General features: G+C 48.3%; 3 protein-coding genes across 3 annotated transcripts; all 3 read right to left on the bottom strand.

The window, feature by feature from the left end:
• Positions 1-496: 496 nt before the first annotated feature.
• Positions 497-14,353, bottom strand: LOC142845141 (vomeromodulin-like). The gene is made up of 15 exons (XM_075963905.1): positions 14,312-14,353; positions 11,888-12,167; positions 9,435-9,924; positions 9,030-9,131; positions 8,328-8,483; positions 7,466-7,550; positions 6,695-6,752; positions 5,904-5,974; positions 4,629-4,775; positions 3,968-4,090; positions 3,735-3,802; positions 3,441-3,471; positions 2,209-2,269; positions 1,454-1,533; positions 497-706 (listed from the first exon to the last, which is right to left on the bottom strand). The coding sequence occupies exons 2-15, from the start codon at positions 12,153-12,155 to the stop codon at positions 683-685; spliced, it is 1,764 nt and encodes a 587-aa protein (XP_075820020.1). The 5' UTR covers positions 12,156-12,167; positions 14,312-14,353; the 3' UTR covers positions 497-682.
• A 14,582-nt stretch (positions 14,354-28,935) lies between these two features.
• On the bottom strand, positions 28,936-46,801 carry LOC142845139 (BPI fold-containing family B member 3-like). The gene is made up of 15 exons (XM_075963902.1): positions 46,692-46,801; positions 45,432-45,648; positions 43,879-43,983; positions 42,779-42,910; positions 42,042-42,126; positions 41,896-41,959; positions 41,406-41,491; positions 40,624-40,806; positions 38,054-38,107; positions 37,103-37,255; positions 35,893-35,960; positions 35,694-35,739; positions 33,448-33,511; positions 30,993-31,072; positions 28,936-28,987 (listed from the first exon to the last, which is right to left on the bottom strand). Exons 1-15 carry the CDS (start codon positions 46,798-46,800, stop codon positions 28,958-28,960), a joined length of 1,476 nt encoding a protein of 491 aa, XP_075820017.1. The 5' UTR covers position 46,801; the 3' UTR covers positions 28,936-28,957.
• A 2,444-nt stretch (positions 46,802-49,245) lies between these two features.
• On the bottom strand, positions 49,246-69,178 carry Bpifb1 (BPI fold containing family B member 1). Its single transcript, XM_075962840.1, has 15 exons — positions 69,064-69,178; positions 67,121-67,259; positions 66,397-66,504; positions 65,465-65,614; positions 64,735-64,816; positions 61,117-61,180; positions 59,358-59,443; positions 57,819-57,998; positions 57,378-57,431; positions 56,877-57,035; positions 55,779-55,846; positions 54,812-54,857; positions 53,853-53,916; positions 51,201-51,277; positions 49,246-49,278 (listed from the first exon to the last, which is right to left on the bottom strand). Exons 1-15 carry the CDS (start codon positions 69,176-69,178, stop codon positions 49,246-49,248), a joined length of 1,425 nt encoding a protein of 474 aa, XP_075818955.1.
• Between the last annotated feature and the right edge of the window lie 476 nt (positions 69,179-69,654).

Raw genomic sequence — 69,654 nt, 5'->3', positions numbered from 1 at the left:
GAGGTTAATGTCAGCTCTGTCTTAGAGGACCCAGGCTCTGACCTAATTTCTCTACTGGTTTTTAGGTCTATGGTGAACAGCACATGGTCCTGAGTAGCTAAACGTCCATGAGATGGCTAGGAAGAAAAAGCAAGGGGAGAAGAGATAGGGATCCCCAGTGGCTTGAATGGTGTGCCCCTAGTGACTTAAAGAACTACTTCTAGCCACCACTTTTTAAAGGTACCACCTCCCAATGGCACCAGGTGGGAGCAAGGTTTAATCACCTGAGCCTTTGTGAGACACTCCACATCATAACTAAAATAGGAAAGTGATGGGAAAAGGTTTGATCTTTGTTGCGATTGTTCCCAGAGTGCTGGAGAACAGTGGATTTTGTTGTCTCATATTATTGTTCAGCCCCAAGTAAAAACTTCTTTGCACACTCATGAACATGTACCAGAATGGAGACACGAGTCATCTTTTACTTTTGCATGAAGAGACTGTTTATTAAGGAGTTGATTACAAAGCGCCCAGGTCCTTGAACTGTTCTTCTTTCCCTTGTCAGTCAGGGCAGAGGATCTGAGCAGGCTGAGGGACTACTGCTACTGTCCTTAATCATAAGGATGGGGCTTCAGAGTTGCATGGAAAAATTCACAGAGGGGTTGGCTGTCATTCAGTACTTTGCCTGGCTTCAGCAGTGCTGGGTTCAGTTTGCTGCCTGAAGGTCACTCTAAGGGGAGAGAAAGACAGCAGTTAAAGAAAGACAGCCTTTAACCCAGAAGTTGACTGCAGCACGGTGAGGGTTAACCCACACCCCACCAGATCCCATAGCACTGCTTCAGGGATGGGATAAAACACCTGGAGTGAGCACCCAAGAGTTCAGACTATGAGAGAAGGAATTTGGAGGTGAAGCCTCTGGAAGGGGGAGTTGCAGGAGGAAATCCATACAGATGCATTTGGGGTCCACCCAGAGAAAATAGGTGTAAGGTACCAACTCTGGGGTCACAGGTTTCTGAGTGAAGCACCTGCTGACCCTGGCACAATGCTGGCTGTCAGTAACTAGACTTTCACTGTTAACATATAACCTGGTGTGGGCTGTGTTTCTTGTCCCTGTAGTTAAGGCTCAGATGTCATCCATCTGATCTGTTTGCCTGATCAAGGCTGGCTTGTGTAAGGTTCTCTGACCCCTGATAGAGTCAGTACGAAAAACTGAGAGCATGAAGAACCACCCCGAGAAAAGACTGACTTTCTGCCATTTGGACCCTCTAGGAATTGCTTTGGGCCCAGATGCAGGGAAGGATGGGGTCAGGTGCAGCTTAAAGTTTGAGTCATATGAGAGAAGCTGATGTTTTCTGGGTCAAATTTCATACTGATTGCACAGGCAGAGGAAGAAAATAGGTAAGGTCCTGTATTTGAGGCAAAATCAAGTAAAGCAAACCAGAGAAGCAAGGAAAAGAATTGTGTTTCAGTTTCTTACCGATTTCAGCGGTTTGACATCGGCATTCGATAAGGCAAATGAAGACACTCCTTCTGGAACATTCATTTGTTTATACAGATCTGAAATAGGGAAGAACCACCTTGTGACAAGAGTTAATGGAGATGGGTGGCTCTTTTGACCACAGTCACGCGTGGGATCTCTGACGTGTTTGTGGCCCTAGGAAAGTCACTGCCACACACATTCAGCATGGTGTCATGGGTACTGTCCACCCCAGCCTGTAGGATGGAGGCAAGGTATGGTGTAGGGGAAGAAAGGCCCCCAAAGCAGGTGGGGACCTGGTGGTCTAACACTGATGAGAAGCGATGCTCTGCCTCACTGCAGGACCTGGCTGGAGGTTGTATGTGCATTTGATGACCAGTATACTATCTACAACCACAGTAGGGCTAACCAGGGATGTGCATACCTGGCATGTGGCACCACCATTATTGTTGCCCAAAACGGTTATGATATAACCTTCAAGAGTCAGAACCCTAATGCCTATAGTGGTGGTGACCCAGGTCCACTGCTCATTTGTATGCCCAGTGGTCTTGGTCCCAAGGCTCCTGTGGACAAGACTTCCTGGGAGCCGCAGAGGAGGCATCTTGATCTCTTTTCCCTTTATAGCGTTAGCTGCTGCCATTATACAGAGAAGGTGATGTGTAGCCCGGCAGAGGACAGGATGGCCCTGTGCTGGGTGCTTTAGTGTCAAACATGTGTCATCTATGGCAGCTGTCAGAGTTATTAATTCCACATACCATTGAAGACAGACCAGGACTTCTTCATGACTTCAGACAAAATGCCTTCCACCTGTTCCTTCTGCAAGACACGGGAAGACATTTTCAGTAGAGCCTTGCAGGCCTCTGCTTGTCATCAGGGCCTAGGACCTCAGCTCAGGCTGCAGGTTCCTGTGGGATTTCTCTATTTCATGGGTTTGCCATGTGTCAGGGTGGAGTGTAGAGATGGATCTCAAGGTATCCTTAGGGCTCCCATGTTTGGGAGTTTGGGAGCCCCTCTTTTGTTTGTTGCCCTTGTGGTTCCATGAGCAGAGGTGTTGTCCTGTGCACTGCCACCTTGCTACTGTTACCGCAGGTGGCTTTGGAACTTCAGGAACAACTTGGAGACCAAAGGTGGAAGGCCTGGCAGTTGTTGGCCACTGCGTCTGTTGTGATGTGGTTCAAGGATGTATAACTCTAGGTCCATCCCTGTCATGGTGCTCCTTCTCTCTTTCGTGACCCTACTCTGAGATTATATGGGGTCCATCCATGTTATGGTGCTCCCTTCTCTCTCTCTTGTGACCGTCCTCTGAGATCATATGGTTTGCTCTGCACCTTTGCTTCCTTCTCATTGCTCACCCTTCTCTGTGGGAAGTCAGGCTTCTGCAGAACGGGTTGGGGTGCCACTGTAACAGTACCCCACTGTGTGCACTCAGAGAACACTCCTTAATCTCTGCCCTTTAACATCCAGGGGGCAACTCTTAGCATTAATGACTATATTTGGGTGTCTCTATGAGGTCGTGGGTCAATAATACTCAGTCTTTTTCACTGAGTCCACAGCCAGGAATATCCTATTGTTTCCCTGCTAACTAGAGACGTAGGGATTGCTAGCCTTGGAATGTTCCCTGAATCTGATGCTTCACTGACTACCCATACCTTGGGCTGCTAAAAGGACACATTTTCCATTTCCGTCTCTGGGCACCCACTGTGGGCCTTTCTCTAGCATGTGGCAAGACTTTAAGTGTCTTGTTCCTTTGTATGTGTTTACATATATGCTCCTTGCAGGCCCCACACACATATGTCAGTGTGAGCATGGGCAGTTTTGGTTTAACAGTTGTCCAGAGAGCCAGTTAGGAGCCTATGTTTATGTTCCACAGTAAGTTTGTGCTCTAATCCCCATGGGCCTCTTTTTTCCCCACTCCTCAGTCAATGGTCTGGCATTGACATGATTTCCCAACTATCATGGGTCAGTATAAAAGAACACATCAACTTACAGCCTCAGGGGGCTCCACTCTGTGATCAGACCTGTAAGCCACAAAGAACAGAGAAATGTTAGGCTCATGGAACAGTACCGCTCATGTTTAGAGTTCAAGTCTTGTCTCTGTTGGTTTGGAATGAGTCATCTGTAGGCAGGAGCTACTGAATAGAACAGACAGATGACGAAGAGCACAGAAGCCACAATTCCTAAGTCCCTGTAATGATTCAAATATCTGCCCAGAACCCATCATGTCTCTGTGTTTACAGGGTCTTTACATTCCTGAGGTCTATGCAGTTGCACCTCGTAGTACCTTGTGAGTTTGATGTCTGGTACCAGTTTGGTTTTTGAAATCTTGCTGTTATGGCTGACGATTAATTGCTGAAATGACACAAGGGAGCATGAGTGAGACATGGGTCCATGGCCTTTCCCTCCTCTGTGGGGACACCAAGGCTAAATGGGCCTCAGGGTTTTGGGAAGCGTTCATTCCATGTCCAAGTCCTTGGCCTTCTTCCAACTCACGAACCCTCATTTCTCAGCACTCACCGTTTTCCCAGTGGCAAAGTCCTCACCATCCTTCGTTATTTTCACCTCATAAAAGACTCTGAGGAGTTTGTCTTTCTGGAAGGTATAGGCTATTTTGGTGATGTTGGCTTCCAGGTCATTCATCTGTTGTGAAGAAGACTTCAGTTAGTTTGGGGAAGAGGATGGAGGTGCTGTATCATGAGCTAGCATGTGCTCTTCAGTCTTGGTTGAGATCCTGAGTTTGGTCCTCTAGGCTTGATCTTCCAGCTTGGGCCTTGTGCAACTGAGAAGAAGAAATGACAGGGACATTCCCATCTTTTGCTCTATTTAGTTCAGTGGATGGATTTTGAGGCGGAACCCTTGTGAAATGTTACTTTCTATCAACTCTTTCAAAGTGAGGCACAGACATTGGTATCTCTGTAAGTTAGAGGCCAGCCTGGTCTACAGAGCTAGTTCCAGGACAGCCAGGAATACATAAGGAACCTTATCTTGAAAACAGCAACAACAACAAAACCCAAAAAACCAAATGTAACCAAAAAGCCCCCAAACCAACCCCCCTAAGACAAAACAAAATGAAACACCCCTTCAGATCTCATTTACACCTCTACTTTCTCCCTCAGAAGTGACAGTCTCAGCTCATGTCCAGAGTGGCACAGACCTGGGGCTGATGAAGGACACTCACCTTGACAGAGCTCTGCTTGGCCACATAAACTAGAAGTGTCTTCAGCATTGAGGTGGACATGGTTACAGAAATGGTGGCGTTTCTGGGATCTGGAGGCAGTCGACTTCCAGGCACGGGCACTGTTCTTTTGCCAATGTTGGCTTCAACCTAGGGCGAGGAAATCAGAGAACTATCTGTGTGAGTGCAGGAGACTAGAAGGAGATGGAAGGCCTGTGACTTGGCTCTGCCAGGGCAGGGTGAAGAGGCCTTTGCTCCAGTGGCAGGGTAGCAGGGCTCAGGGCGGCCAGGCTTTCCTAAGAGGCCATGAATTCTCACCTGAGGGCCAGTCGCCCTTTTATGATGGACTTCATGATGACGTGTGTTTACTAGTTGCTTCCTGTCCTTGTCACAATCTACAGACCTGAGGTCTGGTCTCCCTCCATGTCTCCCTCCTTCTTTTCTTCCCTCCCCACTTCCCTCCCTCCCATGTAGCATAAACCATCATATGGAGAAATAAGTTCTTAGATTAAAGCCATTCTTGAGTATTTTCTCTGTCTTTCGGTCTGTTTCATTCTCTTTTTGTATGCATTCTCTCCTCATATTTCTGAGCTATAATCTCTTTCTGGAAGGGATATTGGAACATTCAGAGTTGAAATAGAGAAGATAGGGTTTTACCTAACATCATTGTCCTGTTAGTTTTTTTTTTGACTTTTGGGTCATTCATACTATCTCTTTATACTAGTTATATTCATAAACCATGGCTCTGTTTCCACATGTGACATGTGTAGAAGAATCTGACCCTCAGGTTGGCTATGTCCTTTGTTTGTGTTGTAGGTCATTGATGAATGTCCTACTGAATGTGCATGGATTTGTGTTCCATCATCTGAGAGCAATGTTGTTGATGGATTTGCAGAAGAGAAGCTGAACCAACTCTGTCTCCTTTTTCATCACTTGCCATGTTCTGCTTTTGCCTTCCTGCTTGGGTAGCAGGTATTTAGAACGAGCTGGCCCTTTTTGTTTTGTTGTGTAAAATCCCCCGAGAGTGGAGACCTGAGCTGGGCGAAGTTTTTGTTTTCTCTGTTGGGGTTCTCACAGGCCATGTGCTGTGGGTTTGAACTGAGAAGAACGCTAGCCTGTCTGTGCCCTGATGAGTACTCAGGAGACTAATCCCAGGAAAGCATGGGGGTGAGAAAAGAGCCGATCATTATTTTACTGTCCTGACTTTTTGATCTCTTTGGTGGGCTCAGGTAGGCTTTCAGCCTTCATCCAGTTATTGCAATGACAGCAAATACTTACACAGTAGAAGATGGAAAGTCCTTTGGGAGATATCCTGGCACTTTGAGTCTTGTACTTGAATAAGCCGGTAGCTGTGGAGGAGAGCGGGGAGGAATGGAGAGAGTTCAAACGGCCATTGACGGCTGCGGTGCCTCAAATGCAGCTCTGGTCTTCCCCATAGATGGACATTTGATTCTGTCTGCCTTCCATGCACAAGGTGCTGTCTTGGATGCCTTCTACATCCCAAGGATGCTATGACCTTGTGGTTTACCCACAAAGATTTAGATTTTTTTTTAACCTGATGTATCAAAATCTTCATGGAGAAGGAAATACTATCTATCAGGACCATGCATTTTGTCTACCCTGAGCCTTGAGAAAAGAGCTAATTTTCCTACTTCACCTCTCTGTGTGGTTCAACCAAACATGTCCTCTCACCTTGGCTGTTGGCATGTTTATAGGGATATTGTGAGATTTCCTGATCCCAGGACACCATAGATGAGGACCTGGGACTGCTCCTGATTCAGACTCTTTGCAGTATTGCTTTGAAAACCGTTTGGGTTGGGAGCTCTGTGCAGATGCCCCAGAGGCACTGTGTCCTTTGTCTTCCATGTGTTAGAAGCCAAGTACTTTCAGAGAAAGGTCTGCTGGGGCATTCTCCTTCCTAGGTGTGCTGAGTAGGCTGTGTGAGCCCTTGTAGTTTTGGAGTCTGGTATCCTGGAGCCCCTCCTCTGTAGTATGCCACCCTGTGAAATCTCCCAAGGTCCCTGGGGCACCTCAGTGTACTGGGCATATACCACCTAGGAAGTACTCACCGTTCTTGCACTCATTAAAGTTCGCGAGAACGACAGCACACGAGTCGGAATTCTCCAGCTGTGAAGTCACCACAGGTTAGCTTAGCTGAGGGAACACCAGTCGCTTGTCTTATCATCCTACCTCCTCCCGTCTCCCCTTTCTTCCCACTTTCCTGTGCTATTTTCTGACATCTACTGGACTGAAGTTATCCACTGTTCTCAAATCTTGTGTTCTTTAGTTCTGCTGCTTGGTATATGTAGTGATATTTCATTTGTATTTTAATAAGTAAAGCTTGTCTGGAGATCAGAGTGTGAAACTGCTTCCCTGGTCAGCCTTAAAGACCAGGCAGTGTTGACACACATCTTTAATTTCAGTAACCACACCAATTGCCATAGAAACCAGGCAGTCGTATGCACACCTTTAATGCCAGCACTAGAGATGAATATGAAACAGGAGGAGACAGCTCTCAGGTCAGTCTCATTTTGAGATGGCTGGAGGCAGGATCTCCATTGCAGACTGATGCAGATAGAGGTAAGCGCCAGTTACTGGCTGATTTACTTTTTCTAGTGTTCAGGTTGAACCCCAGTATCGATCTCTGGGTTTTTATTAATTACACTACAGACTTATGGTCCAGAGGAACTGCTTGTTCATGTTGGCCCTTGTGCTCCAGGGTTCCCTGGCACTGTTCCTCAATCTGTCCTAGCAGCAGGGCATTTACAAAGGTGAAAGTTTCTCCCCTCCTTCCTAGGGATCATGTCTGTGCAGAAGCCCCACCCCTTCCCTGGACTTACATTCTCATTCATTTCTGCTGTCAGCAGTACTGGGACGAGATCATTCAAGGGCAGAGGCACAGGGAGAGGCACAGTTCCTGTGACCCTGAAAGATATAATGCTGAAATAAGTGATCTTCATGTTTCTGGGTTTTTCTGTGTCTTAGACAAATGGGCTCACTGATGAAGGCATCAGATGATGTCTGGCTTCTAAATTAACGCGTGAGTCCTGAGCTCTTGTCTTGGTCTTTAGTGTTTAAGGAGAATGCAAAGATACCTGTGCAAGTCACAGGACACCTGGCCCAGAGGTCCCCTTGGATGGTTTCACCCTTCAGACACTGGAGCACATTGTCCACAGACCTTTCTGTTGTCTTGGTGTAGCTGTAGATCTGAATTCACAGCCATCTATATTCTAGTTAGAGAAACTATAATGACTCCTGCCTAGGCCATAGCAGAGGGAAGGAAGGAATGTCAAAGGTGGTTCTGGGCAGGTGAGAAGCATTTCTATTTTTCTAGTGTGTGCCTAGTCAGAAGGGCCTGGAGCCTGTATCTGTTCCAGGAGAGGAGCCATAGGCAGCTGGCCCACAGAAGTGGTAGAGAGATATTTACTGTGTGGCCTCGTGGTTCTTTTTACATTTTGACTCAGGTCCGTGTACTGTTTAGGGAATATATAGGATGAGTCACTTAAATAGAGCCGGCAGGAAAGATATAAGATTGATATGAGAAGGCTGTTCTGAGCTACAGAGGAACTCTGGTCGTCAGCTCTCCTGGCATTTCCTGACTGTCTAGTGTACTATGGTGGACCAGTCTCCTCTGAGACAGCAGGTGGCCCCTCTGGTACCCTTCTGCATTGATTGAGTAAAAAGAAAGCAGGTTTTACGTACGTCTCTATTAACTGAATGTTGACTTCGTTGACCTGGAAATGTGTGTCCTGGATGTCAAGGTTGACGCACTGGGTGTTGTTGGGGGAAATAACAGCTTTCATCGTCACTTCCATTGCAGATTGAAACTGCAGTAAGGTGATGACAGGTCCAAGTACGCTGTGGAGAGGATGTGCAGGCTGTTGTCATACTGTCTGGGAGGTGAGGCTCCAGCAGAGGGACGGGCATTTGGGAATCAGCCTCAAGGTTTGGGGAAGGTTGTCGTCTAGAGGGGAGGGCTGTGTTCCCAGTCCACGTGCTCCTAGGTACTCAGTCCCATGCCACAGAATGAAGAGGTTGGCCATTTTTGGTAGTTAGGTAATATCTGACAAAAAATTTCCCCAAGTAGCCTTGAGAAGGTCACCTGTTTTTGGTTGCAGAACCTACAAGTGTCATACTTATGTCTTCTAGTTGTGTGGAAATACATAAGAAAAGCCTAGCAGGAGACAGGTTGGGCTTCTTAACATAGGAAGGTCCAGACAAGGCAAATTGTGTGTGTGTGTGTGTCTATTTTTCAGAGGCAGGCTCTCACTCAGTAACCCAAGCTTGCTGGAAAATAGGTGACTGTCCTTTTTTTGTCTATGTGTCCCTGTCATCTGGCTCTAGGATAGGGACTTCACATCCTAATCCCCGGTGACCCGGCAATCATTTTGGGAACAGGCTCACCCTTTTCCACCTATGTTGGCAGTGACTGCCGAGTGGACTTGGATCTCATCCGCTGCCATGGTTATGTCTATGCTGTCCACGGTTACGTCATCAACCTTTAAGCTGCAGAACGACAACACAGACTCAATTCTCCTCCTGAAAACCGCCTTGTCCTCATGAGAAATCCCCATGAGGCCGCCAGTTCACCACCACCTGAGCTCTGCTTATGGCTGCCGAGCTCCTCTTCCCACCCAGTGGTTCAAGCTCAAGACATCCTGGTCACATTTTGCAGCTATTCCAGCAGGAATAAGTATGTCCCTGTATGAAAGGGTGGTTGTCCCAGGGGTTGCTGTAGGGTGAGTGTCAGCATTCCCAGTGAGTAGTTGTTTGTGCAGAAACCCAGAGGATTGTGGAGGAAGTACTTACTCGAGCAGAAGGTCTTGGACCTTGACCTTGAGCAGATCTGAAAGTGGGTCTTTGACACTTTCTGGGAGTATTTCATTCACCTTGGCCTCTACAGAGTCTTTCAGGTTGTCTACGTTCCCAATCATGTCATCCAAAGGCTTCTTGATATCGGCGAGCACGTCTCCATTCAGAAGTCCTTTCCCAGGGCCCTTGTCTCCACCGAGGCTTAGTAAGCTGCCCAGGCCACCACCGCCCCCTGGGAGTAGCTGGCTGAGGCCTCCAGCGGCCTTGGACCCTGAGGAGGGCTTTGAGGGATCCTCATTCCCTGCTTTGCCTAGGATACCATCTAGGCCGAGACCGCCTGCCCCTTGTAGGAGGGAGGTGGGATCTAAGAGTGAGAGCAGGTCAGCGCTGTCCACCGTGGCTAGCAGTGTCCCAAGTACACCTGCCATGTTAACGTCATCACACTTGACAATGTCCTCGATCTGTGGGGGCAGAGCGTCCATGAGATCTGAAAAAGATCAAGAGACAGTCCTGCTGTGTGGTTTCTGTTCAGATCATCCCTAGCGGCCTCCTTTTGGAAGATGGCATGTTGGAATATGGGCACTAGGAACTCTGAATTCTGCCTTCCAATTAGCGTGCTTCCCCTGCCCTAGTTAAGAGTAGTTGTCTGTCAGATAGGTCCACATTTCTTTTTGTCCATAGCTCCTGTTAGTCCTCATGGAGCTAAATTGTGATGAGGTCATTTGCTTCAAAGATACTTGGGTGTAGAGTCAAGGTGGAACCTCATATATGTTTGTTATATTACTTGTCATATGTTTTGTTTCTTTCTCTTCCTTCATTTAAAAAATATCACAAACACACACACACACACACACACACACACACACACACACACACACACACACACGGTGTTCTCTGGACTGGACCTTTTAAGGTCTGAGCCATGAGACCTGTTTCATTTTATTTTGTTTTGTTTTTCTCCCTTGTGTCTATTTCTCAATATCAGCTCTGCTCTTTAGAGTCATCATGGTGCCCTGATCCCCATTCTCTGTGTTTGTTTGAGGTTTATGTTCGGATGTGGAGCATGGCTTCCAGATGGGGGATAATTTATGATTTTGATATCTTGTGTATATGAAGGACTACAGAAGTAGGTATGTAGTTAAGGGACAGCACAGTTACTCTTTCTTTCTAGGCCATTTTGCCTCATTTGCCTCTGGTGTTTGATTCACCTCACCACTTCAGTAGTCTTTGCAGAGTATTGTTTCTGGGATGTGCTATTTTGGACAACCTTTGCATTTGCCCGAGGCTTGGGCACTGAGAGTCAGGGGCCTATCATATGCTTCCCTCCATCTGGTATAAATAGGATGGGAGACATGAAATTCTGGGTAGTAGAGAGCATGCTGAGTGTCATTCTGTGACTTTGAAAATAGTCTAATCTCTAGATTGCTATCTCCACATCCTGTCTTGCTAGCTCTAGTAGGAAGTGCATGGACAAAAAATGTCGGTGAAGTGTTGAATATCTTCAGCTTTGCTAATTTCAGAGCTGAGACTGATTGAACCAAAGGGCATCTGACTCAGCAGAATTGCAGTTGAAGCAGTCCCCTGAAGCATCTCTTACAACCTTGCTGGTCCTTCTTTGTCGAGTTCTGTGCCTAGGACATTGGACTTATGGGGGTGGTAATTGGCCACTGTGACAGTTCAGTGGCTAATGGCCTTCATCTCCACCCTGTCATGCTCTGATGCAGGCCTTTGCTAGACCACTGCTGCAGGGAACTTCCAAGATCTACAAGGATTTTGTGTTGTCCTTTTTTAGTTTTCAAATTCTATCCATTTCCTGTTTAATAAACTAAATCACTTCTTTGCCATGCTTTTAGCTACCCAGGTTCCTATACTCCCAGCCTTTGAATTCCCCATCTCTTGGACCAATGTGTATCTCAGAGAGAGGATGGAGTTCAAGTTTCATGAGAGCATATGTGATTAATGGCTTCCTGGCAGATTCTTAATTTTCTGTTTCCTTTTTCTGGAAACAGGCTGAGGGTTAATTAATTAACTGTGGGAGTCTAGGTGAGCTTAGGACACAGTAAGGAGAAACTCTGTGGTGTAACAGAGTCTCTAGGTGGTAAAAACCCACTTGAAGGCAAATAGAGAGACAGCCTTTGGGGTCAGACATGTCTGTCATCCAGTGTAGCATTGGTCTGTTCTGGACTAAATAAACATTGGAACCTTACATGAAGCTTCACCATCTCCCTGAGCTCTTGTATTAGCTGGATTCAGCCCCTTGCTGTTACAGAATTTCTAGGTTTGAACCACATTCCCTTCTCTCTCTAGGCACCAAGAAGATGTCCCAGGATTCTCGTGTTTGAAAACCACTTGTTCAGAAGGTTGACTGACCCTGCTCTGAGCTCAGAAATGATCAGGCTATGGGAGGTGTGGACAGGAGCCAAGAGACAGCTGAGGTGAGTCTTACTTACAGTCTTGGAGTTTGCCACTGGAGAGGAAGTATCTGGCTGCAGGTGCACACTTGCCGCCTTTGGGGAGAGCTGGATTAATTTTGGGAGCTGAGCCTTGCTTGTTGGGGGGATCTCTGAGGCGTGGTGGTGTTGGCAGGTTAAGAGGGAGGGTGTTCACATTGGGCACAATGGCAGGGAGAGTGTTCAGCCCTGGGGGTGCTTCCACCAGGTCAAGTGTTCCTTCTTGGATGCTCAACATGATGGCCAAGGCCCAGAGAACCCACATCATGGTGACTGAAACCTGCAGAAGAGAAATGAGTCACACATCTCATTCCCAATGCGCCTTCATGCTGGCGTGCAACTTTGTGTAGAGGATTCCCTGTCAATGTTGTCTGAGCCCTGTCCTGAGCTCTGACTTCCTGGGCTCATATATACCATCCTCCTATACTGTGCAGTCACATGTCCTTTGTATTACCCCCAATATGAATTTCTCCCCTCTGTTGTTTCTCAGTGCTGAGGTTGTACACAGGCCTTGCCCATGTTATACAACTGCTCTAACGCGGAGCTATGTCCTAGCCCCTGGTCGTGTCCTAGTCCCTGTCTGTGAACATGTCAAGACCTTAGCTCCAATCTCAGGTTTCTTCCCCAAGTGTCTTCTGAGTGAGTAGCTAGTACTGGACTTTCCCTGAGGCATCTATAGAACTGTGCCAGCAAAGCTGGGCACTAGGCCCCATTCTTATCCTGGTTTCCCTGTCTTGGGTGGTTTTCCTCATTCATGGTGGATCTGAGCTGTGCTGGTCACTCCTGGAGATTATTTCCCATCTCCCCTTCTCAGATTCCTCTCTTATGCTTATTCTCTAAGTGCTTTGTCTCTGACATTTACCTTGATTCAGCTGATTATTCATTTTGAGACAGGGTCTTAATCTACAGTCCCAGCTTTCCTGAAGCTTGCTTTCTGGTTCTGCCTGGCCGTGACATCACAGACAACTGTTGTCTCTGTCCCTCCAGTGCTTGGATTAAAGCTGTGCCCCTCATGCCTAGCCTGCTTCTTAGTATTCGAATTACAGTTATTCATTGCTCCTCATTGTGTGTTCTTAGTTATGTGTAAGTCCCAGGACGAGTTGATGGAGCTGGTTCTTTCTTTCTGTCATGTGGGTTGCAGGGATCAAACCGAGTCCATGTGGATTGGCAGCAGGTGTCATTACCAGATGAGTGGTTTCCCTGTCCCCTCTCTTCACATTTAGAGCGGTGCTGAGGTATGTGTCCTTGACATCTTCCTTTAAGATATGTGTTGGACGGTGACATTTCTTCCCTTTTGCCCTCATTCACCTGCCATGGTTTATAGTATTGGGGGGTCTGGGTCTTTGCTGTGACCTTTGGGAAAGTTGTTAGAATCAATAGGTCACTTCTGTCAAATCCTGATCCTATAAGTTCTGTTTTCTTAATGAAAGACAGAACCCTGCATATGTATTCCTGTTTACAACAACCATTCCTCAGACCTCAGCTATAGCCCCTGCTTTACAGAAACACGGCACAGTGGAGGCTCCTGCGGCATACCTGCCCAGCAAGTGCCTCCTCCACTCTTGACTGGTACCACTCTGGTAATTACTTGATGTTGATTTAAAATATCATCTATAATCCCTCTCCTTTCATCCTTCCAATCTTGCCATGCCCCATCCTCTTTTCATACTCCAGTAGTCTCGAGTACCCGTGTCTTCCCAGAGCTGAAGGGGCCTTAGTCTGAGAAGCTGATGAACCTTAGAGGGTGGTTGTGATGGTTTAGATAGGCATTGTGTACACACACACTAGCAAAAGCAAGTCCTCTATTGCCATTGCCATCAGAAAGTGGTTCCAGTAATTCAAGCCAGTGACAATTCCTTACCTGGAATAAATTGCCTTTTTGAAAACTAAATCTTGCCACCTTTCCACCAGACTTCTCCCTTTCCTCTCTGAGCTCTGGGAAATCTAAACAGTATTACGTCCATCTAAACACACTGTTAGGACAAGTGGGGCCTGAGTTCCTCTTAATGAGCTCATGGCTATGCTGACTTGATGGACCTCTCTCAGAATTCAACAGTTTTCTGTTTTCTTAAGAAAACAATCTTCCATCTGGCATGCCTTCAATCCCAGTATACAGGAGGCAGAGGCAGGCAGATCTTCATGAGATCGAGGTCAGCCTGGTCTACAAGAGCTAGTTCCAGGACTGCCAGGGCTGTTACATAGAGAAACCTTGTCTCGAAAAACCAAAAGAAAAAAAAAAAAGTCTCCCAATCAGCCTTGATATCCACCGTCCTACTTTAGGCCCAGTGTCCTGCAGTTCAGCAGCAGAGGAACATTCTAGATTGTCAGTGAGGAAGCCCTAGTCATCTGTCCAGAGGTGACCCGTCCCATGGTCGTTCCCAGGTAGCCTGCCATTCTTAGTGCATCCCTCTGGGCAGTCCTTACCTTGTCCCTCTGAAGGGTCAACGTCTTCAGAAGCTGCTTCTCCTCCTGGTCCTGCCTCTGACTGTCCACCCCAAGGCTGCACCCCACTTTTATAGGCATCCACTGTCTCCTATAAAGGTCATCATAGAGGAAGGGGTATGATTTAGATGTGCTGATAAGACGGGCGTGATGCAGTCTGCTTTCCAAAATCAGCAGCGTCTCTTCTTGCTTTTGTTGGCATGTTCCTCGGCCTGTCAGAGCTGGTTTTGAGATGGCAGAGGCAGGCACGTCACAGAGAGAGTGCATAGGCCCTAGGGGCCTGGTGCTTCTTTGTGTTCTGTATTCAGCTATATGAGGAAGAGAAGAGTACAAATTCTTTTGATCTGGACCTCCTTGAGTTTATCATGCTAGGTGGCTGATCTTTCTCTTTCTTCCTTTCTGTCACAATCTTGCTATTTTGTAGTCACACGTATTGGGTCAACATCAGGGTAGAAAGGGCCTTGAAGCTGACAGTTTTCAGTCTTCTGAAATTCATTTCATGGCTCCAAACAATGCCCCGGGCATAGGTGAGACTCAGCGCAGGATGACTCTCAGGAATCCATGGTACAGGACCATCTCAGACATGATTGACATGTAATATCTAGCAATGTAACGATGTAACAATGAGCATGGGATGCAGGTGGATGCACCTAGGGACCAACTTAACTTAAGAGTATTGCTGTGTTCCAGAGTTTGTTAAAAAGGAAAGCTAGAAAACTGGGTGTTACCCCTTTTCTTTCTTCTCCCCATGGAGTATAGCACGCCTATTAGAGATGAAGGTGTTTTAAAAGACAATGGTATCCCTACTGGCAAGGAGACTGAAACATAGCACTCTTGTGTATGGTAAATGACCCCTAGAATCCCAGTTTGGGAACAGAAAGGCTGGAGCTCAGTGCCAGCCAGAGGAGGGGTATGTCCTGTAAGGGATTTCATCAGACCACCAGCAGCAGAGCCTGCAGGGGATAGTGATGGGAGCAAGCACATCCTGACTGGAACTGCTGAGCTGACATAACACTGGCCTCTACTTAGCCTGAACCTCATGCCAGGGCCCTAAAAAGAGTCTCAGTGGGGGAGACAGTGTGTCACTGGTCTCTTTGTCCTGCTTCCCATGGAGACATGCCGATTAAGTCTCCTTCTTGTGCTTTTCACATTCATTTGACTTTTAGTTGTCTCCTTGAGAGGGGTGTGCAAACCTGGCTTGTTGGGTGGGGCACCGCGTGTGACCCTAAATTCAGTAACAGAATGAGGCGTGAATGGTGTTAGTGGTCTGTGATGGTTCTGGTTGTACCGAGTTTCTGCTCGGAGCCTGACTCCTTTCTGCCTCTTTTCTCATCTTGGGATTCTCAAGCTTCCATGCCTGTTTTCTGGTGTGAGGCTTCCCTTCCACTTTCAAAGAAAGCTGTGGGGCTCCCATCCCTGAAGGGTTTGCCATTTCCCCTGCACATGCCATCACAGGGTCGGGCACAATCTGAGACCCAAGGCAGGATGGGGTTATTCGATGAGAGGTCACTCATGCCTGTTCCGACTGCCCACATGCTGGACTAGAGCAGTCTTCCTACTCGCTGTCTGGCCCTTCAAGCAGCCTCAGCACGTCCATTCATTGCAGGGCTCTCACCAGCCACACTGGTCCTTGCTCTGAATCTCAGCAGCTGCTCCCCCTCCAGGCCCCAGTGTGGTCTTGGTGAAATGTCAGATGCAAAGAACAGTTGACAGCTGACCTTTTCTCACAGGGCAGAACTCAGATGCTCAGTAGAAGATAGAACCTAAGTGATCTGGGTCTTATTTTTTTGGACATTTGAGGGAAATTGAACCATGTTTTTGATGACAGTTTTGCCACCTCTCAGTGATTAGACCTCTTGATTTAATGTCCCCTTTGGAGTCAAACAACTTATGTGAGAGGCGGGAAGTGAGCACATCAGGAGGCAGTCTGTGGTGGCCTCTGGTCCTCCTGGTTCTTAGGAGGTGGGGCAGCCATTGAATTCTGCCAATCCAGGATATACGGAGTGTGTTATGCAGGGCAGGTTTCCCAACTGGGGACAAAGGGTTGACAAAGGGCAGCTTGTCTTGGACATTAAGTGATTTGACCTTCTGATGTGCCGTTGAAGGGAGAGCCTTTCAAGGCTGTCCAGGGCCGGCTTGAGATCACAATTGCCTGTGATAAAGCAAGGTCGGTGCCAACTCTTAATGGCCTCTGTGTGAAGAGATCACAATGGGCCAGCTTGAGCCAAAGGTGCCCCGTGGACACAGCCATCAAGATTTCCCCCTTCGATAGCTCACACACAATGCGCACACTGGTGCACAGACTTCCGCTTCTCTTTTCTCCTTGTCTGTGTCTGCTCTTCTCTAAGTAGGGGCTGAGTTGGCCCTTTGTGCTATTGCTTCTGTGGTCTGATCAGTTCTGACCTTTGGGAATCACAGGCCACAGGTCCTTCTCCTGGGTTCTTTGTGTCTCTGAACCTTCTGAATTTGTAGGTAAAGTGTGGTCTGGTCTGCACAGGTGACATTCTCTTGATGAGGTCTCATTCCAGTTTTTCTCATACTAGACATTGAACCAATGTCTTCCATGTGCTATGTATGTACTCAGTCATCAAGTGCTGTTCTTTTCATCTGCTCTTTTAACTTTTATTGTTATTCTAAAGAAGAAAAATGGGGGAATTTATTTCATGTTTTTGTGAGGTTTTAGCTTCTTCTATGCATGTGTATTGTGTGTGCTTGTTGGCCATGGAAGTGTAATCCACTTTATCTGACATTATAGATGGTTGTTAGTCACTGTGTGCATACTGGCATTTGAGCTTCAGTTTTCTGCAAGGGCAACAAGTGTTTTTAACCACTCAGCCAACTCCTAGCCATTTAATTCTCTAATTTTCTGAAGCTGGGTATCATTTACCTCAGGCTGGCCTCAAATTGGTTATCGTAGCTGATGGTGATCTGGACCTCCTGCTCTTCCTGTCCTGACTTTCCCACATCAGTGATCACACATGTGTCTACTACACACTCCTTAACTCTGCTTCAACTTTGAGATACAGCCAGAGTCAGTTATGCAAGGTGGACTTAATCCTTTACTGCCTCAGTTTCTATGGCGGCTGAGATTACTTGGTCTTAATGAATTTCTTTATGTATTTTGTTATTTACAAAATGTGACAATCCCCATAGCCAGAACCTGGGAACAACTAAATGCCCCTCTGAAGAATGGAAGGAAAATATGGTACATTTACACAATGGAGTACTACACAGCTGAAAAAATAATGACATCTTGAATTTTGCAGGAAAGTGGGTAGAACTAGAAAACATTATTTTGAGTGAGGTAACCCAGACACAGAAAGACAGTTATCACATGTACTCACTCATAGGTGGTTTTTAAACATAAAGCAAAGAAAAACAGCCTACAAACCACAATCCCAGAGAACTTAGACGACAATGCGGACACTAAGAGAGACTTACATAGATCTAATCTACATTAGAAGTAAAAAGTAGGAAAAGACAAGATCTCCTGAGTAAATTGGGAGCATGGGGACCTTGGGGGAGGATTGAATGGGGAAGGGGAAAGGCAAGGAGGGGAGCAGAGAAAACTGTAGAGCTCAATAAAAATCAATAAAAAACAATTAAAAAAAGAAGAAAAGTGCTACAATCCCATAGTTTAGAAGGAGGCAAGATTTCTGATTCAACTTTTGGGGTCAAATGGGTCCAGAAGTGAACTGTGATTGAGCCACTTGCAGACTGCGTGTCCTTGGTTATTAAGCTGGCCTGTGCCTTAGTTCCTTCAGCCTACTTGAGTGTGAGCTCCTCTCTCATAGGATAGTCATGCATTAAATTAGATGGAATACATCAAGCAGTTGCTATCTTGACTGATATATGTGAGTAGCTACATTTTTCTTTCTTTTTCCCCTAAGAACTTAAAAAATTATTTTGTGTGTGAGTGTTTGACTGCATGTACATCTGTGCACTGCATATGTACTCGGTACCTGTGAAGGCCTTAAGAAGGCATTGGATTCCCCAGAACTGAAGTTACAGACAGTTGAGATGGGAATACCGGGAATCAAACCTGGGTCCTCTGGAAGAGCAGTGAGTGCTCTTGGCTGCTGAGCCTACTCTCCAGCCCCTGTGTGTTTTTCTTCCTTATGTCCCTCCTCCTTCTTTTCCTTTTCCTCTTCTTTCCTCTCATTCTTTATCCTTGCATCTGCTACACTCAGGTTTCCCCTGAAGCTTTTGTTCAGTTTTATATTATCAAATTAGCAGTTCTGTACATGTCCAACCGGAAGTTCATGCATGCAGAAGTGAGCTCAGACTGGACTATAGAGTTACTTCCGTCAGTTAGATAAAAGTAATCATCCCTTAGGAACTTGTGAAATCAATTCCTATCTGCCTAAAGGAGTCTTTTTCCTTACCTCTGGCAGAAGGGACATATGGCTCCATTGACATACACCTGTGGTTGCATATCAAAGCCCATGCCAGCTTGCAGGCTTCCCCAGTGCCTACTCACAAGCACCCTGAATACAATATATAACATTTCAAAGCCCCCATGCCAGCATTCCAGACCTTTTTACTTTTCCAGGATTTTCTTCTCCCAGATACTAGTTTGTTCTCTTTATAAGAGTGCCTGCCTCTCTGACCCCTGCTATTCTCCCTTGTTTCTCTATATCTCAGATCTGGACTTTTCCAGATGCCTCTGGACATTTTCTCTCTATTATTTACAATAAAAACTTTTCTCTTAGCCATACGATGGGACAGTCATATTGGTGTTTTCTTTTCTGTGCCTTCTCATGTACAGAACTCCCTTGTGATCATTGTATGGTCATGCCATTGACTAACCTGCCCTGGGGATAGCTACAGTTGATCTCTTGGGTTCTGGGTCTCCACTGAATTCAGCATGTGGGCAATCCTACGGGTACTGGCCCTGCCCAAGGTCAGTGGAGGTGTATTGCTCCTTCCTTGGGACAGTCCTCTTAATATTGGGTCTGCACAGTGAAGTGTGTACTGGGCCCAGGCTTATTTGTGTATATTTACCTCCTTAGAACTGGCTTTGCCCTTTAGTCCATGTAAGGACACCCTCTGTGTATTGGGTCTACACCATAGACAGCATGGGCACAGTCTCTTAGACATTAGACATGCGCCGATTTCAATATACAAGCAGCCTTCTGTGTACTGACTTGCCCTGACATCGACATATGGGTTGCCTCTTGAGTACTTGCATTGAGTGCCAATGTGTTGCTGACCCCTGACTATGTAGGCAACCTACACTGGGGCTAGTGTGTTTTCAGTCTTCCGGGTGTTGGGCCTGCCCTGGTAGCCACATGCATGTAACTTTCTGGATCTTGGATTTGTCTTTTGGTCAACAAGCATACAGCTTCCTGGATTCTGAGCCTGCTCTAGAGTCAGCATGAGTCACCCCCTGGTCAGTGGTTCTCTGTCCAAATAGGTTGAAGGTGTGTATGGTCCTCTGGACCCTTTCCTTAGATCAGCATGTGAGCAGCTTCCTGGGTGATTTTGGCCTTACTTTCCACACTCATCACTGGAGCTCTGACAGCGTGGGCGTACCTTGTTGAAGTTGTAGCAGCAAAGGCATAGCTTTTCCTGGTAAGGTTTATACTTTCCTATTGGCCAAGCATGGCCAGTATTGGCTCATTGTAGGTTTTGATGAAGATGAGGATGAATAAGCAGGAGGAAGTCAGAGCTTCAGGAGGAAGAAGTAGTTACAAAGGCCATTAAGGAAAAAACTTCTGGGACATATTAGTCTATTCTCCATCAGGATCTGGTCGGTCCTCAGTATCTGCTAACAATGAAGTAATGGAAGTGTCATATTAAAAATTCCAGGAAGTACAGATAACAGAGAAGGGAGACAGGCACTCTAACTTAGACTATCGGAGTTGATTTAAAGGTGTCTCCTTCTACTGGTAGGTGGAGTTAACGTTAGAGAGGTAATAATCAAATTGGTGCTCCCAGTCAATTTTTAAAAAGGTTTATTATTATTATTATTATTATTAATTTAAACCTTTTAGATTATTAGATTTATTTATGTGTATGAGTGTTTTGTCTGCATGTGTGTATGTGCACCTATGGATGGTGTGAGCTGCCATGTGAGTCTTCTGTAAGAACAAATGCTCTTAATGACTGAGCCATCTCTCAAGTCCCTGTATTATTTTTAGTGATGTGTATGTGTGTGTGTCTGTACACATGAATGCCGGTGCCCCTGGAGGCCAGAGGCATCAGATCTCCTGAAGCTGGAGTCACATACAGTAGTGACCCACCTGATATGAATGCTAAGAAATAAACCTGAGTCCTCTGCAAGAGCAGTAAGCACTCTTAACTTTGGAGCCGTCTTTCTAGCCCCCACTAGATTTTTTTTTAAATAGGAAAAGTTTTTTTTTTCCCACCTAAAGTCTTTGGATTCAAAATACAGGCATCATGAATGTCATAGTCATATGTTCTGGCCCCAAATAAATTGTAAGTGTCCCATGAATGGAATTTTTTTGGAAGATTTAAATAAGATTTGTCGACATAACAACTAGATTTTGTCATCAAACTTCTCCCTGCCCTGGCATGGAGACATTTGTTGTCTTTTGGGGTTGGTGACTGCCCTGCAATCCTCCGGACTCTGGGGAAAGCTACTTCCTCGTGGACTATGGACATATAGCACTTTCCTGTCTGCCTTCATCATCCCCTTTTCCCCTTTAACTGAGCCAGCCATTCAATTAGGCCATTATCTCCTCTTTATTATCTGTTTTCCAAAGAGGAAGAGTGAAGTACTTTGACGTCTGTGCTTGAAATCTATCTTAAGTGTTTCTTTGTTAGTTCTGGGTTCCTTCCCTTTCCCAAGTCTTCATTTCATCCCTGAGTCTTCATTTCCAGGCAGCTGTGATTGTTCCAATGCTCCAGACCTGTGCGGAGTCTCTGAAGCTCCACCATTTTGGAGTTTTCTTCTTTCATGTGACGTCCGGGTTTGTTTTTGTTTTTGTGTACATGTCTTGTTCAGTGTGGTCAGGGTCGAGCTTCGGGAGTCACTGTCACAGAGCAGAGCGGGCGTTCTGATCACTGTTTCTACAGAGCTCAGAGCCAACGGTCTGAATAGACAAGGAGATTACACAGTATCAAGAGTAGACGCCAGAAACCCTCACTGCTGTGTTCTCTCCATTTGAGTATTTTGTAATTTTTTGGAAATATTTATGGACATGACTAAAACTAAGCCACACTACAAAGCAACAAACAAAATCCAAAATGAAACCTCAGACATGTAGATTTATTTTATCCAAGTTGTACTGAATAATGGAAAAAGTGAATAATTAAATTATTTTAAACATGAAAACTGGATTCAAATAAGACAGATGTTCTGGGTAATCAAGACCATGATTAGTGAAAACCATGATCCTTTTGTTTGTTTGAGAGCGGGTCTCTTTACACAGCATGCAACACCATGCTTCCCCAGAACGTTGTTCATTAACTCTCAGGTTGGCATTATTTAATTACATAGCCACATACCCAGTAAAATAATAAATATCTGAAGCAATTGAAAAAGATTTATTTATATAATAATTTAAGAAGCATTAAAAACTAAGAGAACTATATACTATCTTGGGTTATTCCATTTGTTAATGCATTTTAAGCCAACGCTTTTGCAGAATTTGACAAATTATTGGTCTCATTTCTTTATTCAATAGTCTACATTAATAAATATATTTAAATACTTGTCCATTAAAATGAGATCCATGATCCCTATGCAATTTAGCAAGAATACCCTAAAAAGGAATCATTACCTTAATATTTTAAATGTGTGTGTGTGTGTGTATGTGCATGTGTGTGTATGTATGTGTACATGTACATCCACTGTAGCTAGAGTTACAGGCAATTGTGAGCTGCCCAATGTGAGTGCTGGGAATCTAATGCCAGCCCTCCTACAAGAGCAACAAGGATCTGTCACCACTGAGCCATCTCTCTAGCTCCAGGCATACTTCTTTAGAAGAGAATTTTTCCTACTGATAAGGAAGTGGCTGTCTGGCAAGTGAAAGCATGAAACACACAAAAATAAACTCTAATCACAGATTTAAAATGTTTCATTTAAATGAATGTTTCATTAAAGAATAAAACAAAGTTCTTGCTTTTGTAAGCAAGTGATTTCTTTGTTAACATTACTAAGAGAAGATCAATACTTAAGAACACCTTGTTGTTGTAAACAGAATGAAACTTACATTTTATATCAAGGCACTGAATTCTGACATTAAAAATCCAGTAACTCATGATTATAATTGACTTCATTATTCTACATGAAGGCACAGTGAAAGCACTGAACTAGGCTACTGCATGTGCAGAAAGGAGCAGGCTCTTTCTTGGGAGGCAGAGAGAGCAGCAACAGTGGAAAGAGCCAGTGGTGAGTTGTGGTGGGGGGCAGTGTGGAAGTCAGAGCAGCCTGGTAGCTAGAGTGGGAGGTGTGGGTGAGTCAGAACAATCTCTTTAAGTTGAATGGCTTTTTCATCTAGTTTTATTTCTGGTCATCATAGGTTTGGGCAGTATATGGTCATCAATTTAAATCCACTATAAACGAGAAGTTACTTTCATGACATAATCAAATACATGGGATTATTTGAAAATTTAAGACATCCTGGTTTATCTTTGAGCAGGTTGTGGAGTTTTTATTTTTTATTTATTTGTTTATTTTATTTATTTTTTTTAAACAGACTCTCACTATGTAGATATGGCTGTCCTGGAACTCACTAATGTCAGTCAGGCTGGCCTTGAACTCACTGAGATCCACCTGCCTCTGGAGTGCTGGGATTAAAGGCATGTGCCACTACACCTGGCATTTGTATAGTGTTTAAAATGAAATTACCTTAAAGTGATTGTGCATACACACATGCCAATGGCTATACATGTATACTATAGGTAGAAATCTTAAAAATGATAGAAGTGGTAATATCAGCATAAATCATATTATACAGCACCTCTCAATCTTATTTAGCTCTTTGAACATAAAATGACAGACAAATCATATAGACAGATTGGATGACGGCTTTAGTAGCACACATGACAGCTGGAAGCACACGACAGCACATTGGAATAACATGCAATATGATTTCATTGACTATTGAGAGAGCCAGAGGGTAGAGTGGAGGTTTTTGAGTCTGTTTTGTGTAGGTTTTTTTTTAACTTTTATTTATTTATTTATTAAGGATTTCTGCCTCCTCCCCGCAACCGCCTCCCATTTCCCTCCCCCTCCCCCGACCAAGTCCCCCTCCCTCATCTGCTCGAAGAGCAGTCAGGGTTCCCTGACCTGTGGGAAGCCCAAGGACCGCCCACCTCTATCCAGGTCTCCTAAGGTGAGCATCCAAACTGCCTAGGCTCCCACAAAGCCAGTACGTGCAGTAGGATCAAAAACCCACTGCGATTGTTCTTGAGTTCTCAGTATTCCTCATTGTCCTCTATGTTCAGCTAGTCCGGATTTATCCCATGCTTTTTCAGACCCAGGCCAGCTGGCCTTGGTGAGTTCCCGATAGAACATCCCCATTGTCTCAGTGTGTGGGTGCGCCCCTCGCGTTCCTGAGTTCCTTGCTCGTGCTCCGTCTCCTTCTGCTCCTGATTTGGATCTTGAGATTTCTGTCTGGTGCTCCAATGTAGGTCTCTGTCTCTGTCTCCTTTCATCGCCTGATGAAGGTTAATATTCATGAGGATGCCTATGTGTTTGTCTTTGGGTTCACCTTCTTACTTAGCTTCTCTAGGAACATGCATTACAAGCCCAATCAATCCAATTATAAAATGGGGCACTGAGCTGAACAGAGAATTCTCAACAGAAGAACTTCAAATGGCCAAAAGACACTTAAGGTCATGCTCAACTTCCCTAGCGATCAGGGAAATGCAAATCAAGACAACTTTAAGATACCATCTTACACCTGTCAGAATGGCTAAAATAAAAAACACCAATGTGTAGGTTTTTCTTAAGTTTTTAGGGGATCTTACTTGCGCAGGACAGAGAAATTCTGCGAGCTGAGTGCTTTTATGTCCTTCTCCCCTTTCCTCCAGAACATCTTGCCTTTTGTGACAGGCTGAGATCTGTGCTGCAGGAGGGTGGGGGAAATGAGGGTGGGTAGAGCTTTATGTCTTTGGTGTGTGGCTTCCTGGGGGTGCTGAGGGGACAAGAAAGAGGTGCAGCTGAAGGCATTTCTGCAGGGTAAAGAATGAGGGACTACTTTGTGGGTTTTATTTGGATTTGGTTTGAGAGCCAATTTTACTTGGGTCACGTGTCGGCAGTGAAGAAGTGGTAGGGTGGAGGGGCTGGCAATTTGTAGGTGGAAGCATAATGCCTTTTTTCTGAGAGGAGGTGTGGTTGTTTCCTATGTATGCAGTCCTGCAGGCAGGTCTGGACAAGGCACCCCCGTGAAGGGCAGTGGGCCAGGAGACAAATGCCAGTGCTGGGCTAGGGAAAAAGGAGTGGGAAGCAGAGAGAAAGGGGGAAGATTTGACTGGGAAGTTCCCAGAGAGAAGGAAAATCACCCCTGGAAGGGAAGAGCTGTTTTTCTGTCTCTTTTCTAGCCACATCTCCAATGCAGTACCAAAGCAAAGGCACTGATGGCTTGCCTTGACAGATCTAAATGGTGATGAAGTCTGCTGGGAATGTGCAACGGACATAAACCTTACAGTTTAACAATGTACAGACAAGCAATCTTAATTTATTGTATTACATTATGTGTGTAGTTTCAACTCAAATCTTTAAAAAAATGAGGCAATATCATTATTTGTTAATGTGACCATATCGCACGATATTAAAAAAGGACATGAAATGAAAGGGAACCAGAAAGGGGGGGATGAAAATGTCAGAAGGACATAGGCAGAAAAATGTTTTAGCAAAGAAGCGTTTGTACGTTGTAGAGGGAACTTATGACATAGAAGGCTGTTGTAAATCATAGGATGTTTATAGAGAATGAGCCTCTATGAGATTGTATGTGTACATCATATAGCTATAATATATCATAGTCAAGTATATATAATTAAAGGATATTAAAATGTCTGATCTCAAAGATCAGTGCATTGATGGCAAACCTCAATGTAAGTCAATAGAATCCTCTTATGTATTGATCTTAGCAACATTTACAAAAATTGGCTTAAAGAAAAACATATGTATGTCCAATCCAGATTTATTTAAAACTATTTAGTTCTTTGTCTCAGCCTTATGTAAGTAGTATATGTCACCTACATTTTAGAGCATGACTTATTCTTTAAAACTGATGTAACTAACCTTCTGGGTGTTCAGTAACCACACCTGCAATTCCATATCAGTGTAGATGGGGAACTAAAAGCACAGCCTGTATTTTGGCCCTTGCCATCCAAGGTCAACATTTCCCAAATGAACACAGGACACCTCTCATAGTGCCATGCAGCTCTGGTAACTCATCTGTCCTCTTGGCTGAGATGCAGAACATATCCCAGAAAGAGGGCAAAGCCCTCAAAGCTTCCAAAAGAAGGATCAGAAAAACCCCAACTCACCCAAAAATGGCACAATGGGCAAAAGTAATATTAGAAGAACCCGAGGCCTCCCAAGTCTCAAGTAACTTTCTGATGGCCAGACCTTCAACTGGCCTTAATAATAAAATTGGAAATAGTCAACTTTGGCCATCTGTATGGTCTTAGACACCTAACTGAGAAGTCCAGCTGCAACTAGAACGATTAGAGGCTTTTTAGCCAGTCCAAGAACTCACATTTCCTAGACAGTGAGTAGGCTTAAGTTCACATGAGATGTTTTAAGTTTGGTAAGAAACTGCAGCCTGCTCTGGGTATATCTTCAATACCAGCAGAGGCAGGTTTGTCTCTTAAGTTCAAGGCCAGCCTTGTCTATAGAGTGATATGCTAGGATAGCCAGGGTGACAGAGAAACTGTTTTGAAAAACCAAATAAGGAAAGAAAAAGAAAGAAGGAAGGAAGGACAGACAGACGACAGAAAGAAAGAAAGGAAGGAAAGAAAGAAAGAGAAAGAAAAACTGATACCCAGATATAGGCATTTAGCTTACTTTCTTTTTTTTAATATTTATTTATTTATCATGTATACAATATTCTGTCTGTGTATATGCCTTCAGGCCAGAAGAGGGCATCAGACCTCATTACAGATGGTTGTGAGCCATCATGTGGTTTCTGGGAATTGAACTCAGGACCTTTAGAAGAGCAGGCAATGCTCTTAACCTCTGAGCCATCGCTCCAACCCCCTTAGCTTACTTTCAATACTCTGTGCCTACATAGTACCTGCTGCCCAGAGACAGGATCACTATTGTTCCAACATGAAGGTCAAGGAGGGTTAAGTCTCTTGTCTTTCTCCTTCCTGAGAGTTGACTTGAGAGGGGCCTTATGCAGTGACTCTGGCCACTCTAACAGCGCTCGCAGTGCAAATCCTGGGTTCACGGCTCTTGAGTCAACCCTTGAAGGCCAGAGAAGGAAAGACCTAGCCAGAAGCCCAGTAAGCCAGACATAGCTGGATGCTCTGGTGAGCCTGTGGGCTTTCATTCAAACATTTCATTTTTATTTTTTTAAAGATTTGTTTTATTTTTGTGGATAGGTGTGTGTGACCGTGTGTGTGTGTGTGTGTGTGTGTGTGTGTGTGTGTGTGTGCGGGTACCCACTGAGTCCAGAATAGGGCGTTTGCTCCCTTGGAGCTGAAGTTACAGGTGTTTGTGAACCAGCTGGTACAGGTGCTGGAGTCCAGGCTCGGATCCTCATGGGGAGCATCAAGTCCTCTCAACCACAGAGCTCCATCTCCAGCTCCTGATTCAGAGACTGAATCTGAAATAAAAATCTCCTTTGTTCTGCCTTTTCCTGGTTCTCTTGGGCCCTAGAATGCTAAGCTTTTGTTGAGATACTATCTGTGTACAGTGGAGTGGAATAATTTCTAATGTTCAAAGGGCTCCTGTTCCACTTTGCTAAGTCTTTGTTTTCCTTATGCCTTCTTCACACGCTGTCCAGACACCACTTTCTTTCCTCACATTACCTGGCTGCTCCACAAATGAAACCATGGAAGCACTTTCAAGTCCCTTAGACAGGACCACCAGAGAGGTACCCTGACTGCCACCCCCAATAGCCCCACCCAGCCAGAAGACCAGTCACCACCCCCACCCCTTTTCCTCATGACAGTTAGGGTCACTGCCTCTGAGGGGATGATGGGAACAGAAGACAGAAATGGCTCCTTGATTCTTGTCCTCAGCTCTGTCCTGACTGGAAGGTAAAAATGCCAGAAATATTTTAGGGCTCTAGATCCTTCCCTGACTTCTTGTTATCTTTCTTCTCTGTTTATACAGCTGCCTGGAAACTGTAGGTGAGGGTGTTACCAAAACAGCAGTTCAGATACCTAGGGAGGGAGAGGCACATGGATACCTAATGGGTGGGATAACTGGACCAACCAACTCCCACAACCCATTTTCTGCCATAAGTCATATAAAAAGTCCTCAAACTAGCAGCTTAATGCCACTTTAATGGCGCCCATCCCTAGGCCCTTCTCTTGCTACCCAGGAGCTTGTCTTGCTTCTTCTCTCTTAAACTCTCACCTGTGAGCCTATAATGAACTTATCTATAGAAACTCACCCTATCCATGGTTGCTCTGTGAATTTGTGAGACACTCTGGAGCCACAGACACAGTGGAAGGAATTTTGTTTGACTCTTAACTACTAGCACTCAAACTCCTGAATTAAGCCTGCCCGAGGCTAGGAAAGCCTCTGTTATACTCAAGAACCCCACTTTCCTCTTGTTTTAAAGGGATCAAGAGCCCATTTGGATGAGCCCTTGATGGAGAGTGCTGCAGACAGAAGTTTCTGTCCCACCTGGTCCTGTAGCTGTTCAGTCCCAAAGAAACACACAGAGACTTATATTAATTATAAACTATTTGGCCTATTAGCTCAGGCTTATTATTAACTAACTATTATAACTTAAATTAACCCATAATTATTATCAATGTTTAGTCATGTGGCTTGATACCTTTTCTTAGTAAGGCACTCTTATCTTGCTTGCTCTGTGTCTGGGTGGTGATTAATTCTCTACCTTTTCTCTTCCCAGAATTCTCCTAGTCTGGTAGTCCCACCTATACTTCCTGCCTGGCTACTGGCTAATCAGTGTTTTATTAAGCCAATATGAAGTGACAAATCTTTACAGTGTACAAGAGCATTATCCCACAGCATATCCCGTTTTTTCTTTTTAAAACAAGAGCCCTTGCAGGGATGAAGAGTCAAAAGGCTTTTCTCTTTTTTATTTTTCTCTTTCTCTTTCTCCTTACCCCTGCCCCTTTCTGGCTAGGTTTTCCTCTAGCCTGGGCTGACATGGAAGTCACTTAAACTTAGGCTGGCCCAAACACGTGACAGTTCCTCTACCTCAGCCTCCCACATTCTGGGCTGACAGGTGTGAACCACCATTCCCAGTCTTTCCTTCCACCGGGGACAGAACACAGAGCACTTTCCTGAAGGTTCCCAGGAGAACTAGAGCGGGGAAGGATGCCCTTCATCTAAACCCTTCAAGGTCGCTTCCCTACTGTCAGGAAACAGCAAACTCAGACCCAGACCCACAGAGGAAACATCTTTATTACATCTGAGAACTCCATTGGGACTGAAGCGGATCATGGACTTTGGGGTCTTGAGCACATGCAGCTGGGGGCAGGGACTGGTCCTCTGCAGAGGAGCTACTCGGGAATGGTCAGTAGTATGTAATTCTGTGGACAGAGCAGAGAGTGCTTTCCCAGGGTTGCTCCTGACACACCAGAGGGGCCCACACCTGTGACTAAGAAAGGAGAGCCAGGGACTGAGTGGATGAGGGTGCAGAGCAGAGAGGAAGACGAGGTCTTGGGAGCATTTATGAAGACAGGCACACTAGACTTTGGAGTGTTTTCTGAGGTATATTGACTAGGGAACGAAGAACGATGAGGGCTGGAAGAACAAGCAGGGCAGCCCTGGAAGGGTGTGTGTTGTACACTGCTTAGCTCCAGGTGACTTTTTTCTTTAAACAACGGTCTGCATGGTGTGCTCTGTAACCTGCACCTGAACAATGGTGCAAGGCAGCCGAGAAGCAGATCAGCAAGTGTGCCTTGCTTCTCACAGGTCTGGTCATGAGACAGGGTTTCGGTGGCTAGAAGGTGCTGGCTGTGACCTGGCTCTGGTCATTCACCTGACTTGATGCTCCAGGGCTGGTGGCATTGTTTTTAGGACAGTCACAAACCTGGATGATCTGGATGTGTTCCTCCAGACCTACTCAAGTAAGGGCTTCTCTGGACTCTTTAAGGCCCCTAGGCAGAAGCAGCAGTGGTGGGGAATGGGGAGTGGAAGACACTGACTGGCCATTGAGGCAACGCCTGCTGCGGCTCCCACCTCAGGTTCTTGAAGGCAGACTTCTGCAGTCAGGAATGGTGATGGGAGGCTCAGGGTCTAAGCTGGGATCCTAAAAGCTCAAGGTCATTTGCCTTTTTTTTTTTGAGACAGGGTTTCTCTGTGGCTTTGGAGCCTGTCCTGGAACTAGCTCTGTAGACCAGGCTGGTCTCGAACTCACAGAGATCCGCCTGCCTCTGCCTCCCAAGTGCTGGGATTAAAGGCGTGTGCCACCACCGCCCGGCCCTTCCTTTCTTTTTGACACAGAGTCCCATTATGTAGTCCAGTCTGACCTGGAACTCAGATTATCCTGGCTCCATCTCCTGAGTGCCGGGATTACAAGTATGTGCCACAACCTTGGTAATCATCTCAAGGGGAGGGAAGAAATGAAGAGTGTGTCTGAGCCCTGCCCTTCTTACCAACCTCCTTCCCCATTTCCCAAGATCCCTGTCTATGTCTCAGTGTCTCTGTCTTCCCCCTGCCCAAATCTGGAGTTTATTATGGTCATGTTCAGCTTTCAGAAGGCATTTTATTCTGAGAGATGTGTTCTGTTAGCTGTGAGATTGTATTTCTGTCTGCCTTCCAACTTATTCTTCTGAAACCTCCTTTAAATATTTCTTTCATCTTTCAAAAAGATATTTTTATTTTGTTTTCATATTTGTGTATGTTTGTATGTCTGTGAGTGTATGCCATGTGTGTGCAGGTACCAGTGGAAACCAGGGCATCAGGTCCCCTGGGGCTGGAGTACCAGGCCGTTGTGAGCCTCCTCTGGCTATGGGTGCTGGGAAGAGCAGCAACACTCTTCACCACTGAGCCCACATCCCTAGAACTTCACATAATGAACTTTCCCCCTTTGGGAGCCAGGGCAGGAAGTAGGACAGGCCTGGGAGCAGATCCCCAGGCAGCACCTCAGAGGCTAAGCTTATCCTTGCTTCCTGCCCCTGGTGTTTGCAGAGTGCGGGCACTGGGCACAACAGCACTGTCTGGGAACCAGGACACCTCAGTTCTAGGGAGGTGGATGGTCCTATCTAAGATATAGACTTGGAGGTCAGATAAAGACTCCTGCGTTGACACCCTGGCCCTGCTTTTCTGCCTTCCTGAGCCTCGAGTTTCCTCTCAGTCAAAGTGGGAAGAATAGTCTGTGTAAGGGGAGGTGCTCTTGATGAGCCCTGAGTTCTGGCTTCCTGAGTGGCTCAGGCTGGCCCCCAAGGTCTCAGTCACTTTATAGCAGGTGTCGCATCCAGCATGGTTGTGAGGTAGAGGTAACATGAGAGGCAGAAAGCCTGGAGCGGCCTCAGCTTCTGATTCCAACTCATTAGCTGAGCATCATGGGGAGACCCCTCCCTCTGCACCTACCTTAGAGAAGTCCACTTGGGCCTCGCTGAAGGAGATGCCCTTGATCTTGGGCAGTGGGAGGCCATGCTCTCTGAGCCACTCTGCAAGAGGAAGGCAGGAAGGAGCTCAGGGCCTGGGGAGCAGGGCTGTCTGGCAGATGTGCTTGGGAGACTCTGGGTGGCTAACCTCCACAGCCCCTAGCTAGGGGACCTTCTGTACCTTAATCCCCCTTGTCCAGGCAGTCCTGACAGCAAGTAGCCTAGCGAAAGGAGACGTTACTAGAGGAGTACAACTTCCAACATTTCCTTGTGACATTGTCATCTACAAACGTGTTGGGACACACATGTCCTGTGAGCCACAGGCTGGATCACCTCCCCACACCTTTACTTACACCTGTCTTTTAAAGGAACACTTACTAAGTATGTCCCAGACCTGTGAACACATTGTTAGGAAGCTGTCCTGTGTGGTGTTCAAGGGAGATTCAATTTGATGAAGATTGAAGGTTTTCTGCGAATCTGCTCAGGAAATGCATTTTATCTAATTCTCTCTCTCACTCATCTTAAAATGAGCTGACATGTTGGCAGAAATGACACATCTTACAAATAGGTGAGACAGGGGACAGAATCAACTGAAAACGCTAGACATGGGCTCTGTCAGACACGATCAGATATGTTTGCTCCCCAAATAGCTGCAAACTAAGCCTCAAATCAGTAAATTTACAGAGCTGGTCGGTTTGCTGTCAGTGCTTCTGGCAACTATTTGGCTAGCTGATTTTCATAAATGGAATTGTGAAAAACTGAGGGCCTGGCATGGCCTCCTGCTGTGCCCACCACCCTGTGTTGAGCAGTCTTTTCCCCACCCCATTTCTCCCAGCCACTCTGGGCTTGGAGAGATCTTGCATACTCTTGCTGGCCGAATGGTCACTTGGAAGTCAGGGGTGGGGTGGATGGAGGAGGAAGAGCCCATGCGTGTGTTCTCCTATTTGCCCTCAGACCTCACTGGGCCCCCAGCCTGAGGACTCCTCGCGCTAGGACTCTTCCATGGGACTTGCCCAAGTCTCCCCACTGTGGTTTCTTCTCTCAAGTTGTTTCTTACAGCCCTCCTGGGTTTCTGCAATGGCTGCACACTGCCCTTTTCTCCTCTGGGTGGGTTTGCAATATGAACAGTACCCCATGGCATTTGAGAAAGTTCCTAGCCTGGTGTTTAGACCTTGTATGACCATACCAACTTCTGGGCCTGGCCCACTTCCTGGGTTGTTTTTTTGACCCTTGTGGTGTTCCAGGGTGTGACACAAAAGCGTTGAATGAGAGCCTGTGGTGGACACAGAAAGAGTGGGCCCTAACTCCCCAGCCCCTCGCAGTTGAATTCTTGCCTGTCTGTCCTCTCCGACTGCACTGCTGGACCTTCTCCTGCCACCTGCTTTGTGCCCAGCTTTTTGAACAGATTTGCTCACTTCATGCCCAGAACCTTCCCTGGCCACATAGTTCCTCAGGACGGAAGCCTGGCCAGCGTTTGAACCTCTGACAACTCAAAGCAATTGCTCTCCTAATGTGACTCAGAGCACAAAGACCCTCAATTGAGAAAGCAAGAAGTCAGGACTCTAGACTCAGCTTGGCCAGAGATGTGCTGGGTCACTTTGGACAAGTCACCTAACCACTCTGGATCTGTGGAGGGGCCCATCTGAAAGATGAAAAGTCCTAGCTGGATAATCTCCCAGAGTCAGTGGGGCCAGGCTGCACATCCTATGGTGTGAGTCACTGGACAGAATGCTAGGGACACAATGAGAAACATGAGGACTGGTGTCTGTGGGAAGCTGACCATGCAATGGGGCACAGGCACTGACCAGGTAACCATGGGGATGGGCACACACCCTGCCAAAGGAATAGCCAAGCCAGGAAGTCCAGTGCTATGGATTGCCCCTTCCTCTTCCTAACTCACCTCCCCAAGTGTCTATAGTGCCTTGTCTCAGCATCTGAAGAACTCAGGGTAAGACAGGGAGTTTTGGAAAACTCTGGGTTCCCGATAGCTAGCGGGAAGGTGATGTGTTGTGACATTTAGCTTTCAGCAGTCTAGCAGGTTCCGATGCCTACCCTGCTGATCATGTTTACAGTGTGAGCTGCCCACTTTAGCCATCCTTCTGATTGGCCTCAGCCCATCTAGCATTCCACTCGGGACCATTGACTGCTGGCCCTGTAGTTGCTGAGGCTGAGTGGCCCCTCCCCTCTGAGGGCCCCTTCCTGTGACTTTACACCCTCCCTGCAGCTGCTCATCTGGCCAACTGTCCATGCTCTGAGCTTGCATCTGCATTAGCGTCCTCCACAACTGCATCTGAAAGCTTGGGTGTCTACTGCCTCCTGCTTTGCCTACGGGCCAGTCACAAGTCTGACAGCTGTTTGCAGCTCCTGTGGACAGGTCTGGTGCTGCCTCCAGCCATGTATGTGATGTGTGGCTGACAGAGAGGTTCAGGGAGACTCACCGTTATGGTGAGGCAGGAACCATCTCTTCAGGACCGTCAAGAGCAAGGCCTTCAGATGCTCTTCCTGCAGCGGGGAAACAGCATACAGTTCAGTTCCTCTGGCTTGGCGCATCCCAGCCCAGGATGGGGAAACTATTATACAGATGCCACATAGTTTCTGGAGAAGTCCTATAGATACCACCTTAAAAAATACCCCAAGTCTTCCTATGTGGGCTAGGCTGGCATTGAACACACTATCCTCCTGCCTTAGCTTCCCTAGTGCTGGGATTACAGGTGCCACCGCATCTATCCACATGCCACTTTTGAAGGACCTTGGAGGCTTTGGGTCAGATTAGTGAGGGGTCAGGCAACACTGAGGGGCCCAAGAAGGAGACACCTCCCCCACCAGCCATGTACTTTCTCTGCTGGGAAGGAAACAGATGGATCTATGGAACACAGGGCACAGCGTCTCAGAGACCAACTTTAGGTCAGTGTGAGAGACCACCTTCTAGTATTGAGAGCTGCTGACAGAGGGACACGTTCAAACAGCAAGCCTCCTATCCCTAGGAGTGTGCAAGGGTGCTTGATCGGGACTGTCCGGACTCCTGCTTTTTGTCAGGTGGGAGGCTACTATTATTACTACACACATGTTTTACATGTCCTTGGTGTGGGTGGCTTATACAATATATAAATTGTCACCCTGGTCTCATGGGTGTCCTGTGATATGTCACAGACGAGATTCCAGATTGGAGAAAAAGAATCTTAGTGCCTTTGATGCAGATTCTAAGCAAGTGAAAACCATGTGACAAGGACCATAATATTCTGTAGGGTAGGCCTGGGTTCCAGTCCCAGTGAACTCTCCCTATAATGTTTCTTGGTCCATATATTCACTCAGCCCCACCTCCCTGTGACTCTTCTCTTTTAAGGCTGGAGTCTGTGACATACAGGCCTACAGAGAGGACCTGTGGGGAGAGAGCCTATTGTGGCATCCTTCTTCCCAAGCAGTGGCAGGATCAACCCTTGGGGAAGAGGTACAGTTACATTAGCAATGGATTGAGCTCAGGGCTGAAGGCTAGTAGGTTCAGCCATGTTGTACAGCTCCCTGCACCCCTGTGATTAACATGTAGAACACAACTGGCCCTTAAAAAGCTTGCCCCATTCTAGATGACTCCCCAGTTCCTTCCCCTTCTCTGACCTGCTGGGAATCCTGTTGGTTAGGACCACCTTCAAAGATGGCAGTCCCTGACTCTTGTGTGCTGGGCCACCACTACCACCTCCTGGGAACCTTGTCTACTCTCTGCTGGCTACACCCTGCTGTGGCCCCATTGCCTTCTTTTCCCCATCCACCCTCTGCTGGTTACACCCTGCTGTGGCCCCATTGCCTTCTTTTCCCCATCCACCCTCTGCTGGTTACACCCTGCTGTGGCCCCATTGCCTTCTCTTGGTGCTGCTTCTCCCCTGCTTACATTATCTCAACGAGGCTTCCACCCCAGTATGAGCCCAGTAGGACCTGCCTTGTCCCTCTTGGGTCTTGCACTTTGCTCCAGAGCCTTGGCTCTTCCTTGAACCCATGGGGACACATTTAGTCTTGGGTCTTCAGCTCACTTCTTCCCTGATGTCTCCCCACTTCTGCTTTGAGTTTTTGTTTAAAAGCCACCTCAATACATCCCCCAACTCCCTTTTTAAAATAGATGATTTTTTTTATTTTATGTACATTGGTGTTTTATCTGTATGTATGTTTGTGTGAGGGTGTTGGATCCCCTGGAACTGGAGTTACAAACAGTTGTGATTGATGCTGGAAATTGCAGTGCTCTTAACCGCTGAGCCATCTCTCTAGCCCCAGACTCCTTTCTAATGTTGCTGATCCTCACACTGACTCCACTTCTTCATGGTGCTATCACCTGACTCCGTGCTGTACAGTTTGCTTTGCTGAGGTTTATATGGTCTTATGGCTGCTAGCCTGTGAGGGGTGGGGACCTTTGTGTTGATACCTGACTCCTCTGTGTACCTGGGGAAAGGCTAGGCACATAGTAGGTACTCAATTAATATCTGTTATATATATATATATGTGAAAGGATGAAACAGACAAGCCAGAGCCTCAGAGGCCACACCCTACCCCAGCAGGAGTCGGGGGCTCCAGGGTGAGATGAGATTAGGGACAGAGTAGGACTCAGGCTTTCCCCGTGTCACTGTGTCAGTGACTTGGGAGTATTTACACTGTGCATTGATGGATCTTTTAAGACACAAGGCTGAAGAAAGGGACTCACCTGCTTCTCAATGATGGTGGGGTAGGAACCCAAGGTGACCACAGTGCTGCCAGAAGAAAGAGAGTAAGTCGGTGAGTGATCTGGGAGTCCAAGTACCTGCCCTGCCCTGGGCACAGAGGGGGCTGCCATCCCCAACCATCCCTTTCTCCTCACCCCTCACTCCCAACTGTCTTATATTTCCCAAATCAAAACCCATTACCTGTGTGGCATGAACTGGAGTTTTAGTTTCTGACTTCTTGTGGAGAACGCAGCTTTGGAGAGGAGTCGCTGAGATGGATTGAAAGCAGACAGGCAGGGAAGAGCTGGAGCCATTTCCTACAGAGCTCCCCACCCCTACCAACCCATCCAGTCCCAACCCTAGGCCCAGCCCATGAACTTGGCTTCTGTCCCATGGTCCTCATCCTGTACCCATGCCACTGTCTCTCCCACACTATGCCTATATGGCCTCACTGGGGGCGGGGCAACTCTGGTGGGACAGGACACTCATGAAAGGCAGAGGAGCCAGGCCTGAACATGAGGTAGGCTCAATGGAAAGGTCTTTATTCTGGAATCGTTTCTGGAAGCCAGTAAGCTCCTTGCCTGTGTACATGTTGGGTTGAATCTAGGGCCTCGTACTAGGCTAGGGCTCTATCAATAAGCAACAGGCCTAACTGACAACATCATCATCATCACCACCATCATCACCACCACCACCACCACCACCACCACCACCATCACCACTACCACCATCATCATCATCATCATCATGTTATTTAAAATTGATTCTTGCTATGTTGCCCAAGTTGGTGTCAGACTCCTGGACTCAACGATCCCTCTGCCTCAGCTTCTCCCTGGTTGAGATTACAGCGTGCACCATCACAGCTAGCTCCCCTTAGTTTTGTGGGGTGTAGATAGTCCTCTAATTCATATGGACAGGTTCAGCGCTCTTCACTTCCAGAGAGCGATAACTAACTCTTGTTTGTACAGTGATGCCATCAAAGATCCAAGGACCCTGTTGCCGCCTTAGGATGCCACCTAGCCCACTTGTGGCAGAGTACTCTTCTGCTTTCTCTCCCAAGACACTTTTCAATTCTGAGATCAGGGATTCAGAATTGAGCCATTGGAATTTGGAGGGGCTGCGTTTCCCAGAATCCTCCCCACAATGATTGGTATGGTCGCTTTGTAACTCAGCCATCCCTAGGGGAGTTCTTTGAAAGCCCTAGCTGCACCCTACAAGAGGGTCTGGAGCCAGAACATCTTCATGTCTGAGGAGGTCCTCAGTGAGTATAGACACTAGTATGTGGATGTCAGCAGTGGGCACAGCTGCCCACATGTAGACCATTGGCAGAGGGTGGTAGGATTGGTCATAGCCATCCCATCCCTGCCCTCAGCCTGCAGACTGGGAACCAAATCCCTGCAGTTTCTCTCACCCAGGCAATTGCACCAGAGGAGGCATTGTTGGTCCCCTGAAGCATCAGTAAGCCCTGCTGGGTAACTGTGGCCCCGAAGTCATCAAGGAGGACAGTGGGGGGATCCAGAGCGCTGATAATCAGTCCTGGGATCCCTTTGGTCAGATTATACACCTGAATGAAGTTAAAGCAGGGACAATAGAGGGAGGGTTAGAGATAGTTTTCCCTGGCCCTGGCTTGGGAGGGTGGGAACAAGACCCTCTGATGAGGCAGGGGACTGGGTTTCTCTTCTAGCCCTACAACATCTTGCTGTGTGGCTTAGGGGAAGTTACTTGGCTCTTCTGAACTTCTCTGAGGTTAGATCATATCCTTTGGTCCTGGGCATGCACAGTGCTGATTTTGGGAGTTATAGTCCTGGCTCTACCCCTGAAAGCTGTGTAACCTGAAACAAAATTCTTAATCCCTCTGTGCTTTCCATTTTCATTCTTGTAAGATAAAGGTAAGAATTGTGCCCACTCCACAAAGTCGTGTGGCTTAAATGGGCTAACGGATGTGCTGTGCTCAAAGGCCATTAGCACCTACAACGCTACAGGCTTCTCTGCTGTAGTTGTTTGTCCATTCGGTGAACACAGAAGAGCTCTCGGAGAGGTCAGTGAGTTCATGTCCTAGAGCAGAGACTAGGTTCGAACCTTGCTCTTCCAGGTCCTCAGCAGTGCTTCCTTCATGTCCCTGAGCCCTGCCTTGCTGTTACCTGGGTGAGCCTTAGCAGGGCAGGACATGCTTAGTGTGAACACTGACCGCCCATGGTCACAGTCACTGTCTTGACTGCTTCCCTGTTTTACATCCCTGACGCTGTAAAGGGCTGCAGTGACTTCTGGAGTCCACAGCAGAAAAATGGAACATGTCTACAAAATCTTTCTGTCCACACTGCCTAGCCCAGGGCGCTGGAGGAGGGGCAGGCACTATACCTACCTCTGGCCTGGGCATCGGGGCAATCAAGGACAACAGCTCCCACAGGCCAGTTTCCTAGAAAGGTAAAGACCAAGTCAGCTGTGGAGTCCTGCCGGTGTTTTCTGAGCAAACTGGAGTCTCAGGGAGATGGCTGCCTCTACTTGGTGCACTGTCGGCACGGGTCAGCCTCAGCTCAGGGCCAGTCATGTGTCTGGCTTCCAGAGCCACTTATCTGAAAAGGTTAACTTTCGGTGGTTTTGATCATTTTTAGTCTAACATTTTATTATACTTTTTTGAGCCAGGGTCTCGCTTGCCACGTATCAGTCTTGCCTCAAGCTCACTGTGTAATTGAACTCCTGATCCTCCCTACAAGTGCTGGGATTACAGGTGTACACAATGCCCGAGATCGAAGCCAGGGCTTTGCTCTGTTAGGGAAACACTACTCACTGAACCACACCCACAGCCTCTTAACTATGAAAGGTGCTGTAAAGACAGTGAGCTGAGAGGGTTTCATAGGGAACATTTGCACGCTCGATTCCTGCCATTGCTTTATCACACTCCTGCCCATCCATCTATGCTCTACTGATTTCCAGGAAGGCATTGGGACTGAACTCAGGGCCTCGCACGTGCTAAGCTCATTCTTGACCTCTGAGCTACAGTGGATCCCTCCTCCATTGGTTTTCCAAAATCACAAATCATCACAGAGAAAGCTATAGAAATGTCTAAAGAATGTATCTTTCCTTTTCTCTCTGAATCCAATTCTCAGAGGTAACTATTGTTGACATTTTGAAGGATATCCAAACGAACTCTTTCTGCTCACATACAAACACGAACAGAGAGAAGCATTCTGGCCACATAGCCCTGTGCCTCTCTAGTGCCACTCAGTGCCAGGACCAACAGAGCAACCTTGTTCTTACAAAGCACGGTGGCATAATTTACACTGCCTGTAGTCGCTGTAAATTTACTAGTTGCTTAGTGATGGGCCAGGAATCAACTTTGATTTTTCCTCTGTAGCAAACGAGGCTCTACAGGACACCCTGCAGATGTGCACACCCTGCAGATGTGTCTCTGTCCACCACTGTAAGACCTTCTTTAGACGTAGGGCTCAGTTCTAACCGTCTCAGAGCTGTTGTACCTGTGTGGGGTACAGATGCGAGCAGTGGGAGACAGGAGACCTCATCTATACCCAGTCCCTCTTACGGATGATATTGAACAGGCCACTTCCCCAGTCTGGGCCCTCATTTGCGTAACTATTCAAAATGACGTTCTTCGTGCAATGCATCTTTCTGGATGGGGCATGACTTACTTGTGGTGTCATGTGGGCACTTGAAAAGTTTTTACATTTTGGAGCATTTGAATTTCAGATCTGAGTTACAGATGCTCAACATATGTATGTACACACACATATATATGCACTTTACATAATCAATTTATATACATATGAAATTATATATAAAGTAAGAATGAGTGTTTTGAAAGAGTAAGAGAAAGGGAGTAGAGGGAGAGGGAGAGAAAGAGAGAGAGAGAGAGAGAGAGAGAGAGAGAGAGAGAGAGAGAGAGAGAAAGGAAGGCCACACTTTCTTCCATCTTTAGATGCAGCAGTCTTGAAGGGGCAGTGTGAGGAGATGACATTCATACCGAGACTCCCAGGGAGAGAATGATGTTCCAGGCAGAGAGCCCTGAGCTGGGAATCAGTGCAGCCTGAGTGGCCAGAAGGCAGGGAGTAGAGAGACAGAGCTAGACTAGAGAGAGACCCACACAGAGGAGCGTGGCCTTTACCCTGGGATAGGGAGAAGCTGCTACGGCTTTTGAACAGGGACATAGGATGCCTTGCTCGTTGTTCCCATCAGCCCTGGGAAGCACTAATTCTCCTTGACCTGTGTGTGCCTCCTCACCACTGCAGAGGCCAGTCTCAGGTTTGCCTTCCCTAGTGACAGTATGCAGTTGGCCTTCTGGCTGCCCTGATTGCTTTAAGCAAAGCTGGCTAGTTATTTATTCTAAGAATGGACTGTTAGAACCTGGCCTCTGCCAGGCTACACACGGTACTTACAGTGGCTTCCTTTCACAGATCCCGGCAGGCATCTCTCCATCCTCAGATCCCACCTCTGCCAGGAAGGCTCTGAGCCTGTCTTCAGAGACTGCCATGTTGTTTCCCATTGTCTGTCTGTCTGTGGCATTATTAGCTCTTACTCCCCAGTAATCCATCTCAGTGTCCTCTGAACACCCACCCTCAAATCGTTTACTTAGCATAATATTTTCTCGCTCAGTTTCCCATTCCCCTATGAGACTCTGATCCCTAAATGATAGGGGCCCTGTGCTCATAGGGCCAGCCCACAGAGTCTTTCATAAGTATCTGCTGTGTAAGAATGGGTATATGTTATAAAGAAAACAAGAAAGGCGTGTGCATGTTCCTCTTCTTAAATAAAGGGACTTTTGCGAAGGGTTTTGAAGGATAAATAGGAGCTATAAACAGGTTAGACTGGTCAAGTCCAGAGTAGGGAAGTGGCTTTTCTACTGGGCCTTGGCTCTTCCATGTAAGAAACAGGACAGGAACATTCTGTCCCTCCGTCTTGCCCACTTCCCACACTCACCGAGGAGTCTTGGGCCTCCACGAAGATCTCCTGACTGGTGTACAGACAGGACAGGATGTCATTGTAGATTTCGAGCCAAAAGGCAAAGTCTGCCATGCTGTCCTGGGCTAATGGTGGAAGGGGTGGGGGAACCACATGCCCCAGCCTCGAGGCCCGCTGGTGTGGGCCGCAGGGAGCCACAAGCTTCAGAGAAATGGTGGAAAGAAGATGGTCAGTGGGGACAGGTCTCCTGGTGGATACCTGGTTCAGCTCACCTTGCTGACACAGCGGGCACAGTTCCATTTGAATTTACTAACAGCATCACCAGAAAGGAGCCATTATGGTCACTGTCTGACCATGAGGAAGCTGAGACCCAGAGAGGTGATGCTACTCACTCAAATCTCACAGGAGAAGAGGTAGAGCCTGGCTTCCTGGCCCCCATCAAGCTCCACTCATTCTCTGAACCCTGTCCCTCCTGGGCCCTCTTGTTCCTCCTACCTTTCATACAGAGAGACATCAAGGAGCAGTGGACAGGAGCTGGGCCATCCTCAGCCATTCTCTGTCCTCAGTTTTCCCATCGGACTCAGCTGCTTTCTTCTGGGTCTGACTCTCACTGGTCAGCAGCCTGTGGCCTCTCCATCCTCTTCCCTCTTTTGTTGACCATTCCCTTTTCTGATTCCTCGCTTTCCTGTCTTCCTCTTCCGCCTTCGCTCCCCACCCAGTGAGGCCCCATCTCCCTTTCTCTTCATCTGTCCACTCTCAGCAGGTTCCCCAAGGGCCTGTGGCAGTCTAGGGTTGCCTACCTGCACTTCCATCAGGATGGCTCCCTCTGTGAACTCTGTGCTGGTCACATAGTACTGGAAATCATCGGGACCCGAAATGATTGGAGCTATGGTGCAGAAATGAAACCTAACTCAGCCAGGGGTAGAGGTGGGAAGGATGCTGTGGGACGCAGGGAGAAATTCCTTCTCCTCTGCTCAGCCTTATGTTCCTTGATGGCTAGGCACATGGCCTCCTAGAACAAGGGACATTTATTGCATGCTGGCCTTGAGTCAGGTTGTTGATATTATTCTAACAGGCCTTATCTATGGGCCTTCCTTTGATCCTGTTTAACAGATAGGGAAACTGAGGCTCAGAGGGGAAGTGACATATGAAGGTTACAAGCCATGTTGCCCCCTCCTTTTCCCCATTAGAAAGAATCCTCCCTGCAGGTAGGATTGTCCTGTCTCTGGGTATATTCCTACACACGGTGCCTGGCACATGGCAAGGGACAGTTGACCAGCAGCAACGTACGAAGAATGATGTGTAGCAGGTCTTCCAGCAGGAGGTTGAGGAGGTTTGTGGTCACAGGGCACACCTAGGGGGAAGGGAAGGGGGAGTCCCATTGGCATGGAGCCGAGGTAGTGGGCTCTCTTCGGGGCTACCCCCCCATGACTCACTATCTTCTGGAGGAGGAACGGCAGTGACTCGTCCAGGATCTCAGTCACCAGTTTCAGCAGCTGGTTTGGCAACAGAGTGTCTGCTCTAGGGAACGGGTGACAGGGTAGTGTCAGCCATGCGGTGCACCAAAGGTGTGGGCAGGGAAGGGGCAGCTGAGCACCACTGAGGCAGGACAGCAGGACCTTTCCTTTCCCTGGCATTCCCACCTCCTCTCCATTTTCTTCTTCCTGCTTCCCTCTTCCAGTTTTCTTCATTATGTTCTGATTTGTACTCTCTCCTTCATAAAAGTCTTTGGGAATTTCACACAGGAAGTGACCCCACTGGCAATGGAAAGATCACATCCTGCTTCCTGCAGGTTCTGGGTCATGTAAATAGATGAATGATTGATCCCTTGGGAGTCAGTTTCTGTGCTATGTAAGTGGGTTCTTACATCTCCTGCCTAGGACCAGTCCGTGTGGGTTGGGTACTGTCAGCAATGCAACCAAGGCTCCCAGAAGGCAGGATCTGGCTGGGACCCACTGTTAGGATTAGCTAGGCAGAGATTGAGTCCTAACCATGACCTTCAGGGTGGAGGCAGGTGAGATGGACAGGTGGCAGGCACAGTTTGTGACTTTGAAGGAGAGGCAGCCCCAGCCCTGGGTTTCAGAGACGGACCACTGCGGAAAGGGCTGGGCCAGTGCAGGAAGAGCAGCCATCTGCCACCCTCAGGGTAGGCTCAGAAGCACCAGGTACTCACTGCTTCACGATCTCAATGTTGAGGCTTCCAGGTGGTGTCTGGCACTCCTCGAAGGCCACCTGGGTCTTGTTCCCTATCTGTTCTAGCCGTACTCCAATGCGTATATTCTTGATGACTTCCAGCCGCAGGATCCTGTAGGGACAGTGTGTCTGGACAGGCTCCCAGCCAGACTCCAAGGTTGAGACCAGAAGTCATGAGCTGGCTGATGTTGCTACCTGCAGGATTGCATTAGGAACTAAGCGAGTGCTTTAAAATGTAGAATCTTCTGGCAGACCGGGCAGCATTGAGCCAGCGTCCTCACAGGGCAAGAGACGCCTACACTGAGTGTGACCTTGAGATGGGACACACGTTCACCTAGTCACCAAGGTCCATGGGTCATGAATCTTACTATTGCAACACTATCCTAACCAAGGCAATGATATGTTCCTCAGGGAGCAGAGGCACATTTCTCGGAGCCCCTCGACTCTGTCGTAGTGTTTCCTTGGGCTTACATCTCTCATGCAAGCACTAACTAAGGGTCCTGGTTAGCTTGCAACTAAGCAGATTCATTCCAGGGGGAGTGGTCATAGAATGTTCCATTATTAAGTGGTAAAGTCACACCAAAAGGGCATATTCACGAGAAAGGCAGGAGCTGGCGTATTTCCAAAGAGCATTGTGACTCCCCTCCTTCACAAGCTAGCATGAGTCTGTATCGCTGCCATTGCTGGTGGCCACAAGTACAGCCACTCACGGTTCAGAGCTGTGCAGGTGGGCACTTGGCCTGCTGTAGCAGGGAACTGGAATTATACCTGGTTATAGACTCATGCCTGGGTAGTGGATACTCTTGCTTCAGCTTCCCAGCCCAGGAATCCCAGGGCCCTCCCAGACGGCCCCATTAATGCCAGTGTGCCCACATGTGCAGACAGCATGGTAGAGGCCCTCACTGCAGATTCACTGTATGATCCTGGGCGGGGCTCTTCCCCATTCTATGCCTCAGTTTCCCCGTAAGTCAGTTATTGATTGAAGCATGCCCAGGTGGAAAGGACTTGTGATCCTTGTGGTGGCTTTTGTTGGTCTTGCTTCCTGGCAGCATGCAGGAAGGAAGTACCGTGGGCACTTACTCCAGGAGCGAGAGGTACAGTTTGCAGCGCAGTGTAATCTGCAGCAGGCTGTCACTTAAAATTTCCAGGGTGACTTCCGGTCCCTTGGCATCTTCTATGACCAACCTATGGGAGGCATAGGGGTGATGTGTCTGGCTCCACGCATGTCTGGAGTAGCTAGAATGGGAGCTGACATCAGGAGAAGTGGAGGCAGCTTTGGGATAGCCTGTCCTTGCCTGCTGGCCTGCTAGAGACCACAGAACTCAGCTTCTAGTCTCTAAGCATTGAGAATCTTACCCTTCCCTGAGTCAGCCTCTAAAAACCCAGGAATTATGGCATAAGTCTATGCACACACAGCCATCTGAATCCTAGTATAAGCCTCTGGGACCGAGGCTGTGGCTCAGTGGGAGAAGCCTTGCCTAACATACATGTGATCTTGGGGTTGATCTCTAGGTATAGGAAACAAGCCTCCATGAGCTTCTCAAAACAAAAGTCAGCAGGCAAAAGCATGGAGAAGCAGCCCCTCTGCTATCCATGAAGGATCTATGGGCTCTCCCGAGCACTTTTCTCCCTTCTGAGGCCTCAGGTGCCTCCCATCCCTGGGCTCTGAAGGGTCAAGGTTGCATTATTGACACCAGTGTCAGCTGGTGATTCCTGTGAAGCCACCGAGTCAGGCAGCAATGCGTTCTATCACAGGGGAAACCTGGCCACCAGCATGGAGCCTTCTGGAAGTTCTTTTTTCTCTGTTTCAAACAAGGTTTCATACAGCCTGGGCTAGTCTCATATGTAGCTAAGGATGAAACTTCTGATGCTCTTGCCCAGCCTGGAGGATATTTTTAGGATCAGACCATGTGGTCTTTTCCTTCTTCCTTCCCAAGCCATGTCCTGGGCTAGGGATAGGCTTATAGCCATGGCATGACTACCCAGGTGCGGTGGGGGAATCAGTAGACAGTACCAATACTTGGCATTGCTGGGGTGTTATTTGCCTATACTGCCTCCCAAGTCTCCCTGGGTAGTTCTCCTTACACTATAATTCCATGGCTTCTCACTCCTTTTCACACCCACCGGAAAAACCCGTTTGGAGCCTGGGGTCTTAGGACCTGTGGGTCTTTCCTTTCTCATGTTGGGAGGGACTCCTGCTTTCGGGGCCGCTGTGGCTGTGCAGGTCACCTTGAGGAAGACTTGGCCCCAGGCTACATCAGCACCAGTCCTTTAGGCGGTTTCTTGTTTGGGTAGGAGGCTCCAACCCGGGGCTTTCCTGGGCTGAGCAGATAGCATGGTGGGACATCTGGGGACCTGCTAAGGGACTGGAGACCTGACTCAAATGTTCGGCAGGTGTGGCCAGATTTTCATTTTACGGGAAATCAGTATTATGGGTTGCACTGCCTCCATGTTTGTGGGGATTTGGAGCGGTCTGGAAAGGTAGCCACGTAGTAGGAGGAAACCGGCTTCATGCATTTGAGGCTGGGGAGATGCTGTCGACCCCAGGTCTCCCCCCCCACCTCCACTCCACTTGTTAGAGAAAAGCCTCCTGAGGGAGAAGAGTGGCAGAGGCGGCCTTGCTGGACACTCACCCAGCTGTCTCCAGTAACTTCTTCAGCTCAGGCATGGTCTTCCCGGAGAGCAGGTCCCCTACGAGCGACAAATCCAGCCCGCTCTTCTTCCTAACCAATTCCTTTCTGGCGAAGGGCAGGGTGTCCAGGACAGACACACCCTCACTTGGGGATCCAGTCACAGGCATCCTGATCAGACCCTTGAGGACCTGGTGCTTAGTGAATAGATCTGAAATGTCTGGGGGCAGAGCATCCCCTCAGGGTTCATTCAACCGTCCAGCAGATAGCCACAAGCACCCAGGCCCAGCTGGCAGACAAGACAGCCACCCAGCAAACACCCACCAGCACCCGGGCCCAGCTGCAGACAAGACAGCCATTCAGCAACAAGTTTTTAGGAGGAGACCCAAGCTCAGATCTCACTGTTTTGACCAGGTTGTTCTCAAAGTCCTAGGCTCAAGTCATTCTCCTGGTTCAGTCTCGCCTTGCTACCAAGTTGTGTGGGCAAGTCTTAGTCTGCTGAGCTCAGGAGGCAGTGTGGCTCCTGCTGCCCCAGAGTTGACATGTTAATTGGGGAGATAGACAAACTAGTAGTCAGGTCAGCAGGCACAGTATGTTTTGTTACAAAGAAAATGAAAGCGGGCTGAGTCAAAGCATGTCAAGTGAGGAGTACCTGCTCCAGACATGCTGGTCAGAGAGGGCCCTGCGCTGAAGAGGAGGACGAGTCTTGGCACAGACATCTCATGGAAGTGGAAGATCTCAATATGGAAGGTTCTAGGGAGAGCAGGTGAATTTCCGAACCAGATATTCAAGCTGGGACAAGTACCTCACAGACAAGAGGCAGGGAGAACAGCAGACAGACAGACAGACAGGCTGGCAGGTGTGTCTGGGCAAGGCCATTGGGGTTCTGTGGGAGCCCAGAAGGAGAGACCTAACTGCTACAGGGAGATCAGAAGAGGTTTCTGTAGGAGAGGAGCTGAGGGCTTTGTCTTCCAGGCCCAGGCAGAGTACACTACATTGAGAAGGAAAGAAAGGGGGAAGGATCCACACCAGCCAAGGAAGCAGCCATGATGCCCAGGGAAGGTGGGGGTGAAGAGTTATGGAGTTTTGAATGTCAGGGTAAGGACTACTCATGACAAGTAGAGTCCTTGCAAGTGTTAGAACCAAGGAGGGACAGTAGAGATGGCGGGTAAGTGGGAGGCCAGAGGAGGAGAAGCCCAGAGCTGTCCCCTGCTCTACCTTCTTGGAGATCATGCCTCCCCAAGCTCATTCCTTGAGATTCACCTGTTTCCAGCTGGCTCTCACTGATCCGCAGGAGGAGAGGACTATGGATCGTCCCTTGGGCTCGGTGTAGCAGCCGCCAGTACAACAGCAGTGTCCAGAGCAGCAGCATTCTCCTGTTAGGACCTGTGGCCATGGAAGTGAGAGCTTCTGTCCTCTCCAGGGGCCCGCGGCCCTGTGTCCCACTCTGAACCCCCACATCCATCCTTTTATGTCCTGCTCTGGGCCAGACTCGCCCATGGTGACAGAGTAAGAGGCAGAGCGCTTGGATCTGAACCCAGCGTGACTGGATGCTGAGAACCTCTGCTTTATTTCACCATGTGATAACGGGGTGCAGTCTGAGTGTGTGGGGGCTGTCCTTTTTGTCCTTACCACTCCCTGAATGGAGCCTTCTAGAATCTCTCAGGCCGGTGTCACCAGCTTTCTTGAAGGATTGCTCTTATAGCCAAGCTCTGGAGCAAGGGGTGGGCACATGATGGGAAATCAAGGCCCCTGGCCAGGGCTTGGCACACTCAGGAGTTCTTCAGGGGAAGAATCACTCCTCTTGGCTCTGTGTAGCCAGGGGCTTTTGGCCAAAATTGATAAAACCTGTTACTGAGGTGGGGGTTAGGGGGTAGGAGAGGTAAGCTCAGAATGTGGCCAGCAGACCCCAAGGAGGAAATGGGGCAGGCCTGGGCCCTTCCTGTTGGCACATCTTCAGTTCTTGTGAGGGGGGCAGAGGCTACTAATGCCAGATGTGACTGGCATGGAGCCCGAGGGGGTGAGGATATGTGTGTGTGTCTGTCTTTGTGTGTGTGTAGCAGTTGAGGGGCAAAAATGAGGCTGACAGTGTCTATGGCCACCTTGCCACTGCTATTCCCATGTCTTTCTTATGTATGTTACCTGGGCTCTCATCTCATTTTTACCAAGGGGTGGTCACCAAAATTGCAAACAGGCCCTGGAATGGTTGCTTTCATTATACAGGAGCTAAGCAATGAAGAACAAGCCTTGTTCATTTTCTTCTAAGCCTCATTCAGAATATGATAAACACAGCACTCAGGAGGCAGAGTAAGGCGGATCTCTGTGAGTTCGAGGCCAGCCTGGTCTACAAGAGCTAGTTCTAGGACAGGAACCAAAAAGCTACAGAGAAACCCTGTCTCGAAAATCAAAAAAAAAAAAAGAGAAAAAAGAAAAAGAATATGATAAGCATACCTATGGCTTTGGGGGGATGGTGAAGGTTACTGTGGCCACTCATACAGATGTGAGCATGGGCCTGCACAGGAGGGGCTAACCAGCTGTTCTGACTATTTACATTCTATCCACGAGGGAGCTGAGCTCTCGAGGGGCAAGTGCCCCCATTAAGGTCAGGTAGCATGCCCAGGGAAAGCTGAGATTTGATGTCAGGGCCCAGAAAGGGCACTGAGATTTGGTGGCTCTACCACGGCAGTTCCAAGCCTGAGTTCTCTGCCACCTAGCTGTGCAGAGGCTCTGCCTTGTGGGGACCCAGCCTCTTGCTTCTGCACGCATCGAGCTGGGTGAGCGCAGCTCCTTCATTATTGGATGGTGTGGCCACCCCATGGCTACAGGACCATCTCCAATTGGGTGGTGTGGTCACCCCACGACAGACAGGACCATCTCCAGTTGGCTTAAGGTTTTCTCCTACACAACTGGGGCACAAGCAGGACAGGTGTTAGCTCCATTTTTATTTTCTTTTTGTCTTAAACTTAGTCTTTGAGATTATAATATCATTACATCACTTCTCCCGTCCCGCCGCACCCTTTCCTCCCTGAGCTCCAGCTCTCGCCTGGAGATTGTACTCTGACAGCCAGTACTGCCCCTTCCCAGACACTGCTCCTGTCTTCCTGTAAAGGCTTTTGTGTGACTGAAGGCTGTGTTTGGGTGTGGGCATAACCCAGGCCTAAAAACAGAGGCCTATTGTCTTGTCCCAGAACCTTGGGCCTTCACGGAAGCTCAGAGACAATGGCCCTCATGCTTTGTCTGAGTAGGAAAGGCCTTGGTGATAAGTTCCCTGAGGTCAGGTGGCAAGTGCCTGTGAGGCCACAGTGCTACTGGCTGAGTGCCAGGAGGCACTTCATTTAATCTTCACCTCAGCTCTGCAAGGTGAGAACCGTGATTCTCCCCGCTTGAAGGGCAAAGAGGCCCACCCAGGGGAAGCCGTATCCTGTTTGCCTGTCTCCAGAACCACAGGGCTCAGAGAGCACATGACCTGCCATGCCTACAAGATCAACAAAAGGGTGCTCGAAAGCCATCCAAAAGGGAGGAGACCCCAACCAGGCCCATTAGCCTTCTGTGGTCATGGAGTTTCCATATGACAAAGACTTGGCCAGGTTGGCTCAGAGGTGTCTGAACCCCTCCCATAGGTCTCTATCCCAGGCCTGCCAGAGACAGGGGGCTTGCATTCTAGACAAAACCACTCTGACAAAAGGAGCCACTGGCAAGTGTTTATTGATTGCGGAGGGTAGTCTACATGGATGGCTCCCACACTCCCAGTGGGGACCTGGCCTGTGCTGGGCAGCTCCGGTGCAGGTCTTCACCAGGAGGGAGAAGAGCCAGGGTTCTAGAAGGAGACTGGAGTGAGCTTGAGGGCACCCTGGAACCGAAGAAGAGTCAATCTGGTTAGTTTATTGCTTTGGTTTGATATTTACTTCCTGCTTTTTGGGGGTTGCCCTGCCTTTGTTTTCCATGAAGGAAGCCCTGGTGTTCGGGGACCAGTCATGACCCTGAACACGCACGTACAGAGCCTGTAACGCAGTTTCCTCTAGCACTCTTGGCCCAGTGGAAGGCTTTGTGCGCAGTGGCTGGAAGGGTTTGTGTGCAGTGGTTGCTTTGTGTATGGCAGTTGTCCTCAAGCCCATAGGGGACGCCTAGAATTTTATAAAGGCAGATTCCTGGCTGTCTCTAGAGGACACCTGAGTTTTAAACAATTGTCTATTTAAAAACAAATAGAAAAAAAAACCTAAGTGTAATGATAAAACTTGCTCTGGTCTAGTCCCCAAGACTGTATTCTGATCTCATCACAGTGCCTAGCAAAGTAGACGCGAGCTTGGGCATATGACCTTGTCGTCTGTGTTCCATCATCTCCTCTCACGTGCTGGGTTTAACTCACTCTGTTTTTCACTCTCCTTACACTAGTTGAAATGTATGGTGCCACCCAGCTATAGAACACAACCAATGAATTGCTGGCTACAGAGGAACCAATAGAGCCAAACGGGACATTTGGAAATAGGGGGAATATGGATTTAGATTTTGGGATTTCTCCATAATTAAATGGCTCAGGAGCTCCGTGGTCCTAATGGGCAGCTGGAGGAAAACTGGAACTTGTAAGAGTCACAGGTTTGGCCCAGAGTGCCTCTGTAGAGTGAGGCCGAACACCTTGTCACAGCAGGGCAGTCAGCAAGTCGTCTGCGGGCTTTCTCATCATTAGTCCCCCTTTCTCTCCTAAGGGGCCAGAGGTTTCCTTCTCTTTTGTTCATTATTGTGGCCAGTGTTTGCACATAGTAGGTGCCTAATAAATGCCCACTGGTATGCTGACCAAGATGGGCACTTCATTGACTGGCTCATGAAGAAGTTGGGGCTAAAGCAAGGGGTTATGGGGGCAGGTTTCATTCGCAGATCCTGACTCTGCCACCAGGAGGGTGTGTGGCTTTGGAAAAGATCTTGTGGTCATTGAGTCTCAGTTTCCCCATCTGAAAAAGGAGATTATGGATTCACCTCATGAGCTCAGTGTGAAGATGACAGCACAGTTGGTGTTGACCTTGTTGTTACGGCTGACGCGGGTGTGAGGCGCCTGACTCTGTCCAGCCCCTTCCTAGCTGCAGCCAGCAATGTTACCAGCTTATCAGCCATTTATGAAACACCTAGGGTGTGTCAGGCCTTGCTGACCATACTCCTGGTGGCAGCTGCACGGCCAACCCAGCAGTCGCTGTGGTCTCCTCAAGCTGAGGTCTTAACCACACAGGGGTGTGGGTAATCTGAAGTCTACAGCATTGGGTGCTACCTCACATCCCAGACCTGTTCCTTATCTTTCCTGGAACAGCAAACATCTCAGCCTCAGGGCCTTTGAACTTGCTGGTCCTTTTTGTAGGACACTTTTCCCACCTTCCACAGGGCTCACTGTCTTGCCTTCCAGGTACCAGCAAACATCACTTTTTCAGAGAGGCCTTTCCTGCCCACCCCACCAATACCAGCCTCCCACTTTCTCTTCTGAGCCTGCCTTCTTTTATTCCCCAGCCTTTACTTACTCAATTCTATATATTAGTTTATATAGGTGTCTCTCTTGCTAGAATGTAGGCTGTCTTAGGGGGACAGTGTTTTTTTCTGTGTCTATGGCCTGAAGCACTAGGAGCCATGCCTAGCACATATTACACAGTCAAGAAATATTCCTGAATAAGTGAGTGAGGGGTGGGAGGAGCACTGGCTTTCCACTTATAAGTGCCCACAGCCTGACAGAGCCAGGAGTGGTGGCATGTAGGCCACCCCTGCCCAGACTGGTTATTTCCACACGCCTCTCACCTTGTTCACAGACAACACGGATTTCTCATATCCCAAGGCTCTCACCAATGACAGGGGGACTCCAGTTCTCACTTTGCCTGAAATAACAAATGCAGGCAGAGAGTGGTGGGTCAGTTTGGGCCTAGGTAGCTGTGGGCATGCTCGCAGTTCCTGGAAGCACGCCTTGGATCTGGCATGTAGGACCTGCTGTTTCCCTCCTTCTGCATGCGTGCCCTCTACTCTGGCATTTGCCTAACCCTACCTGGGCCTCTGGCACCAGCTTCTGGTTGTCCCACAATGCACCTCACATCTAACCCTCTTGCTCAAGAATAGCCATGGCTCCCAACACCTGCTGCAGAAGTTTCACTCCCTGAGATTTCCCACTCATAGAGCAAAATTAAAAAGGCAATGATGTCACAGGTACCTGTGATCATCCCTCATGCATGGTTATGATGTCACAGGTACCAACGATCTCCCCTCATGCATGGTTATGATGTCGCAGGTACCAGCGATCACCCCTCATGCATGGTTATGATGTCACAGGTACCAGTGATCTCCCCTCATGCATGGTTATGATGTCACAGGTACCAACGATCTCCCCTCATGCATGGTTATGATGTCACAGGTACCAGCGATCACCCCTCATGCATGGTTATGATGTCACAGGTACCAGTGATCTCCCCTCATGCATGGTTATGATGTCACAGGTACCAGTGATCTCCCCTCGTGCATGGTTATGATGTCACAGGTACCAGTGATCTCCCCTCGTGCATGGTTATGATGTCACAGGTACCAGTGATCTCCCCTCGTGCATGGTTATGATGTCATAGATACCAGCGATCACCCCTCATGTATGGTGATGCTGTTACAGGGTACCAGATCTCCCCACTCATCACACATGGTTCTTTGCTGCCCCTGAGAGCCATGCACATTGCCCCATTTTCAGGCACACAGAGGGTCTATGTTGCCATTGAGCAAGTTGTGGCACTCTGCTCACAAAGCCCATTTAAATGCTCTGTAGCTGGACCTCCTGAGTCAGAGCTGTTTGTGCTAGCAAACCAGGAAGCTGCTGCTTTTTTAAAGAAGCTGCACCTCTCTTAAAATAGCCTGCCCTTGCTTGATGTGAACCCATCTAGGAAAAAAAAGTTTGTAGCTACCAAGAAACTGTGCTAAACTCTGTTCTTTTTTGCTTTAGAATTCCTTTTCAAGCTCTCTCAGGTTTTAAGTGGATTTAGTTGGCCATATTGGGGCATAAACAAGCAGCCTCCTATAACACATGGAGATGCTGTTACAGGTACCAGTCTCCCTACCTCTCATACATGGTGATGATGTCACAGGTACCAGTGATCTCCACCCTTCATGCATGGTAATGATTTTACGGGGACCAGATCTCCCTACCCTTCACACATGATGTTGATGTCACAGGATCAGCGATCTCCACCCCTCATGCATGGTGATGATGTCACAGGTACCAGCAATCTCCACCCCTCACACATGGTGATGATGTCACAAGTACCAGCAATCTCCACTCCTCACACATGGTGATGATGTCACAGGTACCAGCGATCTCCACCCCTCACACATGGTGATGATGTCACAGGTACCAGCGATCTCCACCCCTCATACATGGTGATGATGTCACAGGTACCAGCGATCTCCATCCCCCACAAATGGTAATGATGTCACAGGTACCAGCGATCTCCACCCCTCATGCATGGTGATGATGTCACAGGTACCAGCAATCTCCACCCCTCATGCATGGTGATGATGTCACAGGTACCAGCAATCTCCACCCCTCACACACGGTGATGATGTCACAGGTACCAGCAATCTCCACCCCTCACACACGGTGATGATGTCACAGGTACCAGCAATCTCCACCCCTCACACACGGTGATGATGTCACAGGTACCAGCAATCTCCACCCCTCATACATGGTGATGATGTCACAGGTACCAGCGATCTCCACCCCTCATGCATGGTGATGATGTCACAGGTACCTGTGATCTCCACCCCTCATGCATGGTGATGATGTCACAGGTATCAGTCTCTCCACCCCCCACAAATGGTAATGATGTCACAGGTACCAGCTCCCCACCTCTCACTGCTTCCTCTCATTTTTATCTCTGAGGAAAGTACTCTAACTTTCCCCTTTCACAGCTGGAGAACCCGAGGCCCAGGAGGGCCAGGCAGCTTGTCCAAGGTCAGCCAGCCAGCAAGAGTAGGTGGGCACTTGAGCTCAGTCTGCCTGTGGCCCCTTGAGTGAGCTCTGTCTGCACGTGGTTCTAGCTGGCACTGAAGTCTGGGGACTGCCAGCTCCTCCCTGTCTGCCTTAGATCTGTCATTAGTAAAGGACCAGGCTGGGAGGGGGAATTCAGAAGGGGAAGGGAGGGAGATGAGGCAGGAGGGTGAGGTAGAGGAGGAGGGAGGAAGGGGATGTGGGAAGGAGAGGTAGGAAGAGGAGGTAGGAAGGGGAGACAGGAGAGTCTTCCTGGAGCAGGGAGAATTTGAACTATGCTTAGAAGGTGGGTAGGTGTGGTAGTTTGAAAGAAAATGTCTCTTCATAGCAACAGAAACCCTAACTAAGGTAGTGGTCCATGAATAAAAGGGTCCCCAGGTAAAGGCAGGAGGTTCAGCAGCGTAGGAAAGGACATTGAAGGCTGGGGGACTCACCATTCTCATTGGGCAGCAATGTGTAGTTAAGGATCTTAGTCAGGGTGCTCTTCAGGATATCCGGCTGTGAGAAAGAGGAAAGCCATTACCAAGCTGCTCATCAGGTCCTCTGGGCCATCACAGGGCTCCTTACTCGTCCCCCGTGACAAGGGCAGCCAGTAGGCATGTGTCAGAGTGCCAGGTCTCCTGCTGGCTGGAGCTGCCTTAGTGGACCAGATAGACTGTGGAGAGGCACCCCCCTGCTCTGCCTGTGGCTCATTGAGAATGCTCTACCCTCAGGGACTTTGTTCCAGCTGGCAGCACCCCAAGGGAATGCTGCTTTTGAAGAACCTTACATTAAAATATTGTTTTTTAAGACAAAAAACTCATAGAAACCAACGAAATGTCAGGTGTGGTAATGGATATCTACAGTTCCAATAATCAGAAGGTAGAGGCAGGAGGACTGTCATGAGTTTCAAGGCTGGCTCCAGAGCTACATGGTGAGACTGGTCTCAACAAAACAAAAACCCCAAACCCACCACCAACAAAATAAAGCAAATGAAAATTGAAACCAAACGGCAAAACCATCACCTATAACAACAGCCAAACTCAAAATAATGCAAAACAAAACAAACCCCAAGATGAAGATAAGACTCAGCCCAAATGAGCTCTCTTCAGGCTAGGGACCTGGGAAGCTGAGGACCAGAGGGAAGGGGCAGCCCAGGGTCAGTGGAAGGACATTATTTATAATAGAGAGCAGGCTTAGATCTGTACATGATCGGTGTTCTCAGTTATGTCTGTAGACAGTGCTCAGTAAAACTGGGAGCCTGCAGACCAAACTTTCTAGGGAAGTGAGGAAACCCCCAGCTCACTCTGGGGTTCCTGTGATATCTTCTTAAAGCAAATCCTGGGTGGATTGTCTCCTCTTAGAATGGTTCATTCTGGTCCCGTGCCCTTAGAGATAATCTGTTAATACTTACATTGAACAGTTTAATATCTGAGATCATCAGCTTGATGCGATCAATACTGTAACAGAGATACTTATGAGAGTGGTTCCTTGGGGGTCTCAGTCAATAACTTCATTTATTGAGGCACAGGCAGGCTCTCGTGGGACAATGGTAAAGCAGGAAAGGTACTTGCTTCACGGTGCCACAGTCTAACCAAGGTGGCCCAAAAGACAGGAAATCACCCGGGAATGAGGGAGGATTGGTAAACTAATTACTTCAAGTCTTTTCTAGAGGGGGTCCCTAATTCCCATTCAACTACTCATGTAGAAATGATTCCAGTTTGGGTGATGGAATAGTTTGATATCTGTCTGTCTGTCTGTCTCTCATCTATCTATCTATCTATCTATCTATCTATCTATCTATCTATCTATCTATCTATCTATCATCTATCTATCTATCTATCTATCTATCTATCTATCTATCTATCATCTATCTATCTATCTTCCTACCTATCTAACTTCTATCTGTCTGTCTGTCATCTGCCATTTTCTACCTAGCTATCATCTTACCCTGTATGGACTGAATAAAGTGCTCCTCTAAATGCCCCTAAATTTATCACCGGGGCCTCCAGTTGGAGTACCTGAATTTAGTTTGGGACAGAAGGTGGTAGACCTTGCAGGGCTGGCAGGGGCACAGATGTCCTTCTGTGCTGGGCCCCAAGTTTAGTACCTGGGGCTGTAACTGTTTCTGTGAAGTTTCAGAATGGGCCGTTTTAAGCCTGGGTGGGGCATGGCAGGCCAGCCCTTTGGCGGGGCTGGCTCACTCTGTGGCTCCTGTAAAGCCCCTTCATTTTCTATTTGGAATTAGCTCTTAAGGCAGATCAGGCCTGGCAAGGCAGCCTTCTGGCATCAGCCATCTCTGGTGCCCCCTACTGGCGGTTTAGAGAAACCCACTGCTCTGGTCCAGTACTCAGCAGCACCTCATAGATTCACGCATTTACCTGATGTTATTGAAGTTGAGCATAAACCGGTCACCTTCCATGTAAAACTGAGCTTCATAATTGGTCTCCTGCAACAAGAGAACCAAGCCCTCAGTTTTTGAAGAGAATTTATCTTGAGGGAAGGTTATACAGAAAAGATCGAGGTCAAGGAAATCTGATTTGATTCTTGGCTACTGACTCTGTGACCTTGGGAAATAGTTTAGCCTCTATGGGTCCCACTTTCCATACCCTAGTCCCTGTTTTACAGGTGACCCTTCAAACCTGGGATGACAATTCCAACACAGTCAACCTACACTGGTTGCTCACTGTGTGTCAGGCAGTTCAAACGCTTTCTTCAATAAGCCCACCACCCCTCTAGGGAGCCCGTCAGTCCTCTCATGTCCCTGGGAGGGTCAGTGGCCCTGGTAAGCCCTAAGCACCGTTAATATGGTCGCAAAGCTCAGTGGCTAAGTCAGGCTTGACCCACGGAGCTCAGGCCTTGCATCAGCTTGATCCCGAGGCCGATCACTGGGCTCCTTTATAGCGGAGCCCAGGTAACCGATTCTTCCCGCAGTGCTTCCCATTGACCATGGAGGGGTCATCAGGGAGTTAGGTTGGTCTGAAAAGTGGTTTCTCACGCTGTCTTTCACTGCAAAGCCAGGAAGTCAAGGTGAACTCTCTGGGAGGTACTAATACACCTATAGTCTGTAAAAGGCACCCCTGAGATTGTGTGGTGTAGAACTGCACATAGAGAACCCCCACTATGAGGAGTCAACTCCTCCTCCTTACAACAGGTACTGCTCGCCCCCTAGGGTAAGCCTGGGTGCCAGTACTCATGAGCCTGCCTTTCTCCAGTCTTTGCTGCCCTCTGGAGTACATGTGGTTGCTGCCCTACTCTGACCCTCCTCTTCCTTCCAGGAGGAGCTCTGCCGTTCAGCAGCTGCATGTTGCCTGTTCTCTGGAAAATGCCCCTAGCTGGAATGTAGCTGCCTTAATGGGAGTTATATCCCTCTCTTCCTAGGGCTGCTGATGGCCCCCCAAAGTTCTTGACTCTTGGTTATCAATGGAAAGGAAGACCTTCCCAGTCTTTTATTCTATGCTCCAGACACTTGAACTCACAATGCCAAGGGAGAAGAAGGGCCGGACGTCTGTATTGGTTGGGAACACTTCCAGGATGATACTTTGGGCTGCTGTGGCACCATCCTCATTCAGCACGATCTGGGGACCGCTATAAGTGGCAATCTTCACCATCTGGGTGGGCCCCAGCTTGTTTGCTGCCTAGAAAGACATCAGACCCACATGCCTGGCTACAGTGCACAGGCCCTTGTGGCCCCCTCTGTGCTCCAGCCTCCGCCCTCTTCAGTGCCCCTGTGTGGGTGTTCTCTGGTTTCTCAGCCTGGAGCAGGGCCTTAGAGTTGCCCTTATCACCCAGCACCAGTCCATCCAGGTAATCATCAGATTTAAGATTCTCTGCTAGACTGGAGGAAGTCTCTGGGCTTTCAGGGGGCCTGGTCCCCATAATGGAAAACAAGAGAGCAGCCCACATCTCTTCTCCACTGCAGAGACCCAAGGACAGCGGCAGCAAGCACCCAGCCAGCTACAGATGAGAAACAGACCCACCTCTGCATTGATCTCCTTGATGTCTTCCTGTAGCTGGCGGGCTATCTCAGGGATCTGGAGAGAGGGGAGACGTGGATCAGTTACATGCTGCAGTAAGAGGATTGGAGTATGTGTTGGTACCCAGGCTCAGGAGAAACGAGGATCTTGATGAGTTAGTGACTACTGGGGTGTAGGCACCATTCTGGGTTCCTCAGGATCCTGAAAGCTCTTGAGCCCCCTGAGGATATCTGGAGGAGGAAATAGACATCCCCGGTCCCTTAAGGCAGAACCAGAGACCAAGCTGGGTGTTAAGGGGGTGCTTTTGGCTCTAGCATCACATGTCAGAAACAGGGTCTCTCTGAAGGGAGGGCAGAGTTGATCATTATTGGGAGCCCACCCCAGGCTCCTTTCAGTGGGCTGATGACGCAGAGGTGAGTTATTCCTGTTTGCAGTGGGGCTTACCACGAATCTAAGCAGGATCACGAGCTCCTCCTTGGGGACCAGGGTGTTCACAACGCCATTCACCAGGTCCTGCCTCAGGAGCAGGCTGAAAGGGGCCCCGTCTGGGGTGGTCTCCATCAGGGAAGTCACAGAGCTGTTGAACCAGTTGGTCACCCTCGCTTGTGAGTCCAGCAGCTTGGCCTGAGGAGACACAGGACAGGGTGTGGTTTGAGGGCTTTGATTCTGCATTGTATCCCATAACCACCTGGAAGGAAAGGACTGTGCTGGTGGGGAGGGGAAGTTGGCTCCCAGAAGTCTCACGATGGAAGCCTCATCCCAGTCCTTCAAGAGGTGACTGGGCCTTGATCACTGGTCAGTGCTGGCACAGGAGTGGCCTAGTGACTGCAGTGGAGTAGGCCACTGGAAGGTAAGCTCAACCCTGGCTGCCCTTGCTGTCACCCTCCCTCATGCTTCTGTCTTCCATGATCCAGCATGGAGGCCCTCACCAGAAGATGCACCATGTGCTTGGATGTCCTAGCTACCAGGACCATGAGCCAATTAAACTTCTATTTCTTATAAACCATTCAGGTACTGTGTCCAGGCAACACAAAGTAGACTAACACAGTTGGCATTCTGTCTGCTCCGCAGCTTTGCCTTTGTGTTGGGAAGCTTGGATTGATGAAGGCAATGCCTGTCAGGTGTCTGGCAGCCTCCACTCCTGAGTCCCTTACCTTTACTTTCCCTTCGTCCCTCCCTCAATTGTTTTCCATCCTTCCCTCTGTCCTTCTGCCTCATGTTTATAGAGTGGCATCTTCCTAGGCTGCTCCCTAATACCTCATCTCCAATGATCCTCTGTGGGCTCCATCTTCAGAGTGCCTAGGATTGTGGCTGCATGCTACCTGTGCCTAGCGTGTAACTGAAATGCTTGCTTTTCACTTGGGCTTCAACCTCTCAAACCCTTTAGATGAAGAGAGGATTCAGACTACAACAGAGCAGAAGCAACTGTCCCATGCTGTGGTTTCCGAGGGACTCCTGAGAACAGGTCTGGGACTCACACCACCCACAAGGAGTGTGCAGTGCGGTATTTTACAGAGGTCCACTGTTACCGAGTGCCTCCTGTCTGGGAAGCCAGTATGTTTCATCTAATTGTCTCCTAGTATTAAAATAGATATTTTACAGTCAGGGAAACTGAGGCTCAGAGAGGTGGAGAAATCTGCCTAGAGCGACACAGCCAGGGAGTGATGGATCCAGGAATGGTAAGGCTCTATGCTCCTTGAGGATGCCTCTGTCCTGAGGCCATGCTGCAATGCCATCAGAAGTCTGGGGTTTGGCAGGAGCTTGCCTGAAAGCCAGGGAGCCATACACACGTAGTCAAAGGCTGAGGTCAGGACCTTTGGGTGGTGGGGCATGAAGTTCTGCTTGCTGCCTTTCACAGAGTTCTTAGGGTCTGACTTTATCAGCTGTGTGCCCTGATGCCGTGTAGGTATTAGGCCCTGGGTGGTCATAGAGGTGCAGCTGTTCCTCAGTGTCCCCACTTGGCTCTGAGGTCTGAACACTCACCTTCAGGTTGAGCATGATATTACTGTCCTGGATAGCAGGAGACAGAAGGTCAAACGTCAGGGCTCCAGGGCTGAGGCCTACGGGTGCTTCCCAAGGCAAGAAGAAAGCTTGTGAGGATGGAGGGTGTGGTCGGGTGGGGTGATTTTCTGCAGCCCCAGCTTCTAAGTAGGAACACTGCCAGAGTCCGGGAAAAGGATGCTGTTGGTGGTAACTATGGCAATGATTATAGGGACCATTCAAAACACCAGCACAGAGATAGACTTTTATGTGTATAACTGGAACCCATCCAGTCCTATGCCAAACCTGAAAGGCTGTTTATAACCTGTGCCTCCCTCACCTCACTGCAACCCACTCTGGGCGCTGACTGCAGATGTGCACCTACAAGTTCAACCATCACCTGTGTTTGCCTTGGTTTTCTCCGCTTGGTGAACGGGGATGGAGATGTCCCATCTTCTCAGCTGTTGGGTAGAGATGGCAATGCATGGCCTGTTCCTGCCCTCTTCCAGCCTCTGTCACTGATCTCTCTCTCCTCGAGTCTCACACATGCTAGGTAAGCCATGGCCATAACAATTCACCTCTAATTGGAGCAGGGGGAATTAGGCTCCAATCTTCTGTACCACGAATCTCCTCTGTGAGCTCGGAGGAGATTGTTCCACACATGCAGTCAGGCCATTGAGTGCACCGAGGAAGTGAGACAGAAATGCCCAGCCCTGGATTTAGCCCTCAGATGCATTAGGCCCTTTCCTTTGTTCCCTTCGTCTCACTCTGGCTACCCTGTGACATGCTTCTTTGGATCCTAAATCAGCACATGGTAGGGTTTTTTTTCCACCTTGTTGATTACCACTCTGAGGGATTGAGAAGGACCAATTTTCAAGGTTGAGGGTAGAAGCCTATAACATCTCCTCTTTGCTACTTTCAGGGAGGGAAAAATCAAGTTTGTTCTGGGCACATAGCTCACTTTTGTCCCTGTTCCCTCCTCTCAGTAGCACACAGTAATCAGTCTACCACTCATCCATCCGTCCACCCACCCACCATCCATCCATCCATCCATCCATCCATCATCCATCCGTCTGTCCGTCCATCCATCCATCCATCCATCTGTCCGTCTCTCTGTCCATCCATCATCTATCCATCATCCATCATCTATCCATCATCTGGCATGCATTGATTTTTAAGCAACTCTGTGTTAGGCAGTGTATTCTATATGTTCATAACTTTCTATAATCTTTAAATGGTGACTATAATCCTTTGAGGTTGGGAGGTAGAAAGCCTTATTTTACAGATTAGGAAACTGAGAAAAAAGGGTAAGGAGCAAGTCAGCATCAGAGCTGGGCTTTAACTCAGCTCTACCTGAGTATCTGCTCACATAGAGCAGTGGTTCTCAGCCTTTGGGGGCTGTATATGAGGTATCCTGCATATCAGACATCTGCATTACAATTCACAACACTAGCAAAATGAGTTAGGAAGTAGCAATGAAATAATTTTATAGTTGGGGGTCATCACAGCATGAGAAACTGCATTAAAGGGTTGCAGCCTTAGGAAGGTTGAGAACCACTGTCTTAGATAGAGCCTCACACATATAAGATGACCATGAAGTTGAAGTGGCAGTATCTGGACAAGGCTTAGCAAATACTGTGTGCTGGTTCTGGGCCCAAGGCGCTGATCAGACAAGAGGGGGTGGCCACTCCTGGGTAAAGGTGGGGTCTGAAGTCCAAGCCCGCAGATAAAGAAAAGACATTTGAGACAGCAGAGCCCTTACCTGTTGCCAGCTTCAGGAAGTCACTGTACATGTCATCGAAGGCTTGCTGGATCACAGGGCACAGCTGCAACAGCACAAATGCAGGGCCATCAGTGAAGAGTCGATCCCGCGCCCGCAGTGTCCCGGGCCTGGTCTCCCCCAGCCCGAGTTTCACTGCAGTGCCCCAGCTAGTCAAATATTCATCTGTGGAGTTGAGGACACACAGATTTGCCCACCTCTGTCTCCCATTGCTGTTCAGAGTCCATGGCTGTTCTAAAGGCCACTCAGGGCCTTTCTGCAATAGTTTGCCTTTTGTCTTGTGTCCAGATTGTGCCTGGCCTGCCAGCTCCCCTCTCCAGAACACCTATGATTACTCAAAGGAGCCCATGCTTCCTTAGAGGAAGCCAAGAATTCACTTGTTCATTCCATAAGAACTCACAGAACTCCTCCCACCTCAGACTCTAGAGCAGAGGCCAGCTGGGCCGCCCCATCAGATGGAAGCCGTCTCTGTATCTTGGTGAGTTTCCAGCCCCAGACACATCGCTGTGCCACCAGGGAGTTCTCTGTCTAACATGGACAGCACCTTTCAACAGGAAATGATCTTGGTCTCTGGCAAGACGCTGGGAAACATTTTTTAATGTGTCAGATGAGCCATACTGACATCTAGTGGACACAGGTCAAGGATGCTACTACATACCCCTCCTCTCAGCCCAGCCCCAAAGTGTCAAAGTATAGGTAGCTCCTAGAGGCAGCAGTGTGGCTTTAGCTGTTCTGCTGAAGGTGTGTGTGTGAACATTTGCCAATGCTATCTTTAGGATCCGTGGACCTTTAGGTGCTTAGCTGCTCTAATGGAAGGACCATCTCACTGGCTACCCCCTTCAATATTCCTGTGTGATAGTGTATTTTGAGAAATGCTAACGTGTGAACAATGGTTTCCTGTTTCCATCAGCTTTCCTAACCCACGGCCCAGAGAGGAGGAGGGACAGACAGGCCAAGCGACATCTGACTCAGGGGTTAGAATTCTAATACTAGTGAGCAGTTGGCTTGAGCTGGAAACCACATGTGTCTGCTTATTCTCCTATTCCTAACTCTCTTTCTCCAACCTCCCCTCTTCCAAGAAGAACCAGGATTGTTTCCTCCCTCCCTCCCTTCCCCTTCTTCCCTCCCTTCCCTTCTCCCTCCTTCCATTCCCTCTCCCTCCTTCCCTCCCTCCTTCCTTCCTTTTCTCCTTTCCTTCCTACCCCTCTGAGGACCGTTCCCAGGTCTCACACATGCTCAGTAAGTGCTCTACCACTGAGCAACATCTCCAGCCCTTTTGGCTTACTTTTAGTTTTGAGGAAGGATCTTGCCAAGTTGCCCAGACTGGCCTTGACTTGCTCTATGGCACAGGCAAACATTGAACTTCTATCCTTTCCTAGACTCTTGAGAAGCTGAGGTTACCAGCCTATTCCAGATTGGTCAATACTGTTTTTCAATGAACTCTATAAAATATAGGATCCAGGGGCCTGGAAAGATGGCTCAACAGTTAAGAGTGTGTATTACTCTTTCAGAGAACCCAAGTTTGATTCACAGCACCCACCCTAGGCATTTAAACCTGCTTGAAATTCCAGCTTCAGGGATCAGATACTCCTGGCCTTAGCGGGATCCCACATATGCAAAATATGCTCCTTCTCCTATACACACCCATACACATGATATTAAGAATAAACTGGATCTTTGCAGTAAAGTAAAATCTCATTTATGATTTCTCTCTCTCTCTCTCTCTCTCTCTCTCTCTCTCTCTCTCTCTCTCTCTTTCTCTCTTTCTCTCTCTCGGTGCTGGGCCTTGTGCATGTTAAGTAAGTGCTTTATCACCAAGGTGCATTCTTAGCCCTTAGGGTTTTTTTTTAATAATTTGATTGTAAAATTGATGTTTATCTGTAACATGTAGACATTTAGTCTACTAATAACAGATTCAGTAGACTGTTTCCCAGCACAGAAACAGGGGTTTTCTTTGACGAGTCTCAAATAAGTGCTTCTCTTTTCAGGGAAACACATGTGCGTTTCCCACTAAAGCTTCTCATGAAATTAGTACACTTTCAAAAGAACATGATTATCTTTCAAAGTAAAGCTTTTACAGAGAAAAGCAACACTCCTTTCACTTTACCAAACTTTACCAAGAATGAATTAAAAAAAAAAAACCAAGCACAATTCAGTGTTATACAATAGACCATGATTAGCAGAAGAAAAATGCCACACTGTTTTTTTCTTGAAAGTCACTTGGTAGGATTTGATACAATTTTGAACAATTTGGAGAGAAACTGATACTCTATTGTTTTAAAATAAAACCCCATCATGCATATGAAATGTTGTTTTAAATATCACTGTTGTTTTAAAGTAATCTTAGTACAACATTTCATTAAAAATATCTCTTGACACACAGTTAAATCTGATCCAACTATTATAACGATTATAAGTGCTAGATGAGGACCACGGAACATCAGGTACAGTCACATGAAAATATGAGTGCCTGCGGGTAGAGCTGGAGATGTACAAATGGTCAACTAGACACATTATGAATATTTTCTTCCCAGCTTGTGCTAGTTATTATGTTATCATTTTCATTTAAACATTGCCATGGTACCAGGGAGACAAATGGCATCTTGTAGGCTTATGGTTAAGAAACGACAGCTGTTTGACAGGGAGCTCTGAGCCCTCTGGGTAACTACTGAAGCGAATGCATCTTAAATTTACAATGGAAATCACGGGTAATTAGGAATGGATCCACTTACGGCATGTTAGTTTACCTGTGGCATATTGGGGTTGCAGGTGCCTCCTGTTGTAGAAGACTTGCCTAGCAGGCGTGAAGCCCTAGGTTCTATCTCCAGCACCACACACACACACACACACACACACACACACACACACACACACACACACACACACACGCAGAGCCTGAGTTTACTGGCACAAGTGAAATAGATGCAGTTGGTCTGGTGGGCTGAACTGCCTTCAAAGTACGTCTGGACGGCTGAGCAGGGGCATGCCACAGCTCGCTCATGACAGTATTCCAGCACAAAATGCTGGATGTTCAGGGATTTCCAGCTTAGGTTTTAAAGGTAAGGTATATAGACTTACATAAAAACACACTAAAATAAACTTGAAGGCGGAAAGGCCACCCCTCCCTGGGTGTTTTGCTCACCTGCTGTTGTCTACTGCTCTTGAGGTTGCTCTTGCCTACTGTCTGTTTGCTGCAGCACCTCACAGAGGCTCGCTACTACTGTTCACCTTCCCCCAGTTCTGCCCCATGACACCCCTTTACTAAAGTCAGCATGGAGGTAGGATTTACAGCCAGGAAGTCAGCAAAAGCTCCACGTAGTTTCTACCCTCAGCCCTCATAGAGACAAGTGTTAAAAGCTTAGTCAGCATGCCACTGATCAAAGCCTCCTGACAGTTTGGCTGTTCTGTTGCGTTGACCTCAATGATCTCGCTGACTCAGCGGCTCAATTCATTGACTCGGTGGTTCTTTGCTTCAGGAATTATTCAGTCCCAGAAGGATCCCACCCAAGGAGACCAGACTCGGTTGGCACCAGCCTGCAGTCCCACCCTAGCCCTACAGGGGATGCCATCTCCATAGGCCAGAAGCCTGGATTGACTCACGTGGTTTTTCACCATCTGGGGCAGGGCTGGCACCAGGAGATTCATGACATTATTTGCCAAGGAGTTGACCATGAAGGAGAGCCTTTGGCAAAGCAGAGTAGGAGATTAGGAAGCTTATAAGAGAGAATTGACCCTGCTTTATAGAGTGATATTGGATCCTGGGAAGAAGGAGCTGGCTCAAGTTTACCCGGGGTATTAGCCAAAGCTGAAGAAGAGGCTGAGCTGAGGGCAGACATCGACCTGGGTATTGTCTTTACAGATCTGGGCTGACATTAGGGTGCTGGGAGCTGACGGGTCCCCTGAGAGGTGACATGCACTTGTATGAGTAGGTCACTCTTGCTGCCTGGAAAGTGTCATCAGCAGCATTTTCCACACCAGAAAAGGGAAGCATCTGAAGGTGACTTGCCCAACATCACCCAGTCGAGGAAGAAGAGAAACTTGCTTTGGGCTCACCTAGGTCTGCCTCGGTGACATGGGAATCTTAAATGGAGGCTCTGCTCTGTCAGCAGGTGTTTGCCGCATGCCCACCCCACACACCCCACCGCTACCCACACCCCACACCCACCCTCCTGTCCGGTGTCATGCCACCATTGCTACTTTCATCTTTGCCATCCAGAACTGCTTTGGCATCCTGGGGTCGCTGGAAGGAGCCTTAGATCTAGAGTCAGGAGGGACATGGGCAAGGCCACGGTTTGCTTCTCCCACGGGCCTGATGGAGCCTGGCACTCACTTGTTCAGCAGGCTGAGGCGCAGGGTGTTCTCACTGCTGGAGCAGTCACTAAGGTTCAGGCGGGCAGGGCCGCTCTTGCTTTTCTCCACCCGGATGAGGGCTTGGATCTCAGTGTTCATTTGGAACTGCACCAGGGTCTTGATCAGTGGCCTATGCGGACAATATCAGTGAGAGTGAGAGCTGTTCAAGCCCACATGGGAGCCGCAGATGGGTGTCTGTCCCTCACTGTCTGTTTTGGCTGGTTCCCCTCATCCCTTCAACATCTGGAGTCCTCTCCTGATCTCACCCGTTATGGATGCCATGGGATTCCAAGTCACACACTGCACCCCACTTGGATGTCCTTTGAGTTCCGCACGATAGCAGGGCAATAGTGGATTCTGCATCGTCCCCTGGCCTGCCAGTCTCAAGCTTAGTCCTCTTGGCTGCTGGCTGCTCCTCCCGGTGTGACCTGGGAGCAGACCCTGAAGCAGTCCTTGATCTCTCTCTCCATAGAATCCCTGCTGTTTCTGCCTGCTCCCAACACATAGCAAGAATCTGATTGCTCCTCTGTTCACCTGACCTCAGCCATCACTCTCTCCTCTAGAGTTGTTGAAGGACCTTCTATGGTGCATTCCTGCCTCCACTCTTCCCACACTGTCCCCCCCCCCCCCCATAGCTCTTCCTTGGCTCAGACCTTCTGTTGCTCATGACCCTCATACTCCATAAAAGCCAAGTTCTCGTCTTGGGCTTGCATCATCAGGCTCCAACAGCTTGCTGATCTCAACTCTACCCCACCCCCACCCCTGCCATTTTTGAGCAAGGCAAGTTAACACTTAGGGCCTTTGCACTTGCTCTTCTTACTTGTGGATTCATTTCCAGATATCTGCATGGAGAGAGGAGAGCAAGGAGATGAGGCTGTTAGGTTAGCTGCGTCAGATTCAGGGGATACTCACGTGTTGAGTCCGGCCACCATGTTCAGGGGGATTCTGACTACCAGTTCCTGGTCATAGGTGGAAGGCTGCACGACCAACTGGAGGATGTTAGCAGAGGTGACCCTCATCCTGGACAGAGAGGAGGGAAGATGGAGTCACATTTAGGTTCAGATAGTGTGTCCCCCACCCGAACCTGTTCCCATCTTCTTTCCTGACTTCTGCACATCTGATCAGACCCCAAGCCCAGCCTCTCCATCATGGTCCTACCTCTGTCTCTCCCCTACACCCTTGCTTACCTCTCTGCAGATTCCTTGGTTTTTAGCCTCAGTCTGTTGGGCTGGCCGGGAGCCCCTCTGTGGCCCTACCCTCCTGGCCTGTCACTCTTTGCTGTGGGGTTTGAAATGTAATCATTCTGAGTGACTCTTGCCCCTCCATGGTTTTGCCCTACTGGTCCCTTTGCCTGGAATGCTAGTTTCTTGGTGTCTCTGGCTTAGCCATGACCTCCACTGAGAAGCATTGCCTGGTCCTGACACTGTACCACTTGGGGCTACCTTCTTATGTGACTGCCTCTTAGGGTACCAATGACACTGCCTATGGGCACTCCTAGCTATTCTGGGACTTTTCAAAAGAGGGGCTTAGTCTGGTCAATCCCCACGAGGTTTGTTGACTGAAAGTGGAGCAATTAGCATACTTGGGCAGAGGTGTGGGGAGGAGGCAGCTCCCAGCCCTGTCCAGCACTGCTCACCAGATGGTGTATCTCAGAATAGAACGCATGAGGCCGTCCAGAATGGGGATGCCCCCAGACCCCTCCTGCATGGCACTGAGCAGCGGCAACTCATGGAGGATGGCAGTGGCATCGTGGTTCTTCAGTTCCTGGGTCAGGTCTGCAGATAGGTCCAGGAATTAGAGGTCATGAGGAGGCTGAGGAGGTCATCACTCAGGACTCCTTGGACCTGGCATTAGGTGAGACTGGTGGTCTTGAGACAGTGGGAATCCTCACACTCAGAATGTTGCCAGTCACTTCTGGGATGCAGGACCTGTGTCCTCCCTCTCCCTAGTCAGGCCAAATATTTTTTGAGCTAAGAAGCCGATTGGGGACAGTTTTGTGGCCAAATCACACTTGCTAATGTTCTTCTGGCTCCTTCACTGTCCCCTTGTCCAGAGCACCTTAGGTGCTGAGCAGAGCAAGCAAGAAATGGGAGCAAGGGCCTTGGGGCTGGTGCCTGTTGGCTTTTCACCAGTGGCCAGAGCCCATTCTCTAGACAGTAATCCAGGGCCCTTGGCCGTTCCTACCAAGCATTTGCCTATTCTGTGTTAATGGGACTGGATGCATTAGCATTTTTCTTTGCCAGGTGTCAGTCTTTAACCCTATCAGCATAGGCTCTCAGGAGTCCTAAGAGCCTCCAGCAAGCTTCCAGGGGCCACACAGAGATGGTCCTCTGGAGAGATATAACAGTGTCTCCTTCCAGGGACGTCATCCAAAGGACATTCTCAGCTGAGGGCAGGGATGTGCTCTGCAGCTTCTGTCTGCCAGCATCAGGCCAGTGCTGGCCTAGCATAACCCTGCTAGCTTCCCTCCATCCAACAGGCCCTAGTCACACCCAGGCCCAGGAGACCTTGGGAGGGGTCTCCGAGTGTGAGTGTGTTCTGTCCTTGGGTGCTACCTCATTGCTGGGTGCCCCTTAGAGTTAGTTCTCTTTGTCCCTCCTAGTCAAGTCCTCCTTCCTTTGATGCCCCAATATAGTCTTTTACATCAAACACCCCTCCTAAGGTTTATGGTATGGCTTTTATCTTCTAATGAAGTTAACGGATGCAGTTGCCTAGTGACTTCTGACCCTTAGTGGTCACTTGCTTAGACAGGGCCACTGACTCTCCTGCAGGGGTTCTGCAGGAATCTCCTTCCAGACTGCACTGGTCATAACTCCTTGGCTTCACACTTATACCATGGTTGCTCACTCCAAGCTTCCTATAGCTCAAATGCCACATGTTTGGGCGTCACAGGATAGACTTTAGGTCATCTGCTTCCCCCAGCCTTTGGCACAGTGCTTGTCCCCCAGGTAATTGCCACATTGTCATAGAAGGCAATGTGTCCATATCTGGATGGAAGGTGCTTCCAAGTATCTTCTAGCACACAGGACTATGCCCCATGCCAGAGAGGAGCTGGGAAGAAAACTGTAACCCTGCTTAGTTCCTATGGTGTTGGAAGTTCTGGTTGGCCTGGGGAGAAAGACCTTTTCATGTGCTTATGGAGAGTGAGGCTAGGCCCAGGGTCATGGAGCTTGAGTAACAAACCTGTGTATGGGACTGAGGCCACCCCTCTGTCCAGGCCTCTGCTTTGGGGACCAGGAATATGCTGGGTGTTAACTTGTTGAAAGGAGTCCAGGCAAGGACAGTACTGGGGTGCATCTCTGCATGCAGAGGCCGTATACTACTAATAAGGCTCCCAGACCCCTGGGGTAGTGGCTTTTAGAATAATTTCATTTGAGGACATCTTGGCATCATGGGATCTTGAGATCAAAATATCCCAGACCTTCATACCTCAGCCACTACTCTTGTCTCACTCAAGTCTTGGGCTCCACCATGCCTGATTTACCCCTTTGACAAAAATTCCCCTGCTTTTTGGAGGGCTGTTCTATCTGTCCCTTGCTTTATGGTAATGAGGCTTGGGGGAAGAGGGTCATGACTTACATTTCTCGATGATTTCTGGGCCCAGGTTTAGCACTGCAGGGGGACCAAGGTTAGCTTGGACCAGTGTGGCTCCCAGCAAACCACAGAGGAGGGTGACAATCCATGGGCCAAACATTTTCCTGGGTGTTGATGAGAAGTAGGTGGCAGGTAGCAGGGCCTAGAGTAAGCACAAAGGGTCCTACTAGCTGGACAGAGAAGCCCATGCCTGGGGCACAGTGTCCAGAAGAGGCATACAAGGCAGCCGGCCAAAAATCAAGGTTTAGTTGTGCATCATTGAATAATCAAGGCACAACTACCTCTGAGACTCAGGGTTCTGTAGTAGTAGGAGACCACTTGTTCTTCCTGGCCACCCGGCTAGCTTTGACCCGAAATAACCACACAGAAACCATATTATTTAAATCACTGCTTGGCCCATTAGCTCTAGCTTCTTATTGGCTAACTCTTACTTATTAATTTAACCCATCTCCATTAATATGTGTATCGCCATGTGACAGTGGCTTACCGGTAATGTTTCGGCGTGTCTGACTCTGGCGGCTCCATGGTGCCTCCCTGACTCCGCCTCTTTTCTTCTAGCATTTTGTTTAGTTTTCC

The sequence above is a fragment of the Microtus pennsylvanicus genome, chromosome 2 (genome assembly GCF_037038515.1).
Source record: "Microtus pennsylvanicus isolate mMicPen1 chromosome 2, mMicPen1.hap1, whole genome shotgun sequence".
NCBI lineage: Eukaryota > Metazoa > Chordata > Mammalia > Rodentia > Cricetidae > Microtus > Microtus pennsylvanicus.
Note: the sequence above shows the minus strand (reverse complement) of the source record. Positions and strands in the feature narration are given on the sequence as shown.

What these genes read in the sequence shown, in the direction of transcription:
- LOC142845141 (XM_075963905.1), bottom strand. Translation starts at nt 12,155, where the DNA reads ATGATGTGGGTTCTCTGGGCCTTGGCCATCATGTTGAGCATCCAAGAA. An exon ending in CTTTAATGAGTGCAAGAACG is followed by an intron (nt 5,975 to 6,694) that starts GTGAGTACTTCC and finishes TCTCCTCCACAG; the next exon opens with CTACCGGCTTATTCAAGTAC. An exon ending in ATGTCAAACCGCTGAAATCG is followed by an intron (nt 707 to 1,453) that starts GTAAGAAACTGA and finishes CTCTCCCCTTAG; the next exon opens with AGTGACCTTCAGGCAGCAAA.
- LOC142845139 (XM_075963902.1), bottom strand. Translation starts at nt 46,800, where the DNA reads ATGCTGCTGCTCTGGACACTGCTGTTGTACTGGCGGCTGCTACACCGA. An exon ending in CTCCAGTTCATGCCACACAG is followed by an intron (nt 35,740 to 35,892) that starts GTAATGGGTTTT and finishes TTCTTCTGGCAG; the next exon opens with CACTGTGGTCACCTTGGGTT. An exon ending in GTTCCTGCCTCACCATAACG is followed by an intron (nt 31,073 to 33,447) that starts GTGAGTCTCCCT and finishes TTCCTCTTGCAG; the next exon opens with AGTGGCTCAGAGAGCATGGC.
- Bpifb1 (XM_075962840.1), bottom strand. Translation starts at nt 69,178, where the DNA reads ATGTTTGGCCCATGGATTGTCACCCTCCTCTGTGGTTTGCTGGGAGCC. An exon ending in CCCAGAAATCATCGAGAAAT is followed by an intron (nt 67,260 to 69,063) that starts GTAAGTCATGAC and finishes ACCTATCTGCAG; the next exon opens with ACCTGACCCAGGAACTGAAG. An exon ending in ATATCATGCTCAACCTGAAG is followed by an intron (nt 57,999 to 59,357) that starts GTGAGTGTTCAG and finishes GTGTCTCCTCAG; the next exon opens with GCCAAGCTGCTGGACTCACA.